This window comes from Electrophorus electricus, chromosome 9 (genome assembly GCF_013358815.1).
Source record: "Electrophorus electricus isolate fEleEle1 chromosome 9, fEleEle1.pri, whole genome shotgun sequence".
Taxonomy (NCBI): domain Eukaryota; kingdom Metazoa; phylum Chordata; class Actinopteri; order Gymnotiformes; family Gymnotidae; genus Electrophorus; species Electrophorus electricus.
This window is the reverse complement of record NC_049543.1, coordinates 22871467-22943397: the sequence shown is the minus strand read 5'-3', so window position 1 is coordinate 22943397 and position 71931 is coordinate 22871467. Positions and strand designations below refer to the sequence as shown.

The window sequence follows — 71931 nt, the reverse complement described above, 5'->3', positions numbered from 1 at the left end:
TGAAACCTGACAGGGCTCATCAAAAGAACCCTTCTGAGCTACCGGTGGATATATGCATGACAAAATGTCCATAATAAAGATACACGATAAAGACTTTTGTCATAAAGTAGTTTCTAATTGCAAAATCATGCTCGTCACTGCAATATCTGTATCTACAGGTGGCAGCAGCGTTTTATCCTGACAGCTCTCCTGTAAGAACGAAGTAAGCCACACTTCCATATCGCCTGCATCTTTAGCTTTGATGTACTTTATTGAGCGGTGGTATAAAGCCAGTGCTTCTCCTGTCGTAATACTCTGAACCTGTTTGTTTCAACCCATGTCCAGGAGACCAAACCCTTATTTTGGGCGAATAATATAATATAACTGAAGTAGCGTTTACTGTGTAGGCCTATCATACAAGCCAGCGTCCATTTTTGTTTTCTTCTCCCAGGTTTTGCATGCCTATTTTTAGAGTCCAGCTTGAGAGATGTCGCCAAAACTGACTTTGGACTGTTATGGCGATTTTTTGCTCCCCGTTTCACCTGAACTTTGTCCTGTCTCCTGTTCCCTACTTCACACGTCTTGTCCGTCTAGCCTGCATCTACTCTGTGTAAGAGCAAACCCGGCGGCTTCATCCCTGTCCTCTCTCATCCCCAGACTGATCAGCCTGCGGTCGCATCTGCGCGCCTTCGTCTCCACCATGGGGTTCGTAAGCAGCTGCATCAACCCCGTCCTCTACACGTTAGCCGCGAGGGTGTACATCCAGCGCGCCGGCGCGGCTTTCATGGCGCGTCTCTTCGACGCCACGGGACTCGACTCCTCGTCGCGCAAGGGCCGCCTGTGTACCCAGAACAGCTGCGACCCGGACCGCATCAGAATGGAGGAGGAGGAACTCCGCGACAAGGAGTCCGAGTCCATCAGCGGCAGCACGAACGGCAACCTCAAAGTCACGTCGGTAAAGCACGAGAAGTAGTTGGTCAAAGGAACTGGGCGTTTGCTTTTGGGCGCGCTCCTAAAGGCTTGCACTCGGTGCCGCTGACTTCAACCGAGTGACTGTCCACAAAAGTGGGTGTAAATATGTTTATAATTGCTGGTGCACATTGCTTTTGAAAGTAGCTCGTAAGAGGGTATGACGGGGAGACCTTTGACACAGTGGGTGTCTGACCTGAAGAGCCAAAGGCTAAAATGTGCTGCCAGTGCATTCCTTGGGACTTATGATCTCGTCCAGTACACACCCCTGACCTCCAGATGGCGCAATGTCAACACAATCTTACACAATCTAAATGGTGTTTTAAAGCTTCTCGAATGATCAGAACCTGACATGAACTGAAAACCTGAACATGAACTGACTAAAGAAATTTGATTCACACCAACTTGAAGTCAGGTTCAAATGCTGCATCAATCTCGCATTCCCAAGTTCAACTTCACATTCCTGATATGCATTTTTGTCCGCTGCATGGTTTGCTCTGTGGCTCAAACTAGTAAACGTATATCACTGCTTTTATTATTAAGAGGACTAAGTGCATTGTAAAACAAATCTGTAATTTTAGTAGTGTTTTTAACAGAAAAGTAGCTTTTTAAAAACAGTTAAATATTAAAATATGTTACATATTTAACAGTCAAATTTTGAAAACAGTTAAACCAAATATTCTAGTCTTCAGTATGTTTCATTCTTTACATTAAATCGGTTCTTACTGTAAACTTCACTGGAACCAGCACTGTGCGGCCAATAATTTACTGTAAAATTGCAGTGATTTTTTTTCCCCCAGAGTGATATATTAAGGACTAATAACAGAGTTGAAAGATGATTTAACATTGTAACATGAGAATACACCTTAATTGACCAGAAAAGGTTGGAACAAGATGGAACATAGATTTACAGAATTAAAAATGAGAAATCAAAAATTGACTGCTTTTATTTAATACATTTCTGTGTGTTTGCACAGAATATTGTAATGATTTAATGCTTGTGTAAAATTAGTTTTAAATTTACTGGTCTACATCAGTGGTGTTAAACATTTATATTTACAGGTTATTTGGAAGATGCCCTTGTCCAGCAAAGTGTCTGTAGCCTTTATCAAGACAATTAGTTTGTATTTCTTTACATTTGTGTGAGTGTGTGTGAAAGAAAGAGAGATCCTTCATTCAGAGATATAAAATGTTTATATGCACTGCACACTGTAAATTCTGAAATCAGAATTTTTTAATTTAAAGTCACAATATGAATAAAATGACTTAAAAAAAAGCAACATAACTCTAGTTTGTGTGTGTGTGTGTGTGTGTGTGAGAGAGAGAGAGAGAGATACTGTATCAACCTAAGTTCAACTGCATGTTTCTGATATTCATTACTGTCCACTGTGGTTTGCTACTTCACCCAAACTAGTCAATTAGTTAGTTATAGTGGATATCACTACTGTTATTATTAAGTAGACTAAGTGCATTGTAAAAAAATCTGTAATTTTATAATTTTAGTATTTTTAACAGAAAATTGCATTTTATTAAACAGTTAAATATGTTAAATATTTAACAGTTAAATATCAGTATATTTATCAGTTAAATCAAATGTACTACATTTCAGTATTTTTCATGATTACAAGAGGTTATTTATTTACATTATATGCTTTCTTACTGGAATAAAGATAAAGTAATAATCAGATATCAGAGAACCCAAACACTTTTTTAAATTCATATGTATTTCTTTACATTTGTGTAAACATGAAGAACATGAGATCCTTCATTCATAGCCACAAAAATGCACTGTAGAAATCCGAATATTGAAAACAGAAAAAAAAAATATTTTAATTCACAATGTAATTAAAATTTAAATTAAATTAGATTCAAAAACCAGAACAAGAACTCTAGTTTGTTGGTGCAGTATAGTGTCACTATGCTACATATATGACACTGTACTAGTCAATTAAGAAAAACGCAGCACTGCTCATGTGACAGAAGAGAAATGCAAATGCTGATCTGTTAAGAACCCTGCGTTTATCCCTGCTGCACTGCACTGCGTACTGCCTCTCTGCTATGGGTCAGGGATAGAGAGGGAGTCAACCAGGAAAAGACTGGAGATTAACCCATTACACCCCAAGGCTAAAACTGTGTCCCCCAGTACAGGTTCGGCTCTAAAGTGTAAACCACCACCAGGTCTGACAGGCTTAAAAACAGGGGTGTTGTACCTGGGTTAAAAACAGGGGTGTTGTACCTGGGTTAAAAACAGGGGTGTTGTACCTGGGTTAAAAACAGGGGTGTTGTACCTGGGTTAAAAACAGGGGTGTTGTACCTGGGTTAAAAACAGGGGTGTTGTACCTGGCTTAAAAACAGGGGTGTTGTACCTGGGTAGCTGACGATGATGCAACAGCTTCCAAAATTGATAGCGAATCCAAATAACTGAACCCTGCAAGCATCTCAAATTTTACTGTCCACCAGTGTGACCGCTTCACTTTCCTGTTTTTTGGTGCCTGTTGTGTACAGAAGAAGCGAGAGAGGGAGATAGAGAGAGGGAGAGAGAGAGAAGAGTAAATGGAAACTTAATGAGACACACCCTCAGTTGCTGACTTTTTAAAAGAGGACAAGCGCAATTACACTGGGAGCTCACAATTTGCCCAGGTAAGGTTCTAAATGCATTTAAGGATGTGTGTGTGTGCGTGTGTGTGCGTGCGTTATGTAGACGTCTCTTTCTCTTTTTGTTTTTCTTTATTTTCCACTTTTTTCTTTGCCTTACATTAGCATGGACAACTTTTATTGCCATGTATCAGTTTTCATAACAAGGTGCCATAGACACTGTAGCATTTCTTATCCGAGTGTCGTTATTCCTTTACAATCACACCTGGGCCATTCGAAGGCGTCACCATGACATCTCACCATCTGTTATGGTTACAAACCCACTCACCCAATGAATAGGACTTTGATTCGTCCCACCCTGGAACGGGTTTGAATGATCTAAGTACTGAAAGTCTGCAGGAAGGGATCCATGTCATTAGTTCATGTTAACCACTTGTCTGAGAACACATAAACATGATGTCAGAGACCGCTCTGCTCGAGAGTCTATAATTATGCTTACAGTATGAGATTACTGATTCCTCAATAGGTACTGCTGTCTTCACTCAGCAGAGCTTTCGCAATTTAATTATATATATATATATGTGTGTGTGTGTGTGTGTGTGTATGTATTCATATTGTGGTATTTTCCAGTTCCATTATTAGTATTTATATGGTTTAAGGTCTGTTGTTGTTGTTGTTTATTTGTTTAGTCTGGGTTTACCATGTGGTTTTAGAGGGTATTCTGCCAAATAAAAGATATTTTAGCAATTCACTAACAATACAAAGGGCAAGTTATTTTCCCACCTTTATTATAATGATACTTGTTTAATAATAATGTTAGCTAACTGATGACTTAACTGAACCAGTGAACAATATCTAATTTTAAATGCAGAAAACATTTGCTGGAAAATAGAATCAGCATGTGAGGATCAGATTTCAGATTTCCTGCCCATAAAGCTTCAGGCTGCATTGGTAAAGGGCGTTGCGTGACTCACACGCCAGTGCGACGTAATTCAGCTGCTGTCTAGTACTGCATCACCGTGTAGCTGTTATGTTCTAATTTCAGAGACATCATGTTCACTAGCTTTGCAACTGTCATGGACACTCATAGGTCCCTGTTTTGCTCTTTCAGCAGACTCTAAGTGAATCAACTCAGACACGCCCATCCTCCAAGCAAGAACCAATCCAAATGGTCGCACAAGGCTTCAACCCACCTCCCTCCACCCCTGCTTCTGCCCAACCCCACTCTCTGTCAAATCAGATCAGGGTGGCCTTTCTAGTCTTTGCCTTCGTGATTGATTTCCCTGTTACTCCAGTGGGTCTAGAGTGGGCAGTGTAGATGTGGAGTCTCAGTTAATCCAGTGGGTCTAGAGTGGGCAGTGTGGATGTGGAATCTCGGTTACTCCAGTGGGTCTAGGGTGGGCAGTGTAGATGTGGAGTCTCAGTTAATCCAGTGGGTCTAGAGTGGGCAGTGTGGATGTGGAGTCTCAGTTAATCTAGTGGGTCTAGAGTGGGCAGTGTGGATGTGGAATCTCGGTTACTCCAGTGGGTCTAGAGTGGGCAGTGTAGATGTGGAGTCTCAGTTAATCCAGTGGGTCTAGAGTGGGCAGTGTAGATGTGGAATCTCAGTTACTCCAGTGGGTCTAGAGTGGGCAGTGTAGATGTGGAATCTCAGTTACTCCAGTGGGTCTAGAGTGGGCAGTGTAGATGTGGAATCTCAGTTACTCCAGTGGGTCTAGAGTGGGCAGTGTGGATGTGGAATCTCGGTTACTCCAGTGGGTCTAGGGTGGGCAGTGTAGATGTGGAGTCTCAGTTAATCCAGTGGGTCTAGAGTGGGCAGTGTGGATGTGGAGTCTCAGTTAATCTAGTGGGTCTAGAGTGGGCAGTGTGGATGTGGAATCTCGGTTACTCCAGTGGGTCTAGAGTGGGCAGTGTAGATGTGGAATCTCAGTTACTCCAGTGGGTCTAGAGTGGGCAGTGTGGATGTGGAATCTCGGTTACTCCAGTGGGTCTAGGGTGGGCAGTGTAGATGTGGAGTCTCAGTTAATCCAGTGGGTCTAGAGTGGGCAGTGTGGATGTGGAGTCTCAGTTAATCCAGTGGGTCTAGAGTGGGCAGTGTGGATGTGGAATCTCGGTTACTCCAGTGGGTCTAGGGAGGGCAGTGTAGATGTGGAATCTCGGTTACTCCAGTGGGTCTAGGGAGGGCAGTGTAGATGTGGAATCTCAGTTACTCCAGTGGGTCTAGGGTGGGCAGTGTGGATGTGGAGTCTCGGTTAATCCAGTGGGTCTAGGGAGGGCAGTGTAGATGTGGAATCTCGGTTACTCCAGTGGGTCTAGGGTGGGCAGTGTAGATGTGGAATCACGGTTACTCCAGTGGGTCTAGGGAGGGCAGTGTAGATGTGGAATCTCGGTTACTCCAGTGGGTCTAGAGTGGGCAGTGTGGATGTGGAATCTCGGTTACTCCAGTAGGTCTAGGGTGGGCAGTGTAGATGTGGAATCTCGGTTACTCCAGTGGGTCTAGGGAGGGCAGTGTAGATGTGGAATCTCGGTTACTCCAGTGGGTCTAGAGTGGGGAGTGTGGATGTGGAGTCTCGGTTACTCCAGTGGGTCTAGGATGGGGAGTGTGGATGTGGAGTCTCGGTTACTCCAGTGGGTCTAGGATGGGCAGTGTGGATGTGGAATCTCAGTTACTCTAGTGGGTCAAGGGAGGGCTTGTCTGTTTCTGACATGGCAGCATCAGTTCATCTACAGGCAGCACTGGTTCATCTACAGGCAGGACTGGGACATTTTAGTAGCATGCAAATGAAATATGTAGGTTAGATGTGTAAAAATGAACACTACATGAACAGTCCATATACAGTAGACATGCTAGTGACCACAGTCCTGAGGGACCAGAGGGTGACCATTGTCTACAGGGGCCAGAGGGTGACCACAGTCCTGAGGGACCAGAGGGTGACCACAATCCTCAGGGACTAGAGGGTGACCATTGTCTAAAGGGGCCAGAGGGTGACCACAGTCCTGAGGGACCAGAGGGTGACCACAATCCTGAGGGACTAGAGGGTGACCACAATCCTGAGGGACCAGAGGGTGACCACAGTCCTGAGGAACCAGAGGGTGACCACAGTCCTGAGGGACCATGAGAGTTCCCTGGGAAATTGCATTCCATGAAGTTGCTGGATGACAGATTACCAGGAAACACTATGATCAGGGGCTGCAAGCTTTGCATCTGTATAAAAAAGAAAGGTTAACCTATATATTTAAAAATTGGGAGTGTGTCAGAGTCTGAATTAAAGCTGGAAGCCTGTTCCATAACTAAGGGACTTTATAGGATCAAACCCCAGCTGTAATCTTACTAATTCCATGGAATAAGGGAAACCTTGCATTCTGAGTGCACAATAGGCAAGGTGGGTTACAGTATGACATGTGTTCACTCAGATACTGTGGGGACAGACCATTTAGCGCTTTATACATCAACAAGAGCATTTTAAATCGATCTGAAATTTCACTGAGAGCCAGCCCAGAGCTGACAGAACTAATGTGGTCAAATTTTCTAGCCCTTGTTAGGACTCTGGTTGCTCTATTCTGCATGAGTTTATTTAATGACTTTTTAGAGTATCCAGTTAGTAAAGTAATCCAATCTTGATTGGTTAAAAGTATGGACCAATTTCTCTGCATCCGATGAGGAGAGTGTCTCAGTTTAGCAATATTATGTAAATGAAAAAGGCAGTTTTAGCAACATTTAAAAAATGAATGTATAATGAGATCTCAGAGTCAGTAGTAACGCCCAAGTATTTTACAACACGTTTGAGTGTTACTGAAAAGTCACGAAGATTTAGTAAAATATTATATACATTGCTTCTTGCAGCTCTGGGTCCAAGCAATAGCACCCAGCCTTAGCAAGGATGCTGCATCAAGCTCTTTGGTCTATTTGGTCTTATGCTTTTTTCTTCCACCCCAACAGCACCTTGAAGCCAATGTCTGTACACCTTTGTGTGCGGTATCAGTGGAGAAGCGTGGGTCATGAAGTCTTCCAGTACCTGATGGAGACTGTGATGGGATTCCTGGTCCCATTCACCCTCATCGTATCGTGCTACATGTCAGTCATGTGTTGCATGCGCAGTGCTATGTTCCGGGGAAGGGTGAAGGGTGCCTTCCTCATCTTCCTCATCATCATCACCTTTGTTGTCTTTTGGCTGCCATACCACATGATTAACATTATACAAGTACAATCCATAGCATGGTAAACCTTCTCTGTTAAAGGAAGCCCAAAATTAATTTGGCCAAAATTGCTATCATGGGTAAAAACAAAAGTTAGGAGATAATAAATGGAAAATGATACCCACTGGCTTTTGTATCATGCTGTTAGCCTGTAGCCAGGTCAGTGTATATGACTGCTGTGTAAACACTTAATAGTTTAGTCCTATTATGTTGATACTGCAGGGGTTGTTGGTCTACAACTCAGGCCAAAGTCAGGTCACAGTCTCTACCCACAAAGGACTAGGTAATTCATTGAATCAGGTGTATTAAATCCAGAAAAAAATTAAAAAGTCTAAGCCAGAGGTCCCCAGCCATGTTCTTGGAGATCTTCCTTGCATAGTTTCAACACTCGATGAGACATGTTGCAGATTAAAGGTGAAACCCTTTGCAAGAAGGTAGATGGTGCAGACTGGATGGTGGAGACTGACCTGCAGATGAGTTCCTACCCTAATCTGAAACTGCTCAAGACAGTGAAGGCCTTCAGCAACGTCGGGATACGAGAGTCAGGTATACTGACGCTAACCCCTGGGCAGTCGGTAGGGCTCCGGGACTGCAGAGGGCCCTGGCCGGCTTGGCCATGTCCTCATGTCCTCCCTTCAATTTCGTCCAGGTGACTGGGTTGTTGCAGAGCCAATCTTACCATGCTGGCTAAGGCCGCCCGGCCCAACACGACGGCATTTGCGTTCCTGAGCAGAAGCGTGAACCCCGTTCTCTGCGTCCTCGCTGGCAGCTCGCACATCCGCCACTCTGGCCTCCACTTCATGGCCAGGCTTTTCAAAGGTACCCGCCCCGTCCAGGCCGCCAGCAGTAGCAGGCCGCACACGTCAGCCATGACAGAAATGGTCAGATCCACCCAGGGGCTAGGAACAAGCGCTGCAGATTGGAGGAGGAGAAAAACATCAAGATGAGCAGAAGACAGGAGCTCAGGACTCTGACCACTGTGGAATGATATTACAGAGTGCAAGTGACAAAAAATGACCGTCATACTACATTGCTGAAAGGTTGTTGATGGAGCTCTAGAGAGCTTACAGAGACAAGCTGCCCCCTGGAAAGGCTTTTACCAGGATCTCGCACTGCTCTGATTTTTGAGCGTAGTGACTTTCAGTTGAGCTGTGTGTGTGTTGTCATTTCCTTATTTTCATATGTGCAGCATAACCTGTTATATGCACCATGTATCTGTGTTAGGGTTGTTTTTTAATTTTTTTTTATTTTAAATTAGAAGGCATTTTTATCAGCATACAATTATAGAGTTCCAAAAAGAACTCTATAATTGGACATATTTAAATGGGACATCTGCATGCTGTGCTGTTGTAGTCACGAAATGCGGCAGTTGGCAGCACATTTGAATGTTATTTTTAACATCTTGCTTGTCTAATTTGATTAAGTTATAAAAGGTCAGACAGCACCTGAAGACAAACCCCGTAACTTTATACTTTCATTGCTTGTCACGACTTCTTATAAATTATTTTGCAAGGAGACACTGGATCAGTTTAATTGTCACAATCAACACAGGAATAAATAGCAGTACTTGATTTAAATGTGCCTCACATATCCAGGAATCTCACATATTAAATAAGCATGTTCATGATGGGTGAACCGGCTTCCATCTGAGATGTGAGAGACGGATCACCATGACATGGTTCCACTGTAAGACAGATAACAGTCTTTTGAAGACAGAATATGCTGAAACACCAGATGTAGGCAGTTTTCCTTTTTATCTGTAAGATTCATAATCTGCTCATGTCAGCCCAGTGATATGATTCAATCAACTGCAGACACACCATAAAAATAATATAAATAGTTTTACTGATTATATGTATAGAAAGGAAGATGAGAAACTGACGAACTTCAGAGACGAACCATAACCTCATTGCTTAACAGTATGTTCAGATTAGTAACACTGCATTTTTTTTTTATTAAAAACCATGAGTTTATCTCCGTTTGAATGTTGTAAGGATGTACGTTTTACCAGATGGACTAAATGCGGACTAAACTTATTTATTCGAAAAACAGCATTTATATATATATATATATATATATATATATATATATATATATATATATATATATATATATATATATATATATATATATGATTCTAAGAAAACGGCATCAAATGTTTTATCATTATGGAGAATAGTGCAGATATACGGCCAAGAAACCAGGAGAAAAAGACAGCGCTCACAAAGACCTGAGACCATGCCAAATCCATATCTATATTCCTTTGCTAGGGTAGGGTTGGTGATTTCATTAGCCTGCCTTTATTAACCAACCTATGGATCCTGGCTAGTTTACAAAGGGGAAAAAACTCTTGTGTGTAACGTTGAGCGGTTAGGAGGCGGACGCGTGTGCGGAGAAGAGCGAGATTTATTAAGAGCAAATCCAGAGGCGTAGTCATTATAGCAGTCCAGGGTCACAGAGCCAACACGAAGAGTACGAGAATATATTATCAAACCATCAAAGCACACGAAGGCAAGCAGGCTATAAGAGGCTTTGAAACAGACACAAGCATTCAAATAAACACAGTGACGTTAACAACGAACAGACTAGAGACAGGGCATACAACAGGGTTTAAATACATGAACTAAACGAGGGACAGATGTGGAAAATCAAACGTGGGGCGCAAAAAATGAAACTACGGCTTGGAATAAAATACACAAGACGGAGGATACAGAGGCCGGGGAAGGATTAACCGTGACGTGGTGATCTTATGATATGCACTTAATACAGCATTACTGCAAATGTTTTAAGGTTCTCTACAGATGCATTCCATGAGTACAGTCACAAAGAAATCAATGACTGCCAGGATCGTGGTAGTGGGTAAGAATGTCCATGACCCTGCAGTGAAAAATGGCATTATGGGAACTGTGGTTTGTTAAGGAAGGTTGGGTGAGAGTTCAAAAAGGCCTGCATGATGTTCACTTTTTTCTAACTTATCTAACAGATTCGCTGGTTTTATCTTACTGTAACTTGAACACATAGTAGCTACAAATACCCTCTCGAAACCTAAAACTGGCTATTTCTACCAACACAGACATGTCCATTTGCTTCTGGGAATCATTCTATTGTAAATGTAATGTTTTAAAAATGATCAAGCAAATAAACACATTATGTCACAAACACGTTTAGATATCTTTGCTTTGCCATGCAGTTTTTATATAGTGAGGATGTGCAGAGAATGTTTACGCATGGCCACCTTCATCATATATAGGGTGCATGAGTAAGAGAGCGTGAGCAAGAGGTGGAGTATAGACGTTAAAAAGAAAAGCTCAGCTTTGCATGCATGCACTCATTTAGCAAGATTCCCCATTTGTAGTGGTTATGGTGGATCAGTTGGGCTGGCCAGCGGCACTGGCACTTAAATAGAGTCTCATGTACGGTGACTTATGCTTTTCATCGGTCTTATCCTGGCAGTCTCCTAGATGCATATACATATCATATACAGTATACACAATGCATGCACCGTCTGGGGCCATGCTACCCTGTTGAGAGCTGACACGCTTCTTTTTTTTTACCAGTAATTTCAAGACCTTTTCCTTTTTCCTATATTGTGGAGATGTCATCTGAACCATTGACATCTCCACAATATAATCTCCTTGATAAAAGCCTGAACTATTATTTTATTTATTCCAACCTGGACTATTACTTTATTTATTTTACAATTCATACTTTCGTCCTGGATTGAGATATATGGTCAGCAATGTCAATATAGCCTCTCTCTTCTAACATTTTTTTTGTCAGTGTCTTTTTGCTGAGGGATTCTTACTAAGATCGATTTATCCCGTTTGTAGAATTTGGTTCAACTGTGTGATTGGAACTCTGCAGCAAATTAACTGTTGTCTTCCTGGCACCAATTATTTTGAATATCAACTACATTTATGCAAAAATCAGACCTATGATGGTCCTGGCAGACAAGAATCCAACAAAGCACATTAAAATACAGAACTGAGGATATTTTGGTACGTAGAATTGTTGTGATATTAAATGTAATATTGTGGACACCTAGTGGTTAATTCTGGCAGTGCAATCAGGAGCTCGAATGCGAAATCTGTAATGGTCTGGCCATAACCTGCACCATAGGAAATATAACATCTTGGTATATCTGTTCAGTGTTTTGCATTTCAAAAGATGAATTTCATAAGTACAGAGTTTACCACTGTCATTTGTAAAACAGAACCTTTTGTTTTTATGTTTCAGACCCATCTTATAAATAACAGGCATACTTCCTTACTGGGAGTGGGGGTGTTCCTCTAATTGGTGCAGTAGATTAAATTTCCTGTACAGTGTAGCTGGCACTGCTAGAGTGATTCAAGATGAGGCAATATTTGTGTGGTTAGACAGTTGAGTGGTTTGAGAGTTTTATGCACATCTTTGATATGATCAGTTAGACGTTTCTAGATAAGGACTGGTTTTGCATGTTTATATGTCAGATAGCCAGAGGTGTTTCTTTTAGAATGATGAAACATATTAAATTGATTATCAACAATAAAACATTTGTTAAATGTCTGCTGAAACAATACTAATGCAAGAGTTGCTTTTAACAGAATTCTTTTGCTGTTCTGTTTCATGTAAAATGATTAGGGTTTCTGGATCCCAGAGCATGCTGAGACTGGTCTTGTTAAAGATTTAATCTTGAAGCAGAACACTAATTTTGACGTTAACAGAGAAGGTTGGTTATGCTCTTCCTCTGTGATACCTTCTGCTGTTCCTTACTATCTCAGCTCAGTTGCTTTTACATTAGTATTTGAGAGAGAGAAAGAAACATTTATTATTTGTAAATACATAAATGTACCATTCATTGCTAAGTCTAGTTGTAGTTGAAAGGCTACTACACATTCCTGTGAGTGAGGTTTCTCCACACATGGCACGTTTTCATTATTGCAAACTGGATGTGAATATCTCGTCATTTTGTTGCCATGGACACGGGACTAATAAAATGTGTTTTTCTATCCTGTTGGTGTCATGACAAAAAAATCACAGCACTGACCGAATATTGCCTTTTGCCATGGCGTATTCATAGTCCAGTAGTCCGAGGCTGTGCTTTAGCGGGGACCGTTTCTCATTGCGGCAAACGTGGTGTGCTCCATAGCGCCCTCTAATGCTATGGGTATTTCTCTACTAATTCATTATTAGTCGTCGTGCCATAGAGTTGTCGATGGGCAGCGTCCATTTAGCCACGCACAACCTCCAAAAACAGCGAGAGATGTCTGTAATGCCAACGAAAAGCTTTTTTGGCAAAACCAGGCATGACAATGTTTACTAGATTTAAATGCACTTCAGAAATCAAAAGGTGCAACTGTATAGGTCAAGAACGCGTAAAAAATACGACACACTGGCTTGACACGTCTTCATATTAACAGAAAATAGCTGTAGCGTTTAACTCTGCGCTGTTCAGTTTCAACGCCACTGCAAAACTATTATAAGTGATTTCGATTCTGATTTATCATTTAAACCACATATTAAAAACTGCTCTCCCTACCTTCAGACTACACCACTGAATGTGACAAATTTTGATATGACCAATGATTTGCTATGAGGGGGGTTTTGTGCATGCTATAGGTTGTGCATGTGCAGTCTATAGGTTTCGCCAAGGGCTCTGTGTGACGCAGTCGCTCGGGCAGTGTTGGGGAAATATCGCGAGATGTTAGTTTGAAAAGTGGCGGTTTGGCACCAGTTTAAACAGGAGAAACGGTTTTCGGAAGCAAGGAAACATCTTAAAGTAAAGTACACTTTGTTCTACTTGATAATAATTTAAGTAGACGTAACATTGTTTGATTACAGCAATGCGAAGTTATTTGGAGTCATTTTGATAGCCAAAAGAGTAATTGTGCACATCGACAACGTCGTTTTCAATGGCTTTGCTACACACAGGCCTCGCGTTAGCTGATAGGGTTATATTGTGACTTTAGTTACATTTCGAGACATTGTAAGGGGAATGATTAATTTATGAACTGCTAGCTGTCTAGTGAAGGCGAGTAACCCATGTTAACCTGGCTAACGTAACCTAGAGGTCGTGTTTAAGATTAGCACAGCTGGCTTAAGACAGCAGGGTAGCTGCGTATGAGGCTATGAATACACTTAAATGGAGTAAAACATTTACTTCTAAAACAACCATCGATACCAGCCCCTGATTACAATTCAACAGAATACACAATTCGGCCCGAGATATGTGATTTCTGCAGGATCACTAATTTGTTTCACGTTAATCGTTTTCACATAGAGCGTTAAATCTGCAATGGGGATTGGAAAAATAAGGTAATGGCATGGCAATATATTGACCTAAATTAAAGCTTTATGGAGAATGTTCCTGGATGTTTTCTAACACGTTCAAGAATATCGTCCTATAAGTGCACATTAACCAACGAATGTCTGGTGTTACTTACACAAAACCTTTAGGAAGATTCTTTTGGATTTGTTTGGTTATAAATTATTTAACTAACTGCATTTCACTGTGATTTTGGGAATCTGTGTGCATTTTCTGTTGCTTTTCGGTACACAGTGGTCTTGGTTAAGACGTCCTCATAAGTTATGCATCCAAATGTAACATGGTGAAGTCATCTGTAACGCTACATGACTCTTTCAGGACCGTCGACATGACAGCTGAAAACGAACTTGAGATAAAAGAAGCTTTTCAGCGTGCACAGAAAGCTCACAACAACAAAGCCAAGCTTGTAGCCAGTTTGAAGAACAGATATGTTAAGGTAAACCCCTTAAATGACCGATGCACTCCTAAGTGTCGCCTTTTGGGGGGCGGGCATTACTCCAAGTCACTGTTCATTCTCAAAGTGCATCAATATCACTATTCAAGTGAACTAGTTTTATGTTCTGCTATACTTTGTGCTTGTAGCTGGAGGACAAGTCTGAGTTCCATGAGGAGTTCCTCCGTTGCCTGAAGTATGCCATGATCATCTACACAAGAGAACCTGCGGTGGAAAATGTCATAGATTTTGCAGTGAAATTTGCTGTTAGTTTTGAAACACCTGTGAATGAAGAGGAGGAGGAGGAGGAGGAGGAGGAAGATATTTCATTTCTGAATTTCCTGTTTAACTTTCTTTTGGAGGTAATCCTGAGTCTCCTTGAACAGACTTTTTGTGTTTAGGGACATTTTATAAATGTACAGACTCCTAAAAGAGCCCCTTGTTTTACTAATGTAACTTCTTGCAATGTTCCCCTGGTTTGGGGTTATGAATAGCCTCATAACGGGGAGCCAAAACTGAAAGATATGCAGAGAAGGCTTTTCCCAACATACAGTGGGTTGACAGATTGTTGATATGTCAATATTTCTCTCTCTTCTCTTTTAGTCTCATGGAGCCAGCAGTCATGCAGTGAGGTTTCGTGTATGTCAGCTGGTGAATAAACTGTTGGGGAGTCTGAGTGAGAGTGCCCAGATAGATGATGATCTTTGTGAGAGGATCCATGAAGTCATGCTCATTAGAGTAACAGACAAATACCCAAATGTCAGAATCCAGGCGGCACTGGCAATGGCCAGGCTGCAGGACCCCAGCAATGAACACTGCCCCACTATCAAAGGTACCAGTTCTTCCAAGGCTTGTGTGCTTGTACATACTATAGCTGAGGGCAGTTAACTCTGGATTTGGCCCATGGAGGTAATGGATATGATGTATACATACCCCCTGACTTCTGTGGAGATTCTAAATAGCCAGGCATACACAGTGGGGGAAGTGCTGTAAGTTATTGTGATGATGACACAAGCCATTATGCTTACTGGGATGTCAAAAACCCACTGAGAATTATTTTATATTCTGTATCTAAATTAAAATCAAGCAATATAATCTTAATTATTAAAATGGGGGAAACAATGGCCTATGAGCTTGGCAATAAACTGTAGTAAGTCGTGAATAAGTGATAAACAGCTTTTTATTTCTCCCTCTCTCCTGCTGTTATGTGTAGCATACATCTTGCTTCTGGACAATGACTCCAACCCTGAGGTTCGCCGCGCTGTTCTGTCTTGCATTGCTCCTTCAGCCTTTACACTCCCTAAAATCTACAAACGCACTCGGGATGTCAAAGAGAAAGTCAGGAAACTGGCCTATCAGGTGTGGCTCTTCACTAAAACCTGCAGTCCGTCCAAGCAGATAGATGTAAAACCTAAGATTAATCATTTTGTTTCAAATAAGGGATGCTGTTAAGGTGGTGAGGATACCTTGGTACGGTGATGACGTTTTGAGGCTGCTGGTGTTTTGCTTAATTTATCCTTCACCCTCGTTTTTCTTAAGGAAAGCAATCCCACAGAAAACACAGGCACTTGCTTAGGCGTGTTATTCGTCTAGCAGACTGGAAATTCTGCTCCTTCATGTTGAAGGGTTTTTGATGATTGTGTTCTTTCAGGTGCTTGCTGAAAAAGTTCATATTCGAGCTTTGACTATTGCACAAAGAGTCAGTCTACTGCACCAAGGCCTCAATGACTCAGCAGGTGTGAAGGTTTTATTTTAGTATACTCATTATACGTTAATCAATCTAAATACAGTGGATTGGGTATGACATGGTGAACCGTAAAGTTCAGGGTGAAGAGTTGATTTTCGGATCATTAGGCAGTGTTTATTAATTCTTAGATGTTTCTCTCCTTTTCTCAGATTCGGTGAAGGATGTTGTAAAGACTGATTTACTGCCTGCATGGTTGCAGTTACTGCAGGGAGATGTTTTACAGTTGCTGCATAGACTAGATGTTGAAAATTGTGCGGAGACTGCAGTTTCTGCCCTGCATGCTCTTTTCTCCATGATGACGACCTTTGACGAACTCCTGCAGAATGGCCCCCAGCTGGATGAGCGGTGAGGACCCATGAAAGGGTGCATGCCTGAGTCAGTTGTGGCTCAAAACCTCTGTAGTTTTGTGATGGGTGCTGTCTCTGTTCTTTTTGTAAGTGTCATACAGTTTCAGACCACATTAACTGATTAATTTGACATTAACATTTGATACAGTCTGGAGCAAGAGTTTGTCAGGTTGCGGTTTGTAGTATGCTAATTGGTCACTGTAAGCATCGCCTATCAGCTTCATGTCTCCAGTAGAACCAACTAAAGAAGCAACATTTTGAGATCAGAGGTGTCTTTGTATCTGAGGTCCTGCTGAAATATGTTTTGGGTTTTTTTGCTTGCCTAAGAGGCACTGCATTACTTTATTTACTGCATTAACCAAAGTGTGTGTGTGTGTGTGGTTGGGGGGGGCGCTGAATAGGAAGCTGATTCCTGTGGACTCTCTGTCGTGTGAGAATGTGTTGTACTGGAGGGCCCTGTGTGAATTTATCAAGAGCAAAGGTGCTGAGGGGGAGGAGCTACTTGAGCGTCTTCTGCCTGAACCTGCTATATTTGCTGAATACCTGTACAGGTAAATACCTGCACCTAGACTGTGATGGTAGTTATGCCACATCTCTACTGCCAAATCTTGGAATGTCTGCTGGACTTACTATTTAAAACTGTTAAAAATGCCTGATAGTCAGTGATCAATACCAAATGTCTACAAAACTAATTATTCTGCCATAGGCAGATCGAGTATACAGACAGGTAAACTGCTGTAGTACCTGCTGTTTAATGGGTGGTGCTAAGTTTGGGGCATGTCATTGTAATTGTGTGTGTGTGTGTGTGTGTGTGTGTGTGTGTGTGTGTGTGCGTGCGCACGCGCGCATATACGTCTGTTTCTCAGTTATCTGAAGAGTGTTCCCTTGATGTCTGAGGAAGAGAAGGCTGACATGACTCAGCTGGAATTGGTGATGACAAAAGAGTTCATTGGCCAGCAGCTGATCCTGCTGGTGGGCTGTCTGGACACTTCAGAAGAAGGGGGCAGGTATGGTCAGCATGCCCAGAGGAATCCCCCAGCTCTCACTGCTCGCCTACAAATAAAAGAAAAGGCAGAATGTTAGAAAGAGTGACTCACTCTGTGTGCAGCGTGTCCTCTTATTCACAACAGCCTGGCACTGTCCCACAATGCCGTGTTCCAGGAAGCGGGTGCTTGCCGTGCTGCAGGAGATGCTGGTGCTGCCCAACACTCCACTCTCTCTGATTGGACAGCTGGTGCAGAAGCTTGTGGGGATGCTTCAAGATGACCAGCAACGTATTGCAGTGGTCTGTTGTTGTTTTTTTGCAGAACCCGCTTCTAATCTGACCTTACCTCGTCTTCCTCAGTTAGAATCTGGTTTTCGTTCTTCTGATGATGTCTTAATTTTCTTAAACTTTGTGACTGCTATTCACAGTAAGTGAATGATATTAAGAAGTAGTCAATTTAATAAAATTTGTGAAGCACTTGAAAGGAAAGCTCAGTTTTGGCTGTTAATTGCTCAAACGATGCCCAGCATATGCATGCATTTAGTTTTGTGTCCTGCTGAAGTGGTTTACTGAGTGGTAAAAGCAGTGAGCTGTGTGGCCGGCCTGGGCTCATTGTGGAAGGTGTGTTTGTGCTTCGTGTACTGTGGAGCAGATTGCCGAGATCATCTCTGATGTGAGGGAGCCCATCGTCTCCGTTGATGACACCGTGGATGAGAATGAGAAACGCAAGAAGCAAGTCAGAGTGAGTCAGGCCTCGTTAAACAAGGCCAGCAACGCAAGGCTGCTGTTTCCGCACCGAGCAGTTGTAAGTGTCCCTCTGTCTCTGGCTAGCTGGCCGAGGTGAAGGTGCGCATCGTGGAGTCCAAGCAGGCGCTGGAGGAGTGTATCAGCTGCCAGGATTTTGGCCGCGCGGCCGAGCTGAAAGATTCCATCTCCCAGCTGGAGGAACTGCGTGCCAAGATTTCTCTGGAGGCCTCCCAGGCAGACCACATCAAAGAGCAACGGGTAGAGAAGGTACACACAACTAACACACACCCTCACCCACATCAACACATACAACCGAGTCTCACGCACAGGTACGTATAGAACTCCGAACGTCGTTGTGTAGCGCCGTGTCTCGCTCACATGCTTTACTGCTTCTGCCGCTGATTGAACACGCTGGCTTCAGCTCGAAGAATTTCCACATCATATGGGTTTACGTGTTTGATTGAAAGCACAGTGTACTTGACTCTCTCTTTTTAATTAACAAACTGCTTTCACCTTAATGGTGAATAATTAACAGCGATCTTTCTGCTATTATGCCATCAGTGAGTTCGGTACGATATGGCACCGTGGTGAAAATTTAAAGGCAGCCAAATTGAATTCACTGTTTGTGATTTACAATCACATATTAAAGGGTTTTCTTTTTGTGTGTGTTTGTAGAATAGTCATGTAATTTTGTTATTTTTCAAACTATTTAAAAGTTTGTGTGTGCGACAGGCATTAGGTTATGGCAGTGAGATGGGATTAGCTATAGCGACATGGTCCTGGAGACTTGGGGCTCACCACAGCATTTAAAACACACGTGTGTGCGCACATAGACACTACTGGTATTGTACCCACTCTAGCAAACACAGACAACTGCAAATTAAAAACTGGCTAAATTAGCCTGGCAGTAATAGATAAACAATCAATAATTGCAAACTGAAGCTTTTAGGTTTGGTCAAACTGTAGGAGTGTTCTGGTGTGGGGTTGTCAGGATTTTTAATGTTTTAGTTGTCTTCCTAATCTTGTTTGGGAGTCATTTACAGATGATTGATACGGTGCATGGGCAGAATGTTTTAGTACAGGAATGAGCAATTGCGTAGGTGTCTGTCTTTACTATTTTCAATTTAAGTGATCCCATTCTAAAAGGACAATATTGAACACGTCAGATTGATGGGTTCACACGAGTCAGTTGTTTCTCAGCAGCACATGTTGGGGGGAGGCGCATGTCTTAATGTAACACAATATTTATAGAAAAACAATTTTGTGTGTGTGGTAGAGGAGAAGGGTGTACTGCTTTCACTGGAAAACTTGCTTATTTACAATTTTCACACACCTTACACCATATAAAAAAACAACAATATTTTAAAAGCAATCTGTTGCATTTCTATAGACTGCTTCATTTGTGCATCTTGCTATTAGATTGGTGTGCAGTTATTGACGCGGTGGTAAACACAACTTGATTATGGAAATTCACATGAATAGTATGTGTACATATTGTAGAAATCGACTGGCCTTTTTAAAAAAAAATTTTAGAAAAAGGTCAGCACAATTAAAAATGCTTTGTTGAAGACATCATCTGACAAATTCTCTCCATCAACATTAATAGTGCATAGGCCAGTACTGTGAGAATTAACATACAATATGCTATTCAGCTCTTAATGGATACTGTCCAGTTTAATGGACGTCCAAATAAGCTTCTCTCAGGCAAAATCTTGGAAATTGCCTTCTGACGCTTGGATCTTTGCTCGTGACACAATCTGGATGCTGCAATTTCAGGTTTCCAGCTGCATGAACACCAAACCAATATCTTTAGTAGATTTAACAGCGTGGCTGTGGTCTGACTTGCTTGCCTTGCAAATGTTCCTGCCTCAGCTGCTTCTGTGAGTGAAACGGTTGTGCTGTGGTTTCCTGCGTCGTTTCCTGTGTAGGCGCACATGAATGTATTAAGGGTGGAAATCTCGAGGTACCTCAATTTAATTTTGTTCACTTTAGGGCTATTATAAACAGTTTCCTTGTGACCACCACAAAACAAAAAAGTACTACTGTTTTATTAAATGTGAGTTACAAATGAGGTTCATGAGGTGCTTCACGTAAATGTAAAAAAAACAACAACTAGATTTAAGTAGTTTTGTGCAACAACTTGTGCATAGAAAAAGCTCTGATGTCCTTCTGATAATTTCCACACTGCAGCCTCTGGAAAGTTGTGCTGGAACCTGAAAGCAGTGCAGTGTTGATCCTCCTGGCTGGTAGTTGGCGCTCATGCTGCCAGGCTAAACCAGCTCTTCACTAGTGCACTGTCAGCATTTGTACATGTGTGTTTTGTGTTTTGAAAAGTCTTGGCTTTCAGGTGTGGAGCTTGGCCACAGCACTGTGTCATCTCTAGACTCTACCAAGGTAAACCCACTGGAGTTGAAATGCCCAATGTGCTGTAAAAGGTCTTTGACCTGAAAAAGCTGTGGGTCTTTAAAAACAAAGAACAAACAAACAAACAAAAAAACACACGCTCTAGAAATTGTCATAATTTTGCTGTGTGTGTTTGGCTCTAGAATGATCCAGAGACTTTGCTGAAGTGTCTGACGATGTGTGCAGAGGTGATCAAACGGATGAATATCAACAGAGGAATTTGCCCAACAATGAATGCTCTCATAGAGTCTCTGGTAACGCGTGTTCACACTTATACACACTGAATGAAAGCCAGTCGCTGTCCCTATAAAGACACACACACTGCCTGTACACTGTCACATACAAATATGTCCACACACATACAGAGCACAAGAATTAAAGGAATACTCCAGTGTCTGTTAAGTCTAAAAGCTTTTTGAGAGGCTCGGTGCTGGGCTTGTTCCTTAACCGAGTCTCTAACCGAGCTATTTGACCTGTTTGTAGATTCTGCCGAGTGTGTCCAACGCCAACCCGACGGTGAGGAACATGGCTGTGGTCTGTGTGGGCACTGCTGCTCTCCACAGCAGAGATCTGGCCAACACACACCTGGTACTGCTTCTGCAGGTATTTGTCAAGCACACACCTTGGACACTTCAAACTGCATCCCCACACTCTCCCCTCTTTCTGATTTCTCTGATTAATCATTATTTTTTACTATTCAGTATTTAGTGAAACACCAATATTATTTAAAATGTTGACGATAATGTTGACATCCTTGGAGAAAAAAGATCCCCATTGAAGAGAAGATGCAATGCTTGAGCACAGATTACCTGTAGGGTTCCTCCACAGTATGAACACGTTTGAAATTCCATTTTAGTCATTTCTAGGTCTGGATAAATATGGAAAATGTTTTTCCAGACTACTGCCCCTATTCTGTGTTCTAAAATATAAAATGCAGAGTAAAAAATAAATAAATAAATAAAAATTACACGCAGAATGTTTCTCATGACAAGCAGGCAGTCGGTGCAACTGAAATAGAAATGTTGCATGCAGAGCTGCGTCCAGGGCTGTGCCCCAGGCTGCACAACAGCGCTGCCCCACAAACCCAAAATCGGTTTGAAGGGAATTGCAGGGCAGCATCTTTTAGTTGCATATATACGTGGCATCATAAATAACCGACTACTAAGCTTGGTTGAACATCCCAGGGATGTTACGCAGGGAGTTATCAAAAAAGTATGAGTAAGGAAACCACCTGGCTGCTTTTCTTCTTGTTTCCATGGACACAGTGAGGCTGCTCAGATGCCATGAAAAAATTTAATTGTTTAACCCTTTCAGCTCACATTGGTTCTTATTTATAAAAGTGATTTTAAAATATGTGGGGAAACAATGTATTTATTCAATATGTTAAGGGAAGGTATACAGTTATTTAAATTTACATGACAAAAACTGAACATTTTTAGCATTGCAGCTTGAATAAAGTACTGAGCACTAATGCATATTTACAGTTGGCTTTGTAAATAATTTATGTACATAATAAACATCTTGCTATTTGTACTTGAATGTCCAAAATGATCTGAAAGATCTACCAAGTCTGGAAGTTTGAGTATGGAATGGAAATGGAAAATGTATTTCAAACACACTAGCTAGCTCTTTACCACAGAGTGGGTCTGTCTGAGTCAGCTCCTAAGAGGTTGAATGGTGTTGGAGTTGAATTTCCATAGAGTTCCGCTGCCCAGCCCACTGATCAAGGATTTGCGAAATAAAAATATGAACTGAACCACAAAGATCGTGGCCTTAAGAGACCCCTCTTGAAAGTGGCTGAAATTTGCTGATTGTCTGTTATTGGACTGTGGCAAGTCATATTAGATGTGTAACTTTTTTTTTTGCCTTGTAATGTGAGCTGTCTGTATGTATAGGGTTTGTGTGTTTGTGTATAGATCACACAACTAGATGAACCCAAGGTCAGGATCAGTGCTCTTAGAGCTCTCATTGACCAGCTGCTTCTTAATGGCATCAACATCCTACAAGACAAGTCCACCCCTCAGCCATCTCAGGCACCTGATTTGCTAGACAGCATTGATGGACAGGCTACCCAGCCAAGTGAAGAGGACGAGGAGAGCCCTGTGCAGAGTGTGTTGAAGATGCTTTCAGAGTTCTTGGATAGTGAGGTAAGTTCTTACACAGCAAGGTGCATGTTGTACTTATGTCAGATTGAGTTGGTGTCAGTCTCACAAATGTATTCTTCATACAAACAAGGTTTCCTTTTTTGTGATATTCTACACTGATGCCTGGACCCTCAGTTTACTGTGCACACACAACTAGCCACAACAGCAAACCTATTTTTATTTTTTTTTGCCTTACTGTGCACATTTTCAGCACTCTTGAGTACAGTGTCCAACTTGGTTGTGATCAAGTATGAATTTGACATATTGTTTGCACGATTACACATTAGTCGCCAGAACATCTCTGATTTGTCTTCTGGGTAAACAGGAAGCTTCACTTTTACTGCAAGTTCATATTGCTTTTATATTGTAACTTGTTGAGATTTTATGCCTGCTCCCAAACGGCCCACCATCTGTGTAAAAGTCGGGGCTTCATCTCCAGCTTCTTTGGAGTTTCTAACCAGTTAGGTGCTACAGTATAGATGTCCCAGCAGCAGTCTGTTGAATGTGTTTTTGGGATTTAGGCTGAACTAAACAAGCTCCTGTGAGAACCGTGCGCTCTCTTCTAGATTTCCGAGCTGCGCACGGAGACGGCTGAGGGTTTGGCCAAACTCATGTACTGTGGGAGAATCGTGAGTGCAAAACTGTTCTCGCGGCTGGTGCTGCTGTGGTACAACCCTGTAACGGAGGACGACCAGAGGCTGCGTCACTGCCTGGGAGTGTTCCTACAGCTTTACGCTCGAGAGAGCAGGTACACATAACACCGACTCCCACGCCAGAGCTTGCACACAGTAAATGAAAGCATGTCAGAGAAGAGCAGGATTGCAGAATTACTTGCAAAAAAAATTTGCACTTGGTCTTTAAAAAAGAGAATATGTTTTTGCAATCATTTGTTCCCTTTCCCTGTAGAGCCCATCAAGAATGTGTGGAGCAGAGTTTTCTGCTTTCCATGAGAACTCTGTTCAACGCTCCAGTGACTTCTCCTCTCTCTGAGATTGACACTTCCAACGTGGCTGAACTCTTTGTAGAGCTCACACGACCCAGTGCTCTCATACAGCCTGCTGCCATACAGGTGCATCCATCAGAACTGCCTTAGTACAGTGTGAGATGATCGGAAAGTCGGACCTGCCTCCACTCACTCTGTTCTGTTCCTCCTCTCTTGCCCCCGTCAGGGCGCGAGCGTGCACGAATCCTTGGCGGTGCGCTTGTGTAATGAGATCCTGCGGGATGCGTCTGCTCCTGAGGTTCGTCTCTACTGCAAAACCCTTGGCTGTCTGGAGATCAGCACTGAGCCAGGACCTGCCAATAATGAACTGCAACAACTGCTCACAGAGATACTACAGGTACACCCCTGACATGTCTTAGACATGCAATAAACATTTCAGTAAACATGTTCGCATTTGGTTTCAATATGAACCTTTAAAATTCCTTGGTTGGTGCTGTGACCTTAAAAAAAAAAAAAAAAAATTAAAAACAAAAAACTCTCCTCATATCAGAAATGTATATTGCAGTTGCTTACAAAGATGCATTTAATCAACCAGTACCGGCTGTTTCTCTTTGTGTGTGTCTGACTGTGTGTGTGTGTGTGTGTGTGTGTGTAGGCGGTCAAGGATAAGTACTGTATAAGAGCTGTTGAGAAGGTCCTCAGTCAGCTGCAAGGATGCCGCAGTGCACCCACAGAGGCTCAGGACACCGTTCTGGCAGCACTGGATCATAATGCCAGTGGTATAAAAATATGTACCAACAAATATACAGAGCTGCTGTAGTTATACTTTGTAGCAGATACACAACCTGTAGTCTGGCACTTTGTCTTGTCTTTTTATAAAATGTGATGGCTTAGCAGCTTCTGATGCAAATATCTGGGAGGTTTTCTCTCTCTGACCTTCCTGACTGCTGTAAAACAGTTTAATTTGTCCTTACAGAGGCTGTGAAAGATGAGGAGGCCAAATCCAAAAGGGCCAGAAAAGGTGCTGTACTGAGATTTCATGTTTTTCCATCTGTGCTCGTTTTACATGTTTCTCATTCGCTTTTCCTTATGTCATACAGGCCAGAAAAAAGTGACCGTAGCCAAGGCTGCAAAGAAAAGCTGCAAGATGAAGGAGTCTTCTGATGAAAGGTGGGATATTAATAATCCTCAAATTCCATATAATAAATGTTCATCACAGATTACCTGATGATGATGATGCTAGATTAGTTCCTGTCTCTGCAAGTACTAACAGTGCGAGTTGTTTTTAGTGATGAGGAGAATGTTCCAGATGCACCTCCAGTGATGCGGCCCAGTCGTTGTGCCAAGACTGCAGCACTGACTAAAACCAAGCAGGACTTGACTGCCCTCATGAACAAAGAGGCCAGTCCTTAACCTGGGTTCACCTGTAGACTAGAACCCTATACCAGCAAGGACTAAAGCCAATCAAGGCCTCCTTAGTAATACCTCCACCAAATTGGCAAGCCATCTAAAAGTAAACTGCATGCCAAAAAAATCGTCATTTATTGTGGCATTTGTGCTTTTAACAGAAAATTACTTGTTTTTATGAGCATTTAGGGAATTAAGAATTCACTCAGCTCAAAGGCAAGCCAAGAGGAATTTTTAGATCTTGCAGACCCAGTGCACTGGCACCAACTTTAAAAAAATTAACATTTGAAGGCTCAAGTTAGCACAATTTTAAGCCTCAAGCAAATTCATGAAAACTGTTTTTTCACTTGGTGTCTTTCCTTTATTCATTTTCTCACATTTGCTGTATTTCTGCAATGTTTTTACCACTGTACCTGTCCTTGAGATGATCCAGTCTTCCCAGCACTGTGGCAAAGGTCTGGCTTAAAGATAAAGGCTGTTTCAAACACCAAACTGGTCTGATGCTACCTTAGCCGCGTCATTAATGTAATGATGCTGTAAATCAAATGTCCTTGCTGTGCTGTTTGAATGACTTGCTTTCATCTTCACGGCTATTTTTAGCAGCGGGTGTATTGGCTTTGGCTCTTTAATGGCATATCCAGGAAGACTACTTTTATGCAGATTTGTAATGCTTAACCTGAAATTTGTAATAAAATGTTAACTGCATGGAGCAAAGGCTTGATAATTTGATCAGTGTTGGCCGAGGTTACGCTGGTCTACATAAGGCTAACAAATACACTGGTGTTGACATTTTTCGTTAAAGCAGTTTGAGACGTAGTTTTTCCCTCCACGGACGTGCTCAGTCTATAGTGGAACTTCAGGAAGTACATATGGATACATACGGAAGATACTCTGGATAACAGCGTCTGCAAAATGTCAATGCTAAATAAAATTTGCAGAGTATTATTTACCAAAACTGCCCCACTACGATCAGCCCATAGATCTGATCTATGTTTGCCAATAAACAATCATAACTTGAGATATTACTTCTTAATTACCATTAAACAGAAAGATTAATCACGCATGCCAGTAGCTTGCCATATTAGCAGTGGACAATTCATATAAGAAGTTTAGATTTCGTGATTTTTAAAAATCTGTCCCATGGAGGGGGAAAAAAGGACAATACATTTGGAAGATCCTTTATTGTTCTATGGACAAAAAACATACATAACCGAAATTAAAAAAAAGGAAAAAAAATTCTATGTACAGGACAGCACCAAACAACATTTGGACAGGGTTTTAGTTCCAGCCATGTCCAAACACCCCAGAATTATGGTATAACTTACTGTATTAAGAGATGATCCAGATTGTAAAAGACCTAATTTTTTCCAGCGCAAGCCTGCGTAAAGCAGGTATGAGAGTGGGGATGGGGCGCTGTACTAAATTTTGACGTTGCAAGAATAATGGGATGCTACAACCAGTAACGCAACAACAGCAGTTGAAACTGTAGCCATCAGGGCACAGGAATTGCATGATATCCTTTCAGAGTGGGACTAGATTTATGCACATGGGGTTAATAAATCTGATTAAAAAAAAAAAAATCAGCTGGGGCCCTGGATAAGATAGAACTCTGGTTCCTAGAGGATTCTGATACCAATCTGAAGTGAGGCCATCATGCATTTCTAGTGGAGTGCAGGAAACACGTACTGCATTGCAGATAGCACGGCCAAGGATTTGTATCTAAACATAAAGCTTCTTTATTTCATGAAGGGAAGAGGAAAAGTTGGTTTGGTAATGACCTAAAAGCTTTTAATAAAATGTTAAAAAATAAAATCTTACCACCTGCTTAATAAGGTAAAACATTGCACCAAAGAGATACTTATATATGTACATTACAACGGTGGCAGCCTACAACTTTAAAATAATTATAAAAGGTAACATTTAAGTTTTGTAGTGCAACAACAGAAACTTGGGTTAATGCTTTCGAGAGGAATTTCCATGTAACAGTCTGATCATAAACTGAATGAGAATTTCACAAACAATACAAGAGAACAAGAACAGGAAAACGAGAACAGGAGGTATGTTTCTGCTACACAGGATGACAAGGCCAGCCACTGTTTCACTATAATCCTTTGAGAACATATTGATGGGTAACCAGCATGTTTTGCATCTATAGCTCTTCAAAATCTATAGATCTGCAAGGAATATTGCATTAGGATAAAATTAGGATAAATGAAATCTCTGAATTAAGAGATTGTAGCATTGTAGGTTCATAAATTAGTAATCTGAGAATTGGATGGTTCTCCAGCAGTTACCTACAGGAAGAGCATTCAGAACCAAAGAACATTTCACAAACATTAGGGAGAAAAGGTGGGGATGGGGTGGAACATAATTTAAACATTGTTTCCATGGTAATTATTTGATATTTGATTTCGAATGTAGCTACAGTGTATCGGTTAACAAAAGACAATACTTATGTACTTCAGTATTAGGCTGGCAAATTCAGAATAAAGAGAGGAGCTTTAAAAATGTGAAAACAATGGGTATGCTTTCAGACAAAATGAAAATGAGTTTAAATAGTGCAAGTTCTCTTTCAAGTTTTTTGCTACATGATGCTTGCTGAGGTTGCGTGCAGATCCTAATGCTCTTGTTATTCAGCCAGACCATCATTAAAGGCACCAAATATCTCAGTACTACATAATGTCCTGCTGAGAATGAACAGATTCCGACTATTTGGATGGTCCTGTAAATAAGAATGTTGCAGGATAAAATTACACTTCATGTGAAAGACAACAAAATATTAGAAACAACTAAAGGGGGATGGTCACTTTTTAAGAAGAAAAGATGATTCTTACATTGTGTATTCTGACACAATGATTCCATGAATATTTCAGAGAAAAATGAGAACTCACAAAGCAACCCGTACCTAGATAAGAACATTACTTTTTATAGAAAATGTATTTTCTTTTTTTTTAATCAACCAAAAGCAAGACGTTTTCTGTGATGCCTTTCACATTATTTAGGTTGTAGTTCACTCTTTACCTGTACATGTGACAAGGTCCTTATATGCTGGAAGAGCCCTGTCCATGCTTTCCCAATACAGCACAGCTGCACCATGTACGAGTGCAGATTTCAAGCAAGGTATCCAGCTATCCAACGATTTTCCTCAATCTCATTCACTTTTGATTCATTTCATTCATTAATCTCAGTTTGAACCTAACTATCTACATGACCTTTGGGCAGTTTGAAAACTAAACTGTCCCCCAAAATTCCCTACCACTGCATTTCTACTTCCTTGCAAGTCTCTTGCCAAAAACTAGCTTTGATTAGCCCAGTGTAACTAAATGCTATCAAGGAAAAAGGTAACTTATCTTGCCATGCCTGTCTTGCAGTTCCCATGATTCTGTTTATCGTTTGATTTTCAAGTTCACATATAATGTGGTTACATAGGATGCATAATTAACAGTTAAATTGAATTAAGAGCAAATGTAGTTTTAGCTTTTGTTCCACACAAAATGTAGTCTTAAGTTATAAAAATGTACTGTCATAGCATAAAACAATACTGTAGCTTGCACAATTTCACTTGATTAGGTATTAAATCAGACTGGACTGGGAATTAAATCAGACTAATTAAACAGAAATGTTTGTAATGCGCAGCACTACTTTCTTGGAAGGTTTACCTACAAATCCAATCTGACTTCTGAATGTCAGAAACAAAGAGCACCTCAATAAAACAGCTGGATTTGTTAGCAGATGAGAGTGCTGATATAGTTTAAAACCTTTAAAAATGTTTAGCTCCATGTTTAGCAATATTGGGAGCTTCTTGTGTATTTTGTTTAGTAATAGCATTTCACACTTAAAAGTGTGACCATCCCACTTCAAAAATAACAATGAATATTTATGTATGTGCGATAAAGTTTTGTTTTTGTATGATGCAGAACATACTTACCAAGTACAAAGTCACACCACCTTGCTCCCAGAACGCCTCTGCTGCTCCTCGATTGTCTTGCCAGTTTTGCTGGGGGTGACTCCCCACGGCAGCTTCCACGCTTCCTGCCCAGCTTGTTCACCGTGGACTGGTTCATTGCGGAAGAAGGTGGCTTTCGTGAAGAACTACATGTCTTCTCAAACTTAACCACTTCGTCGCTCTTTTTCTCCTCTTGTTCCATAGCGATTTCACACCCAGCAGGCGATATATTGAATTTCACTGTGCAAATGTTACATTCTTCAGTCATTAATTTTGTGTTTGGAGAGTTTATCTTTTTCAGAAACACCCTGCACTCTTTCAGTGTTTCTGGACTCCAGGCTTTAGAGCTTATTCTCTGCTCCCTGGAAATGGCAGCAATATCCATAGTTTTCTCGGACGCTTTGACCTCAATAGATTTGCTTTCTGTGAACTTTGATGCATCTTGCTTTTCATTTAACGAGGTAAGAAGTTCCTTCAATACACTTGTTTTCTGAATGCTAGACCCTATCTGGTTCCTATGGACTTTGTCTTCTACCTTGTTTGTCAAAATTTTCTTTGCCCTGGTTTTGAACTTCATTCTTGCTCTGAGCAAAGCTGTTTGGTAGACATGCCATGTTCCACAAGACCTGGAGGTTTTCTGCTTCTCACCAGGTATTAAGACAGCCTTTGATGGGGTAAATGGGTAGGTTTTGGCCAAAGACCTCCTTGTGTTGTACATCTCTGCTCGCTGATACATCGCTGGACTCTTTGGGACAACTTTTGCAAATTTCTTCACGTGTTTCCTGAGCCGTTCAGCTTGTGGACTACGGCAAACGTTCACACTGCAAGTGGGTCTGATAGGGTTATAATGAAAGGCCTCATATCGATTTCTTGCACTGACTTTCTTCACAATAGCAAGGGACTGAGTCTCTGTGGTCTGCATAAACCAGGAGCACAACTTCTCCATACTGTAGTTTTTCTCAAAAAGCATTTTGACTGCAGATGACGAACTCTCTGCAGAACTAGTGATTTTTTCACAGGGTTTTGACATCTGGTTCATTTTAGTGTCTTCTGATGTGTTTGCCTCCAAGGCATCAGACACCCATGTATCAGACATCAACTTTATCCTCCTAGATAACTCCTCATTTAAGGTCTCAGGCGATGCAGAGATGGGCCACCACTTCAGGCTTTCATTTGATGCAAAAATAGAGTCCACCGAAATTCCCGAAAAACGGACAACATCTTGCATGCAGCTAAGGGTGCTTCTCTTATTGGAAAGTGCATTGTTACTGGCTACCTTAGGTCCACACTGCATCAGGTACCTGGTCTTAATGTTAGCACTGTTCATAAGCAGCTTGTGTGATCTTTGAACCAGTGCATTGCTACGACTAAAGGATCTGGCGGTAGCAACTGAGTGCAGTAGATGAATGGAAGGTTTTCGCTCCCTTACAGAATGTCTAACAGGGGCCAATGAAACCTGGGACTGTTCAGTGTCTTGTTTCATGGTATCCATCTCAGATCTCAGAATATCATCTGGTTGTTGGTTGATTGTCTTCTGCTCTTTGGATGATTCACATTCCATTGCAAGAAACCTTCGCTGCAGAGGTGACTCTTTCATGTCTCTTCTCATGTGGATTTTACGTTGCCTTGGCGATACTGTGGTAACAGTGACAGAAATTCCGGAAATCTTGACCTTAGGTGGTCGGCCTGGTTTCCTAGTCACTGCCATATCATTCTGCTTTTGACATTTGATGTTACTGCTTGAACGGATAATCCCTTTATCTTCAAGGCAAGGTGTCACAAAATTTAGATCCTCTAACTGATCTTTGGCTGCAAGTACAGAATTTCCACTGGTATTCATCCATCGAGAATATGTCTTATTTGTACTGTTGGTGTCCCCTTCATACAAATGCTGCTCTGTGGAAAGATGTCCAAAGTCCTCAGATACAACTCTCCTTGCTTTTCTTGATCTCCCATACATAATTGTGATTTTCAGATTTTTGTTACCATCTTCTTCACTAGATATGTCATTGGCTCTCTGATTCACAACATTTTTACCATTTAAGCTACTTATTTCTCCAGCTTTGGGTTTAGGGGGCCTGCCAATAGGACGCTTCACTGCTTTTTCAATTTGTGGCCCTAATTTTTTAGGGCGTCCAGGACGTCTCTTAACGGGGGTTGTTTCACGCGTTGCCGGAAAGGTCTCGCCACTGCCATTTGCATGGTTATCCAAATCTGCTTCATCACAGGATTCAGTTTCTTTTGGCAACTTGCTGCTGATACTCTCAAATTCAGCACTCTCCACCGAATCTGTTCGTAAATATTCATTCAGGTCTTTTACTGCATTACCTGCCCACGAAGCTTCTACACAAGGATCAAACATTTCTCCGTGAGAATACGAGGAAGAATCTGCAGCTTTGAGTGTGTATTTAATCCCATCCTCACCCTTCACAGGAGACACCAGCATCAACTTGATAGGACTACTGTACTTGATGCTTGATTTCCTAGTGTCTTTACAGTCATCAGTATCAACAGACTGGCAGAGGGTTAACTCAGCACTTTGAGATTCCAGTCCACATTTCAACCTTTTTGATGGGGATGTGGAATTCTCATTACTTTTTTTCATGGTTCTCGGACTCCGTTTAAGACAGGAGTTTCCACCAATTTGATCTTCGCCCATTTTCTCTAGTGAAACAGTAAATGTATTCTTTTCTTGTCTCTGTGGATGCAGTATATGATCTTGACCTTCAGTTTTGACTGGATGTTCAGTACCAGTTTCAGTGTATGTATGATACTCCCCTTCGGGGGAGCCATATTTGCTTGTAGCCTTAACCTTGGGAGTGCGTCTGTTGAATATGCTCTCAGAAAAGCAGGCAGCATAGTACATCTTCCTGGGTTCTGTAACATAGGATGAGAAACGTTGTGGGGGGACAATATTTCGCCTGGATCTTCCAACTTTGCCCTTTTTTTTTAATGCTTTAATTTTACCTTGGAAGGCCTCTGCTATTGTCTTTTCATGACAAACACAGTCTGTTTTACTGAGAGGTAAAAGTTCTCGTTGATTAGCAGTTTGTAGTGGTTTTTCTTCCTCCTCTTGACTTGGGCTTTCGCAATTTACGTTAGAAATAGGTCGTGAACTGTCAGAACTGGAGTTCTGAGAGACTGAGAGGTCTTGTGTTGGCACCATTTCCGCCATCTTGGATGTTTGTTCTGGGACACTGGACTGCTCTACAACAGACGACGTGGAAGGAAGATCAGATTTAATATTCTTTGGATAATTGCTTCTTTCATGCACTAGCTTGCTTCTGCAGACAGGATGGTCAAGCCATGTAAGCTCCCTACATGAGGCTGGGACATTAGACTTGCTCACAGTTACCAAGACCTCCTGTCTCCTGCGAGAACGTGTCTGAGGGGACCGTTGCTCCGTGGTCACGTGCTGTTCCAACAGCTCCGTCAAGTTGTACTCTTTGTTACTGCTGTTGTGTAGTACAGTGGTTATAATCTCTGTCAAGTGTGCATCATCGCATACTTTTGAGTTTTGAACTACTTGTGAGCTTGGGGTCGGTTGGATAACCTTTAGCTTTTCAGTAAATTTATCCATGAACTCCCCCATAAGAGATCCACACTGATCTCCATTTTCTTTTTCCGTCTTGGCATACGCCTCAGACGTCAGACCCTCTTTAACTACGGGAGGACAAGTTGCCCCGCCAGGAACAGTGCGGGAGTGCTGAACTTCAGTCTCTGTTCTGTGAGGTAGGAGCGGGGGAGGCGGTGTGCTTCGCTCTTGACCACAGCAGCCCATGTTCTTCTCACTCATTTTAAAGTCGGCATCAATTGGAACTGGTGAGAGTGGTGGTGGGGAGGGACTGCGGCAACCTGCACAAGCATCTTGAGAAAGATGACCAGGGGGTTGGATGACACTTCGTTTTTTGCCTGCATGTGTATTGTCCGCGTCATCTCCATTGTGCTGGTGTTGGCATGCAAGGATTTTATGATGAGCAAAGCAAACAGTGCAGCTCGGACAGATGACTTTACCAACACATCCTAGAGCTACATTCTGGCAGGCCAGGCCAGTGAGGGTCTTCATACAGACACAAACAGAGGTAACTGCACATGTTCTAAGTCTACATGTGGTCAAACAGGCAGCACAAGTACTGCCAGCTGGGCACATCGATGTTTCGTCGGGTGGTTTCCTTCCTGTATGACAACAGTGAGGTTCGGTTTTAGACAGCCGCCTGTGAGCATCCCTCAGTGCCAAAGACTCTCTGTGATCCTCCCGTATGTCCTGTAGCATGTGGTAGAACAGGATTCTGTGGTAGGAGCACAGTGAGGACAAGACCCTCTCCAACACTGTACCTCGACAGTCCTCTGATGCCTCATTGTCTCCTCCCTGTCTGCACTGGTCTTCATCCATGGGCCTCAAAGAGCTATATAGATAAACGGGGAAAAACTGTTATTCAGCTTACTCACAGAGAACACTGACAGTCAAAAGGACCAGCAGTTTTTTTTTTAACTGTAAATTGCAGTCATATGTTACGCGCAGATGAACAGAGCATGTCATTCTGTGGCCAAGCATTCCATCTCTTGAAAAATGAAAAATGACACTATGAAACAATACAACATAACACATAAGAATTATGAACAACCCTCATTTGACAATTCTTTTTATTGACAACTTGTAGAAGGCAGAGGATGACGATTGTAGCAACGCTCACACTCAAGGAAACTATTTATACAAAGCCTCCATTCAATTTGTTAACCAATCGAACCATCTGCCTCTCTAGGTGTCGATTTAAAATCACAAGCCAGGGTATTTTCGCAGGCAATACTTTGTCATAGTTAAACAAAACATGTAAAACATGGGAGGACAAATTTGTCTAGAGGATTTTAGATAAAATGTAAATGTTACATTTTTGCTCCTAAGAGCCTAATTTTAATTAATTGTTTGTAAGCTTAAATTACTTTTGTTAGCCTTTAAAATAAATAACAAATGAAAGGATTATATATAAATGAAACATTATACAAGTAACATCAATAATTCAATCCAAAGTAAGTATTAAGCAATCTTTTAAATCAGATTAAAAGATTAAAACGCTGGAGTGTTTTAGTGGCCTCTGGCCAAGAAAAGCCCTTTTTTAGGTGAGGGATAGGGGAAGAAAAAACTGGAAGAAAATAAATAAATAAATAAATAAAGCGATATGGGCTAATCATAAGGGTATAGAAATCCTTATCCAGAGGAACAATATAGCATGCAATTATAGTAAAACACATTTCACATTTAAAATGTATGAGAGCAAAGTGCTCCAATACAAACAAGCCTTTGTGTGGTTCTTATCACAAAGAAATATACCTGTGTACAACACAAAACCATTCAGATCAAATCTTCAGAAGAAAAACTGATTCATCATTCTTAGTGCAACTGATGTATGCATAAATAACTGAAAATAACTGATTGCAATTAATCTAATAGGACTTGCAACAGCTTCTGGACATGCTGAACAGAGCCTTGAAAAGGCTGCAAGACCTGCTGCTCCTGCTGAGCCCAGCAAATAGTTTTAATGGGATCATGATCACTTTTAAGAGTGTGGCCGGAAATAGCTTAAAAACTGTGCGGGATTTAAACATTCAGCCTATTTGTGGTTTTTACAGTTTTCACAGAATGTAACAATGTACAGAAGAGACTGTGTGAAACTTTTGGATGTGAGACAGGACCCTCTCGACCCATCACTACAGAGACTACAGTAAAAAAAGGGCAGTTACACCATTAACAGTTTCTCTCTTTTTATCAACATGATTTCAACCCCCCCCCACCCACCCACCCCCCAACAACACCTTTTTCTTTCCTTATTGAATTCTTACCCTGAGGATACTCTATGGCTACATTAAGACACCAAACTCAATCTGTCAAATTTGGCTTTCTTTACCTGATTTTTTTTGATCTGCTAAAATCATTTGCTGAAATGACTGCCTTGATACATGAATGCATTTCAAACCAGACTTGGAAAGAACTAATTCATGTGTTGAAAACAGCTGTCTGTCATAATTTGATCCCAGGCAGAAGGCAGTAATGCTGTAATCAGATTTGTTTGCCTTCTCCACCTGACCGGACTGTTCTTTCAGCATAGGATCACAATCACATTTAAGCTTTTCCAGTATGCAAGACTCCCATACGCTGGGAGACCCGAGAAATGGATTCACCTATAAAAAGTCCACTAAAGGTAAGAAAACGTCCATGAAACACTGGTGGGACTGCCCTTACATCAAATCAAAGGTTGTGCCTGCAGAATAATGTGTACATCCCCAAGAAAATTAACAGTAATAAAAAATGGTAACAATATCTTTTAGAAAAGTGTTAACTTCCTGAAGGAAAGAAAAACAAATCAAAAACAAACAGAACCACTTTGAGATGAGTAGTAGTTGTAAAAACAGGCACTGTGCAAGTTAACAAGTTGTAAGGAACATTCAGTGGCTTATAGGGCAAAATGCTTTTCACCAAGAATCTCTTCTTAAAAAATCTTTTTTTTTTTTTTTTTATAACATTAACAGTTATACCACATACAGAATTTTCACAACACAAAGACTACAACATTAACATTGCATGTAGAAATGCTTATATTTATGAAGCTTCAATCACAAAATTCACATTTACTTCTTGGGCTACACTTTATAAGCAGCTGCATGTACCTGTGGCTATCAACAATGAGCACACAACCACTGCAAAATGGCCATGTTTTCATTACGTTATGCAATATATGCACTGCAATAATCATTAGGTTTAGGACATTACAAACACACAGGTCAATGTGCATCTTATTGTAAAGTGCAACCAACTCCTATTCTTCATTTATAGTTTCACAACTTACTAAAACAGGTCCATGCTAATAAGGATTTAAGAAAGGAAAATAAGAAAAAAAGAAAACAACAACAAAAAAACAAACGCCCACGATTTTCCATTGCATTAGCAGTACATAGATCACAACAAAGTGTATTATGTTGTATTAGTATTTGTGCCTTCAGTAGTGGAAAGTTATGGGGAAAGAAAATTTTAAGAACAAGAACAAAGCCACACTGGGCACAAGAACCCAGACCTAAGGCCATTAGCACACATCTGAGAGGAAGAGCCCTCTCTACCTGGAGCAGCTCTGCCTCGCTAGGCCTTGAGTCCTGTACACAGAGGAGCGAGACGCCCCCGAGCTCGGGTCCACAGGACCCTGCTCATAGCTGTTGTGGAAATATCATATAGGACGAGGCCTCGGACATTACTAACCCAGCTTTATCTGGAGTGTAATTAGGTTGTAATATAACCCTGAACTGTTATTTTGGTTACAGCAGACAGATAAACACACCGGTGCCTTTGTGATATACTGGAAAATTAATAACATACAGATCATATCTCGAAGCAGCAGAGAAAAGTATTTTCAATGAGGTTTTACGACCGTTTTGAGTGCTGAAAGAAAACCTAATATTTTATTTAAAAAATGTCAAAATGAGACACATTCACTGGAACTATCAAGCTTTTGTCCTGTGCATTTTTGACATGCATCACACTGCATTCCATCTTATCCAAAATCATTTTAGTTAAAAAAAAAACCAAAAACAAAAAAAAACCTGGCAAAACATTTTAACTATTTGTTTTAGGCTAGAGGCTAAAAAAATTAATAAGCCACAGGTAACCCCAACCCCAGTTTGACAAACGGGGACCTTAACTGGGAAAAAGTCCAGTGTTCCCACCTTTAATTAGAAACCTTAAACACGAGTGATTCTTTTCACCAAGTTACTAATAATGTAAACGGTCATACAGATTAGTAAGAATTGTTCAACTAATTAAATTTATACATTAGCTCTTATAAGATGTGGGATTCCTTAGCTATGATGAAAGTTTGCAGTTATACCTTTCCACTGCAGTAAGAGTTGACAAAGTTAATTGTATTAAAAATGTTGCAGATACAATTTCTTTTTACTTTGTGGGGTGATGGCAAACCATCTGTGACCAACAGTGGTCATTTCCATAAGTGTGTAGAACAATCATTAAGAGCAGATTACCTTAGGTATAAATCAAACCTGAATAAGTTCTTAATTTTAAAAGTGTATTTAACTTAAAAATCAACAGTGCTTTACAGTATATTATCTTTAAATATATATATATATATATATATATATATTTATATATTAAATAGATATCCACAGTGAAACCCCTGAATAGACTTTTTTTTTTTTTTTTTTTTTTTTTTTTAAAGGCATGTTTTGTGAGTTCTCTGAAATGTATTGAAACGTGTGGATGAGGATTTGAGATTTCAAGTTTATGTTTCAAGTCAGAAGACATCCTGACTGGTGTTTAATCCTTTTGTATGCAGTAGCTGAGGCTTTTGTTTGTTAAAACCGTTTGTAGGCAGTAGCTGAGGTGTTGTGTTTTAGAACCGTTTGTAAGCAGTTGTTGAGGCATTTGTTGTTCTCCCTGAATTGATAGAGCCTGAGGTTCCTGCTTCAGTGAGGCGGAGCTTCTTTTTGGGCGGGGTCTTCAGTGTGCCCATGCGTTCTTTCACCTTATACTCCAGGGTGCTGTGCGGAACTCCATAGATACCCTGAGCTTTAGAGACGCTCATTTTCCCACCCATCACCATGGCGATAGCTTCCTCCAGGATGTCGTGGTCGTACTGCCGGTAGCGGCCACGTTTCTTGCGCGGTTGCTTGTCCCGCCGCTCTCCGTCCTCGCCACAGTCGTCCGTGGTTGCCGTGGCACTGCCGCCCACCACGCCGTTCTTCCCGCCCACGCACAGCGGAGGGACGTCCCCCTGTAGGAGCCGAACCTCCAGCCCCGACGGGCCCTCGGCCAGGCCCTGCTTGGGCAGGATGGTCTTCAGCTTGTGGAGGGCGGTGGTGGAATCCAGGCTCCGGCTGGCCTGGTATGCCGCGTCCAGCCCAGCCAGCTCCAACGGAGGCTTTGGCTGGGCGCCGCTGGCCCGCACCTGCGGGATCCGGATGTGCGCCGCTGCGCCCGCCGCGGGACTCTGCGGGGGGGTGGGCGTGCTCGGCTTGGAGAGCGGCCTGTCACTGCGCTCGCGCAGCTGCGACACCCTTTGCAGGGTCAGTCGATGGAGGTACGAGGAGGCCTCGGTGCTCTCCACCGGCGGAAAAGCGGGGAGGTCAGACTGGGAGCGAGCCCAGGCCGCCACCTTCTGCAGGACCAGCTGCGTCTCACCCGCCTGGCACACGGCCTCTGGGTTCACACCGTTCTCACCATTGGGTAGCCGTGGCAACCCAGCGGACCTCTGGCGCTGCAGTAAGGCCTCTGTCTGGAGCTGTAAGGTTTTCTGAGGTATCCCGTATAGTATGGCAGCTTTGTGAATATCCAGTGAACCAGACCGAATGTCTTTCAATGCTTTAGAGAGCAAACCTTCTGCAAACTCAGAGCTGCGATCCAAACAGTCCTCTCTGATTGGTCTCCTAAGGGGAGGTGGGTGGGAGGATGAGAAACGAACGGGTGAGCGGACGAATGACAGGGAAGCACTCAGGGTCCACTCCTTTACTGCCTTGTCTTTGGGTAACATCACTCGCTTCTCACTTGTCTGTTTAACACAAAGCCTCTGAGTTGGGGGGTTAAACATTTGTCTGCTTTTGGCCTTAGGTTGCAAGGATACTTCTTGGAAGGACAGTCTCTCGTCAAACGTGGAGAAACACATACGTCTACAGTAGCACTTCCAGTATCTTTGCAATGCAGTTGCATTTTAGCGTTTCTTGGATATGATGCCTACTTATCTTTGTGTGAAAATAATAATGCATAAATAAATCAGTATATAAAACAAACAAACAAACAAATAAGTAAGTAAATACAGGCTGTACAGAGGAACAGGTGAAGCCCCTGACTGCTGGCAAATGTGACGTTACCTTCCAACAAGTTAGAAAAAGAGTCAACCCCTTTGGCAGTGCAACAAAACAGCCACTAAAATCTACAGTAACACCATGCAAAAATGTGAGAACAATTTGTCCTCTAATATAAATTAACACAGACCCAATTACTAGACATTCAGGGTTTCATCAAAGTGCATAACAATGTCGCGTGCAAGCACTTAACATGGTTTTACAATGTGGTAACCAATGCAGACAATTTACACACTATGCCCCAACACAGGAAGGAAATACAGAAGAAAAGAGCACAGTTAATATAACGGTGGAAGTACCTACCCTGAACCCTTCTGATGATTGTGCACATTAAGCACCTTCAGTGATGGCACGTTTTTCTTTGATAGGTCCAGGACACCTTCTGCTTAAATAGGTCCATTTAGGAAGAAAGAAAGAAAGAAAGAAAGAAAGAAAGAAAGAAGAAAAAAAAAAAAAAAAAAAAAAAAAAAAGAACATTTCAGAAATGTAACACAATCTCATAAAATACACCATATTGTGGTCTTGGGTTAGATTATGTAGTTTAGCGCAGTGCAAGTCTTACACCTGCAAAGCAAGTGATTATTATGACACAAATGTACACCAATAAAAAATAAATATTAGAATAAAAATGTGTGTTTCCAAAATATTTTTGATAACTTATAAGATGGATATAACAGCACAAGCTAACACTCACCATCGTGATAGATAGCTTTAAACTAATTTCTTGGGAGTCCTACCTTTTGTCACGGTAGTGTATATACTAATGTGAGTAGTTATTTAAATTCCTAAAATATGTCCCCATGTATGAGGACTCAAGCCTCTGCAGCCGCCCCTGGCTGTTGGGGGTGAGTGGCGCTCACCTTGTGGAGAGCAGTCGGCAGTGCGGCTCACTCTGAGGTCCAGCGGCCCGTCAGGGTCCGCAAGTTTAGGGAGTTCTGCAGAACCGGCACGCAGGCTGTCACGGCCCAGAAATGCCTGACTTTTGCTGGCAAACTCGATGGCAAACTGGCGAATCATCTTGCGCATCAACTCCTGTGCTGCCAATGGTATACTGGGATCGCAACTCTCAGGGAACTCTGGGTCACAATAGGATGAGATGCATGTCACAGGTTTTGAGAGTCTCTATGATTTTAGACAAAGCACTTCAGCAAAGCACTCTGGGGAAGAATATCTGCCAACATCTTACTTGAAATAGCGGTTTCAAACAAAAATGCCTCACGGGGATGCTTAGTAAAACTGGGAAAAGATCTGATCATTCATTTCTGTGGTGTGGTAGATACATTTTTAAAATGGAATTCTTTGTTACAGCTGCACACCAGAACAGCTCAAGTGCACCTGTGCTGACATTAGAGAAGGTATGGCAAAACCCTTCCACTAGAGGTAGCTCTAATCAACAGTTCTCATCTTTGCCTGGTCTTCACTGCAAGGCCCACAGAAAGCTCACACGTTCCATGTTGAGTTTTGTGCCATTTTAGTGTGCTTGATCAGATGCAACTGCAACTCTTGGTGAAGCCTTAGGAAAAGGCTGTGCAATACCTTTTTTGCAAAAAACCGCATGAAGAAATCGGTCTGCTTGGCACTGGAGTTTGTCTGAGGTGGACAGGCCCTGAGGTGGGGGGGTTTCTGCAGGAGGGGACGACCCTGGCGAGGCCACGATGGGCAAGTGGTCCTGTGTGAGGAACAGGAACATCAGTTCAGAGTTTATTTTAAATGGCAAAGGCAGTTTAACAGTGAGAACTGGACTACATATCCCAAGAGTGATGTAGATTAACGGTCATCTCAAGTGATATATTGTGCACTCAAAAATGACAAAACACACTGCTTCTAACAAATGCAGTCCTGGGTGGACCGAACAAATAATAGCAGAGAAGCCATGTTCAGAGTTGAAAACAAAGATGTAAAAATGTTTGTTATGATGAATGAAAAGTGTCGCACTCTCTGTAAGTTTCCAACCTCTGCATTACACAAGCCTTTTCAGAGCAGCGTTGTGCTGATGTAGCTCAGGCGCCTGAACTACAGTGTAAACTGACTCATGTTAAAACCAGCTTTAATGTCTACACTGCAGAACCCTGTCCAAGAATAGCTACCAATTCATTGTTAGTGTATTTTATAGATTAGTGAATTGTACAAATCTTAAGCTTTTAACGAAGGACAAAGAGAAACAAGGGTCTGTTCAGTTTGCAGTGCAAGCCAGTGAAAAGTCTGGTTTAATTTCCAGCCAAAACATAGCTGCTCCATTTCAGAAAACAGTAAAATGGCAGGTATGGATCTCTTTGACCTTTGTTCAAGGTGTACATTCAGAGAAACATTACATATTCACTGGTGGACCAGTAATGTGGTTGTTCTTTTGTGAACATGAACTAAGTACATTAACTTGATGCTAAATGTTTCTCTGCAATGGTGGAAACAGCTAGGGAGTTATGTTGTAGTAAACTTGCTATAGTGTTTAGGGAGGGATAGTATGAAGATTTGCAAATGGAATATCAGTAACCAAAACATGACTTTTGGTTTTGTGGTACTGTTAAAATATATTGAAAGAGTATAAAATGCACCAATGCATACTGGGGTCTTAAAAACAAATATATTAATGGATTGATGAGCCCTGGAAACATCTTTACTAGGTAATAAATAATTACTCAAATTACATGTATAGAAACATAAAATTATTGCCTACACTATATCTACTCAAATTATGACTACATAAACATGAAATACAGCAATAGTATAATGTACACATGTATAAAACATATGCATCACATGTACATATATTAATAGGGAACATATATTTCTAAAAGAAAACTTATTTCAAAACAACGTAATTATTACAATTTGAATCAGTATCACCACTGGGTTTTAAAGCACAGTAATCATTAACACCAGTAACCACTCCATCCCTAAAGCAGACAACTTTATTTGCCTACCAATTTTAGATACTGAAAACAACAACAAAAACCCAAAAACAAACAAACAAACAAAAAAACACACGGACACATAATTCTTTATTGCACATGGATAGAGCATTGAAAGAGCTGCACCTTAAGGAATTAAAATGCAACATCAGCAGCTCAAGTCTGACTGCGCACTGAGAAAATGAAAGTGTGAAAAAGTTCCAGGAGTCAATGGTACCAATGGGAGCCGCCTGTGTTTGTCTAACACAAGAAAACTCTCTTCCGCAAATGTTCCCATTCTGTGTCTGTTTTTCCAGGCAAAATAATCATTCTAAAATGGTAGATCCAGTTGTCAAAGCGACACTGGCCTCGCCAGCACACAATGCTTTATTGTGCTGGGATGGTTTTGGGAACAGGGCTCTGCTCTGTCCAGTTTGCCCAGTGCAACGTCTAAAGAACTATGCATTTTATGCGTCAGTTTGAGACACTGAATGGACACAGTACTTGTATGCCACTGTTTGCCCTAAGAACAATTCTAACACAAGCAATCAAATAATGTAGCGATTTATACCAAGCAACTGCCGTTTCTTCCCTTAACCAGAAATAGCTCTGCCCAGTCAATATCATCACCCGATATTCTGATAAACTGTCATAGCAATGGCTGCAGCTTTTAAAAAGGGCACAGTTCTAACCGCAATGGCCAGAGCTGACACCCACTGTTCCTCCCAGAAGAATAAAGTATAAGGTACTGCATCAAGCAGACAACAGCAGCCTGGTGTGCAGCGCTGGGGACTCGATCCATTAGGCAGACCTGGAACGCATTTCCCCTCACCCCCTGTTGATGTAATAGCATAATGCATGTCTTCCTAGGGTCTTCCGATCTATGCTGTCTAGCAGCATGCGTTAGGCAGAAAAAGAATAACCGTTTCGAACTTGCATTTGCTGGTAGAGGGAAAATCACCTTGAAAGTCTCTTAATCTCAATGCAACACTATGAAGAGCAAAATGTTATTAATATAGCAACACATACCACCATGTAGCAGGAAATCAAAAGGTCAGTTTAATAAATTCATTATGTGACATGAACTTCAGTGGAGTAAAAGATCTATTACAGTCATCGCAAATATTAGAAAATCACACTGTCTCATAGTCTTGACTCTGCTTAAGTGTGTCTAAGCATCCAGTGTGCTCGCCAGTGTGCTTAAGTGCTGAAGTATATGTTTCACATTCAGACTTACACTTATCTTTTCTAGATGCAGGTTACAAAAGGAGCAGCGTGCATCGGTGGACCAATCGGCAATGTCTTCTGGTTCACAGTCTGGGAGGAGAGGCATGGTATTGGCTGTTAAGAGTGTCCATAAAAAGGGAAACTCCTCATAAGCAGAATGCTAAACAGGGAAGCTACTCTATGCAGAGATGTTGGTGACACTGTAATTATTAAATCTTCAAGATATTTGTTGAGACAGTAATTATTCAATCTTATTTTGAGGTCTTGAAGACTGGTATCTTATTGAGATGTTAAATATAGAATATGGATCCTCCTGTCTAATACATACATTAGGTACAACTTACCATCAAATATATTGAGATCTTGTAGCAGTCTTGGTCCATAGATGCCTTCCAGTATACTCTCAAACCCTATGACAAAATAAAAATCTCTCTCATAAAGAAACCACTTCACAGTGGTAATCACATTTAAAGGGCTGGCTTTACTGGACTCATATGCTGTTCTGTGAAGACAAACAAAAGGGATTCAATTACCTCTAAACCTAACCTACCATGTGGGTGGTATAAATATTTTGTGACTGTGTAGGTGGCATGTATGTTGGTGGCAGATTAATTTCATTTGGCTGAGCTCCAAGCCAAATGTATTAATTTTCTTTTAGGGTTCCTCCTTGTTATATCTTGCTCTGCCTTTGTTCCTTGGCTCTAAACATATTTTACAAATTAAGAGAATACTAGCTACAAGTGGAGTGTTATGTGGTCAAAGCACTAATCAATTTCATTTAAGAATAAGCCTGTAGGTTTAACTTACATTATAAATAGACATTTTCTTAAATATTTATCGGAATCGGATTGTTTTTACTGACAATCAGATCAGTCAGCATACTGAAAGCGTTAAAGCCGGGAGAGGAGGGGTACGCTCAGGGACCGCATTCAACCAGTGGGCACAACAGCCCGTAGAGGCTTCTGACAATAACAATCGGTAAGTGTAGGTAAAACACACTCTCTGCAAGCGAAAATCAGTACCAACCGTACAAAAATATCAGTGAAAGCCATTGAGCAGTTCCCGACCCGACCCATCACCATGACAAAAACCAAGGACACCGTCCTTTCAACATTAAGGGCGTGATTATTTATCCTAACTTATCTAGGTTAGCTATCTTACACAACTAGCTACAACGTACATACAGCGAAAAGCGCCAAACTGTATTTTTCCAGGCGAATTGGTCTAAATATAACGTACGTTAGCCGTAGTTTGTAAGATATGTCTTAAAATGTTCAGAGCCCAAGTTACACCAAAAATTGGTCACGTAAATAAACGGACATCCGACAGGATTAGCGTTAGGCTTATTTAAAACCTCGTCTCCCTAATCCGGTCAAGTGCCACTGGAGTGCTGTTACCCAGCCACTTGAACGTAACGTTACATGTAGGTTAACGTTACCGTACTTCATCCATTACATATTTTCTCCATTTACAAATCCGGACAACGATCATACAACATAACACAGACACAAAAAATGTCGCTATTAGTCATTTAGCTAGCAAGTTACTATGGGAATGCCTCGACGACCAAGGGGATGTAACGGTTAGACTAACTAGACGCCTGGATATCGCGGAGTACGACACGACACGTCGCTGTCTAACTACTGTACCTTAAATGCAAAATCGACAGTGATTAACGTCTCCGAGCTTTATCGCCGAGGCACCCAGCTAGCTAACTAGCTATAGCAAGCTAACTTATCGAGGATCTCCAACTCAGGACAAAGGAAATGGGAGCCAGCAACGGACTGGCTCGGTGGTTAGCTAGCTTAGCTTATCTTAGCTTAGCCGGTTCCTTTCTCAACGGACACAGACGCTGCCGTTATTTTTGAACTTGTCGAGCGTTCGTTAGCCTGCTAGCTAGCGTCAGCGCTAACTAAGACCGGGTAAATAAGCGACCCCCCTCCGCCGCCGCCGCCGCCGCCGCCGCCGATTAAGATTCAACCGTAACTGCGACCTCTTCGCACCGGGAGCCACTCACCGAAAGCCCGAACGCTCTTAGATATGTCTGCTCTTACCGACGCAGTGAATGAGCTTGTAGCGCCAGGAGTCGAGTTCGCGGCGGAAGCCTCTTCTTTCCGCCGTGCATTTTGAACTACGGCACTGAGTCGCCATTCCGTCCCTCCACCTTTCCCCCGCGCCCCTGCTCTGGAGCCGACGTCACGCGCGACGTCACCCACGCCGTGCGCCAGAGTGATTGACACGTGTCGCGCTCTGCGGGGAGGGGCCTCGTGCAGAACAAGCCGACCGCTATTAGCGCGGTCGAGTGCAGTTTGGCCGCAATGCAATTAAATAAGGTAACTGCGAAGGAAAATGGGATCAGCTAAATGAGGGACACAGACTACAAATAAAATGCTATTTAAACCGTTTATTTGCTATCAGGAGCGGTCTTTTATAGAATAGGTAATAATCCACAGTGCATACGTGGTGACCGAATAATTTTTGGAACATGAAACTAATGATAAGCCTCTGTACTTTCACCATCTGATCCCACCCCTACTTAAGACAACATGACAGATGTGTAGCTAATGCATGTGTTTGGACTTGAACCTTTGGGGTGGTTACTGGTCTGTTTGCATTGCGCCATAACGACCTGTAGATAGAGCGTTTATCACCTCGTCTTTAAGTCTTATCTACATTTACTATTCTTGCCTTAAAACAGGAAACAGCTTAAAAAACCTAGCCCCAGACAAACTTGACACACAGCCAGAAAACTTAACTTCCAAAACTTAACAGAGTAACAGCATACATTATAATGCAATTCCCATTTCTGACTCTCCATAAGTCACACATACAGTTGTGCAGTTTAGTTTGTTTTAGTTTTTATGGTATGTGTGTGTGGTGGGTGCCTTTGTGTTATTGCAATGTAAGTGTCAAAAGTACTTCCTCCAGCACACTTTCAGATACACATTCATTGCAAGTCTACAGCGCGTGTAACTTTAACAAATCAAAAGAAACAAAAGGCTTGGGGCTACAACAGCAGAACACAAGAGTTAGAGAGTTATTGGTAATAACAACACATCTGCAATTTGGTCGTTGTTATGAGATGAAGGCAAGTGCTAAAGATCATCACCGCGATGTAATTCATGATAACACGTCACCTTGAATGTTTCATACTGTAGTTAAAGTAAATAAAAAAGTAAAGCAAAACGGAAGAATGCTGTATTGAATATGTTTTGAATTTTGCAAGATTCAATTACCAAAAATGTAGTTAGCAGCAGGTTAGAGCACAGCAACCATTGTTGTTACTTAGCAACTGATGGTCCATGAACTTATACAGGTATGATGAAATTGCCACGCTATTATCAGATATAGCAACACTGGGTAAAACCCTGTTCAACCAAACATATTATGCAGTCAGAACTAAAGGCTGTATAAGTATATAGTCATGGAATATACACATTTCTGATTGGCTGTATTAATAGTAGCAGATGAATATGTGGAGTGAGGGAACTAGAAAGTTTGCTAAATAAAAAAATGTTAAATAATTTTAATATTGTTCAGTTACCAAAGCATATACAAAACGTCCAGCACTGTTAAGTGGGCATGGCATAACCAAGATAAAGCCAGCCCAAGCAGCCTAGAATCAGAAAATCTGATGCACCTGTTGGGCTTAGCCAGTGTCTTCCCATGTAACTTGCAAGCTAGCACTAAAATGCCCGAAATAAAACTGAAATTAAGAAGCGACTGAAATGAAAGCAACTCCGTTACCAGGGCTTGTGTCAGTACCCTATTCTTTAGGAATCAATACTGAGGGCAGTGGGTCAGCACAGGGCACCGGGAGCACTCTGAGCACAGCAGTCTGCTTCGGCTTGTTGACATGGCCACCTAATAGGGCCGTGGGCTGCTGCCTGCGTTTGGCACTGGGGGGGGGGGGGGGGGGGGGGGGGGGGGGGGGGGTTAAGATGCACGCACTAAGGGAGAATGAAGGGAGTTAGCTGGCCAGGATCAAAGTGGAAAGCATGCTTGTTTTTGTTTTGCTGAATATAGTTGGTTGAGAAGGCTCCAGGAGTCTTATCTACAAGGCTCGTCAGTGTTCTGCTGAATATTCATTAAGGCGATCAAAGACTTGAGTTGCTGTTTATATACATATATATAAATATATATATAAAATGCATAATGAAATATGTGTCTTCTTTAGGATGTTTTTCCTTTCGCAAAGAACAAGTCAAACATGTGCTATCTCTCTCTGCATTTGACTCACTCCAGTTATTTCTATGGGTGATTACATTCCATTCAGTGTTCTAGAAAATGGCCCTTTCTCCAAACTATAAAACAGTTTTGTGTGTGCATGGCTGCCTGTGTGTGTGTACGTGTGTGTGTTCATTGTTTTATTGCTTTATTTGAGAGCACAGTGTGTTCATTGTGTAGACTATGTACTGTACTATTTACCCTGTACTGCAATCCCACACAGGAAAAGCCATAACTGAGAATCACAGATCTCCCTCTCTATGGGTTACTGCTCATGGACCTTTATCCCAGCAATCAATTAGTTCAGCCGTTAGTTCAGGCTGTGAATAAGAACGTGAGGGGGTGGGGTGGGGGGGGCAGAGAGAGAGAGAGAGAGAGAGAGAGAGAGAGAGAGAGATAGATAGACAGATAGACAGGGTGAGGAACAGAGACAGAGAGAGAAAGACAAAGAGCAAGCAAACGCATGGGAGACCTTTGTGTGTCTGTATTTTTATATTATGTATTTTTATCACCTTTTTATGGTTTAGGAGACACACACACACACACACACACACACACACACACACACACACACACACACATTTCAATAAATTAACAAGACAGGAAAGAAGGAAGGGATAAAACATCCACAAATCTGCTGGTAGTGTTAACCTCCTTGTAGGTATGTTGGAATCTTTCTCTCTTACACTGTAACCTTGGAGTAATAATCACTACTTTCCTCTCTCTCTCTTGAAGCACACTCGCTCACACAAACACACACACACACACACACACACACACACACACACACACCCACGTGCACACAGATTAGTTCCCTCAGGAAGTATTCTTTTGATCTCTGGTGCCTTATCTCTATGGTAACCATATCTGCAGCAATTAAAGTGGTCTCACTGGAGCTGTCCTGTATTTTTTTCTTGTGTGTGTGTGTGTGTGTGTGTGTGTGTGAGAGAGAGAGAGAAAGAGAGAGGGAGAATGTGCCTGGGTGTGAGTATATATATATATATATATATATATATATGTGTGTGTGTGTGTGTGTGTGTGTGTGTGTGTGTGTGTGTGTGTGTTTGTGCACATATTTAGTACAAGAAGGCAGTTGTGATTATTATCCCAAGGTTACAGGGTTAAAAATCAAAGTGACAAAGCAAGACAAACAAGGCTTAAAAGATGGGTTTGCTATTTTCAGCCCAGACCTTATTCAAACCGATATTTCCCATTATTAATAGCTTTGCACAATACAGGCTCACAGACAGCTTTAGTGCTGAAAACCTTACAACTACCCTGGAGCCTCTTACTGCGCTTAAGCTCTCTCCAAAATCGTGGCTGTTTTAGCCTTGACATTCCGTCCAAATCTTTTCAGAACCACAAATAAATCTCTCAAAAATGCAAATTTTCCAGCATAGTATGTATATTATGCGTAGCTCAGCATACACCTATGTTGGTGTACTATATACCTGCAAATACGTTAAACTGTTATAACGCTGTAAAGTGATGATGTATGTATTTAAGTACATGTTTCAGTACTAAAGCTGTGTGAGATTATTTACATTTACATTTTTGTTCATAGCAAAATACAACCGAGACAAACAATGCATCATAAGCATATCACTGCCAGGCATACCACTGACACAGGTGCTCTTTTATTTATAGGCACTAAGTTTTAATTGATTGATTAGACAGAGCTGCACGGCGACCGAATGAAGTAGGAAAACTACAATTTGAGTGTTCCAGCAAAATATATATAAAGAAGATAAAACACCCATAAGAACTTTTGTTTGAAAACATAGATGAACCATTATGAATTGTTTATGATAATGTTCCAAGAATATTGGGCATGAGTAGATTTTGTTCCAGATAGTATTGTTTGTACTATTTGTAGAAATCACTTAAAATTACTTCTAAATCATCGCATAAAATGTCTATTGTATTCACTGAAAACGTGTACATATGTTCAGGAGTAAATGCAATAATTTTGAATTGCGTATTCAATATGGTTACTTTATGCATTACTTCCACCTTGTGGTTGTATTACACTATGACATCCAAACAATTTTGATTAAAGCCCTATTCCGTTTTTAAGGATACAAATTGCATTATTAAATATCAGCATAAAAACACACACAAAGCTTTAGCCTACACGGGCATTCAAATGTTTACTTAAAAAGTGTATTGCTGAACAAAGTTTTATTTTAAAACAAGTTCGTGTCTAAGTTTTATTCAAATCATTTGCTATAATCTAAGTAAATACATAATTTCCCCAAGCTTTACGCACATCTCAATACTCCTAAAGTAACGAGAATTAATCAGGCCATTTGTTTTTAATTTGAATGAGTAAGTATATAAACTTATTATATGTACTTACATGTAGTTTAGTTTGTATCTCCAGACAACCTATGTAGGCTTAATATTTGTACAGCTGTACAGACAAGCGAGCTATATATGTATTATTATTACATAAGTTGGCGTCATGCCTCGAGAAGAAAGGTTGTACAAACTGACAACTGATCAGTGTTTTTTTTATTTATTCAAAAGACAACGTGTCACTCACCATCAAATGCATCGACAAAAATATAAATATAACAGCGTACACACATAACTTTGCTAGGAGGAAATCTAACTAGTGTTTGTGATGGCCTTGATGTTGTATATTTAGCTACTAAATATGCAACAAAAAAGAAGCTGCTTTTAATTCGCTGTTGTTAGTAATCGTATGTCATGGTGACAGTGTGGTATTTGTAAATATGTATTCACTTTGTGAATAGTGATGTTGGATTGTGCATCTGTCATATTTATACCTCCTGACGTTTTAGAGAAATACTAACTAACACCTCAGTAAACCATAGCGCTTATTAATTCTTTTTTTTTTTTTTCTAAGTGAACGTTTTTCTTCGGATCTTCCTTACAAGCCATCCATAATACTCTCCACTGAGCAAAAAGACGGAAGGCAGCAAACATCTCTCTGCCAGCGTAATGCTGTCTAGAGTTTCTACTAATTGCATTAGTTAACTAGTTAGCTAACTAAGAATACCCGTAACTGTATCAGTGTACTTTTACGTCTGCTAAACGAATGGGTCAAACAATAATGATTGTTAATAATGGTAGTTACACACAATGTTTTAAGTTAGAATGGCTAACAGGGAAGAACGGACTAGTTGGCTAATATTTGTGAATCGTCACGGAACGCTCGCCTCGTCACGTGGTGCGGCCCGTCACGTGCAGTGGGAGGATCCGGTTTGCAGCACACGCCTACACACACCTGTATTGCGTTAGCCCTCGAAAGTTAGACCACCATAAGGTTGTTTCTGCTGTCAATGTATTTCATTTTCTTCTCATTGTTTAATACCATGGAGGTTTGTAGCAGACGCCACAACACTGACGAGGGATAAAAGGACAGAAACACTTATATGTCATGTTTGGGTAGGCCACAGTCCTGTTATTTGCTGCGAGACTGAAGGTATGATGTAAAGTCGGCAGGGATTTTATGTTTTTCATGTTCATAGACAGCCTTTTGGATGTAGCCTAATTTTCAGTAACATGCAATGTTTTGCTTACAGGCAGTTGTATATATTCTTATTTGATGTAAGACCTCAGAGAGTTTGAGGCATATTCATACATTTTTCATTGAGGATACACACAAGACACGATTTTATTGTAAAAATAATGCATTTAAAATCCTGTTATATTTGGGTTTAAGTTAAGCTGAGTCAGATGCAAACCATACAATATCTGCAGTCAAGAATGCAGTGGAGAATGCACAATCTCCAAAAAGGTTTGAGTAGAAGTCATGGCTCTCAATCATTTCAAGTTCATTTAAATTCCTCACATACATAAAAGTACAGCTGAGCTGTTGTCATGTGAACCTGTCGCTCTGCTGACACAGCTGAAGAGTGCCTTTTCTGTTTAATGGGCTGCTTTCCAAATGTCAGCCAGGAGGGGTTTCACAGGATCATAACTTCATCTTACAATGACTCAGCAACAAAAGAAATCAAATCACAGGATCATGTTATAAGGTAAACTTGACTTGCTGTAGTGGGGTTATTTTGAGGTATAATCCACTGCTGTCACCACTACTGTAGTCAGTCAGCTGACTGACTGTTCCCGAGTCCTGTATCCTGCGTGTGTGGGCAGATGTTAGCTGGAGACTTTTAGTGTGCATTTATACTGTACATGCACTTGAAACTAGTTTTTGCAAACATGCTTATGAATATGACAAACCAAATTACAGTATGTGCATTTATATTGTTATACACAAAATATCCACACATCGCCACATCAACTGCACATAAAAAGAAAAAAAACTAAAACAGGATATCCATGCTACGTGCCAACAGTAAGCTATGCAGAGACAAACTGGCATTCGTCCTCTGAGTGCATAGATCTAAGTGGATGTGGACTATAGCTACACCTCTAGAGTATGGGTACATAGAAACTGGCAACTCGGTGTATGAACCTGATTTCAGCAGTTACCTAAGTTTAATAATGTGCAGGTAAATTATTCCTAATCGCAGGAATTAATTTATTATGTTGCTATGGTGAAAACCCTGTGAGTGTCATTGCTTAGATCCAGGGTTTTCCACTTTCTCTAGAACTCGGTCTGAGTGAATGTGAGCTTGAGCACTGGCTCATGCGTGAAGCTGGACTGCACTGTTGTGGCCTACTGAATCCACAGTGTTAACAGCACTGGCTCATGCGTGAAGCTGGACTGCACTGTTGTGGCCTACTGAATCCACAGTGTTAACAGCACTGGCTCATGCGTGAAGCTGGACTGCACTGTTGTGGCCTACTGAATCCACAGTGTTAACAGCACTGGCTCAGCCAATGCTTAGAGGCTGTATTTGTGGTCAGGGAGCAAACTTCAACCTCAGAGAATTACGCCTACAGTTTTATATTATTTCATAACATAATTAATAGAATATCAGGGGGTTAACAGCTGTCATTGACCTCTCAAGAATGATGACCAGTTAATAAGGAAGCATTAATTTAGTATTTTTTTTCTCAAATGTGAAAATAGCCTCATTAGCACAGCAGTAGAAGAAAATGCCTGACTCTTCTGTACTGTAGTATGTTTTATAGAGACCATTTGCTGGTTTAAACTTGAATAATACAGCTATTGTTGGATTTGGAAGTTGGCTAACAGCTTTTAACAACAAAATATTGTCCTGAATAGTGAATCACTTTGTTTTACCGAAGCTTCAGAAACATCTGGCAAATCCATCAGAGCTATTACAACCTCTGGTAGCTCTGAACAGGTAAATTCTTGTGATAAAGGGTCTTACAATTGTCCCCATTTTCATACTTGTAGTTATCGTTCCAGGAAAGATACTGTTTTTCCCTCCAAATTGATGATAATCCCACTGTATCTGGTCTCTTTTGGTAGATGTTAATGTTAATAACTCAGCAAAGGGTGTTGGGTTTGGCTGAGTGTTTGGGTGGCACGGTGCATTGTTGTAAATCAGAGTTTTGGCTCGTGTAAACACAGACGCTGCCGATCTTGGCAAGTGGGGAGGGACGTGTGGTGATCCGAGGAATTTGCAAACCCTACTGGTGGAATAAACCATTTAATCTGTGGGGTTTGTGGGAAATGTGCTTAGGAGAACATGGTAGTGTGTCACATGGCCAAAGAGACTTGACTCAGGAGACTGACAGCTGCAGTGAGAGGCTGAATTTATTCTCCTTTTTTCAGCTGTACAACATCAAATAAACTGCAATAATATCTAAAAAACATTTTAAATCACTGCCATATCAATATGGTACACACAGCTGTATATATCTTATGTTAGTTCACATAAAAAGTGAATATAGTCAACAGTAACACTAAGAAATAAATTGCTATTATATCTCTATTTTAGATTCATCAAAGATTCTGCAATCTAAAATTACTCTTTTTGGTACAAATAACTCTACAGACTCTGTTTGCTAAACAGACTCTGTTTGCTGTTTGGTGAATTCTCATCTTTTAAAAACACCTCATTAAACTCAAAAGTTAATTGCCGAGTTTAGTAGGCATGTTCAATCAGGGAAATGGCCAGACTGGACTTTCACCCTCCAGGACCAGGCGTGCGCTTCCAGTATAGACAAAACTGGAAACATGGAAAAGTGGAGTGGGAGCCAAAGCAAAAGCTTTTTAACCAGCCAAACTGTCCTTGGCTTGTAAATGTAGGTTATTTTGGTTAAAGTAGATATGTGTACTAATGATCTTACCACACCCAGAGAACCATGTTGTTAAAAAAGTAGGAGAAGAATACATAGTTATTACGATCACAATATCTTGTAACTGAGATCAATAAATTATTCTTACTGCCAATGCAATGGTGGAGTAGAAACATTGTGACCTGGCTGAAGGCCATTGTAATTCAAAATAATATGAAAAACTGCAGCTCAAAAACCAACACATAGCTGAAGGCATAACATGCATACACACCTGGTTGGTTGTGTGTGTGGAGACACACACACACACACACACACACACACAACTAACTACAAACACTGTCATGTCCCAGAAGGCCACAGGGCTGTTGATCACACCTCCCTATTTATAAACGTCTGGAACACATGGCCTTTCTGTTGATCTGCTGGGGTGGTGCAGTTCTGGCATTATTCCTTCATGTCCACTAGGTGGCAGCAGTGCTATAGGCGAAGGTGGAACTCTATAGGCAATATCCCAAAATCAACATTTTCTTTACATATTATGTGCATATGTTCAAGAAAGAGATTCTATTTCTTAGTGAAACAAACAGGGAGTATGCACACTCTGGAATGACACTTGATAGTTATGGTCATATTGACTGATCTGAGTCAGCACAATTTAAATAATTTACATTATAAATCAATTTATTGAATCATTTAATGGTTGCATGTTTAAAAGATGATGGTGTGTGCATGTCATTTGCATTTACAGATTTGGTGCTATAAATCATTTGCTTGTCCCATTAGTCAAAATTAGACATTTATTGATTTAAACTGCAAAGTGCATACAGATATGTAATTCCAAACACACACACACACACACACAGAGACCATGTAATTGTTGAGATTTAGCAGGCATACTATGCATGCAGGGAAATCCTTCACTTCTGATTTTGTAAAGCACTTGTTTAAAACCACTGCAGGGTTTTGGCAAAGCTTGGAAAAATATAGAGACAGGACAAACCGAGGGAGAAAGAGAGTGAGAGGAAGGTTAGAATTCCTGAGGTATAAATGTGGAAATGATTATGCTAGAGTTAGGTGTTTTCTCTAGTGGAGTGGAGTGTGCGTGTGTGAGAGAGAAACAGAGAGACTTGGAGGTAGCTGGATGGAGACCGTTTTTGATTTAGAATGTACGTGTAGCATCTTGGTGGAAAATACTAGCAATATATACTAGTATACAGGTGTGTCAGAACTGAAGCAGAAGCTGACCTGTAAAGCAATCGAGCATCTACAAGAAGTCTGTTTAATCACAGAGCTACTACAGGGCAAAGCTGTGTGATCCACAATGGCTGGGCAGTTGGGCAGTAAGGTTTAACGACAACAGTGACATAAATACAACAGCATTTAGGACAGTTACAAACCTTTGGAAGGTCTATTAAATGAGATGGCAATGCTTGGTCTTCAGCAATGAAATTTTGTTGAAATCCAAAATCTCTGTCAATAGTCTTTCAAATAACAGAACCAATAAACTGTTTAGTCAGCCAGTGAGTATAGTTGACCTGTGACTAACTCTGAGCCAGTTAACAGCTAAAAACAGTGCATCTTGCTCCTGACAATGTGATTTTACCTTTAAGTCTAACTGGCTTTCGTAACCACGCTACTTGCCTTCTAATGCATCTTGGTAAATTGTCATTAACCACTTTCTGCCAAAACCAATTAATTTCCTATTTTCATTTAGGTTTTACCTCATTCTTATGATCTTGTTTGGGTAGGCCAGCTACACAGGCAGTCTGGAACACACGCATATGTCAGTGGTGGAAGGGTGAAAAGGACCCATTACCCCACAGGTTTGGTTTAGTGTGTAATGTGTGCATTAGAGACTGTATGAGCTATTAATGTTTTCCGAGGACTGTTCCGGCTGACAAGGTGTTATAGTGTTTGGCTTAATTCAAAAGAATTTGTAGTTTACACAGACCTGGCTCCAGCATTAATCCCGAACATGGATTCTGGATAAGTGAATGATGTTTTTGGTGATTGGCCTGCATAGTTTAAGAGTCTCTGTGCTGTAAATCTACTTTAGTCTCACAGAATGTCTCTGTGCTGTAACTCTACTTTAGTCTCAGATGGCGTGTTTGTGCTGTAACTCTAATTTAGTCTCAGATGGTGTCTCTGTTCTGTAACTCTAGTATAGCTTCAGATAGTGTCTCTGTGTTGTTACTGTAGTTTGGCCTAGATGGTTTATATATTTATTTTCTGCTGCTTGCCAATTTATAATCCAAAACTCTTTGAACACATCTATGTAAACCAAGTCTATATAAATGTGACGTGTGCAAAATGCGTTGTAAATTAATAGCAAAGATTGCATATAACAGTACTGTGTGTTTACTTGCTAACAGCATTATTAAAGGACAACACGATATCACATTTTTTGTAAATTTTGTCATGTATGAATGCGATGGATTAGGACATTGGGGAAATAGGCTACAAGTAGGGAAGTACATGTTGCAAGCTTTGTGGTAAAAAATTAATCCCACAGTGTTTTGTACCTATATGACGGTAAAAAAAAAACAACCATTGAGTGTCTCAGAATGGTGTTGTCAAACATAATGCTAAACACCAAGTCTGTGCAGAGCCCACACAGCTTTGCTTTACGTGTGTGTGTTTGTGTGTGTGTGTGTCTGAACTACACCCTGATAGGACCACAGGAGAATGTGAAACATTTTACTGTGTTCTTACTGCATGTGTGTATTTTAACATGTGTGTGCATGTGTGAATGCTACAAATATTATTTGTTATTCTGATCAAGGACTAAAACCTAGACAGCTGGCTAACAGAGGAGGGTGAAGATGTGAGTCCTCAAACTTGTGTGTATGCACACTGAATGCAGTAATAGATTTGTTTGTTTGTTTTTGCTGTTTAGAGAGCTAAACACACACACACACACACGAATGACCCTTAGAACATTACATCATGAAAGTACTGTAAATTGGACATTAATTAATGAATGAATGCATGTCTGTGTTTTACTGTTTTAAACCTTGCCATAGGTACACAGTAAAAAGCCCTGAACTCTGTTAGAATAGACATGTTAGAATAGTGCCACAGATGGAAGCTGTGGCTTAAAAAAAGAACATTAAAAATATAAGAATGAGGAAGGTGAAACAGTTTTGGCCGGCTATTGAATATGCGAGCTTGATTAAGGGGCACATCCTTGTCTTAAAAAATAAAAATAAAAAATTTTCATAATGACTAATGAGAAGTAGAGATAGCGATCTGGTTTCTAGTTTCAGAGTCAAACACACAGGGAAGACTCTGGAGAAACAGGCAGCTGAGTGACAACCACTGAGGCTGTTCACTGAACACAATAATAGTGTGCGTGTCAGCATGAGGATTCTAACACACGCACACTTAGACAGTCTAATTACCTCATTAAATCAGAATGGTAACTGCAGACCAAGTGAGCATCAGACTATGGCTGAAAGAATAGTGTGTGTGTGTGTACACATGTTTATATATCTCTGTGGGGACCAAATGAGAGAACCAGCAGATCATGTGTACCAATGTTTGTTTGTTTTTTGTAAACACAGGAGCTTTCATTTGAAAAATTAAGAGACAAACAATGTACTGTTTAGTAAGTGATTTGAAGGTTAGTGTTATGGCGGGGGCGGAGCTTTTATTTGGGTGCAGGTGAGTGTTGCATTTGTATGGCTGTATTAGGGTACAGCCTACAAAAATTGCATAAAGCCTGCATTTAACCAAATCTGCAAAAGTGTAACACCAGTAAAAAAAAAAAAAAGTAAATAGATAACAATAAATTGGCAGTACTTTGTAAAAAGTAACAACAATGAGGATATATGATTATTAACATATTTTGTTTTTATGGTTCAAACAAAACTGTGATAATAAGCAGTAGTTGGGCGTATTTAATGTATAAGATGTATTTTGAATGTCTCTTGAAAATGTGCTGCATGACTATATGGAAACGGCCTATTTAGTTTGGGCAGAGTAGTGGAATCTTTGGAAGGAGTATGTTCACAGATGTCTGTACTTTTAACAAGCAAGTGTAGAAATGAAAATTACCAGAAATTGTGTATAACTTGTTTCTTCAACGTGATAAAATGGTATAGTTTTACAGCTACAGTTTTCTGGAGGCTTCCCTGCATAGTTGGTCAAAGCTTGGCTATAGGTGTGAGTGTGTGTGTAGCATTAAGTTGCTATGGTAATCATTATTTAATGTGTTTTGTGTGAGTTTGGTACACACTATGTTGAAGCTTTTGCGTAGCTTTGTGCATAGAAAGGACAAATGGTTGAACTAAAGTGTACAGTGAAAGATGACGGTGTGCGTTAGGGTTGAGCGATATCGCCTTTTTCGTACCGTCTTCGAATAATCTCGTGGTATACGGTATTACCGCGAGTTGTGGGGGATTAACACGTTCAGAAAACAAGCGACGTATGTTTTTAATTAAAAGATAAATCAGAACATTACAAATGTTACTTATTTTGCACTGCACAATATGGCAATATATATTTAAACACACCCAGCCTTTACTATTTAGCCCTTATTTTTAATAGATTTAATCTCTCGCTGGACAGTAAAAACAGACAAAAAAAAAAAAAAAAAACCACAAAACTTCAGGCTTTAAAATAATTTAACTTGAGAATTTAAGACGTGAACACAAAGCAGTTCAATGCTGTTTTACTAGCATATTGAAACTGTCTTATTTATGGCGTGTTAAAGCAACGGCAAGAAAATCCAGCTACCATTTTCTCAACAAAAATGTTAATGAATAGCTGTCTGCAGTCGGCAGCAGTACGTGTGGTACAATTTGTCTAACCTTGTACAAGAATTTTTAGAAAAGTATTTCCTTCCACGTAGCTTGTACTGGCAATCAAGTGTTTGGATCAGGGCTTTAAATGAAGGTTTAGTGAGATCTTGTAACTGTACCTTATATATTTTGCCGTTAACGTTTTGGCTTTGTCAGAAGTGACCATGCGGCTTTTTGAGGTCGACGGCACTTGTGAAGTGATTAAAAGGTGTTTCCCTCCTTACCTGCGACTGTTTTTAGACAGGTTTCTTCAAGGCTTGCGGGTTCTCCCTTTTATTTGGAACAATTCCAAAATGCTGTCGAATTGGAGCCGTAGCATTAGCTTGCTTGCCCTCATCGCTGGCCATGTTGGTTCCCCCTCTCTCTGTATGAGCTCAACAACCAGTGAGCCCCTCAGTCACCAACACTGACCTCCGTCCCGTCCCTGAACATCCTATTGTCTGTTTATAAGACGTAAAACAGACATTTTGATGTCGCCAATTTTGAAGTCCCGTCACTAAATGTTTGTTTAACCGTCACCGTTTTCAAATATCGGGGTATACCGCATTACCTTCTTATCGCCCAACACTAATGTGTGCTCCAATGCCATTAATTGTACAATACAACACCACGTTAGTAGGGTGAGTGGCATGTGTTATATCTCTCTCTCTCTCTCTCTTTCCAGGCATGCCATTGGGATGTCTTGGCAGATATTAGTCATTCACTTACACATCCTGTCAATCATTACAGACCCCTGTGTGTGTGTGAGAGAGAGAGAATGGAAAGGGTGTGCGAGATTATTCCGAAGTTGAGATCAAGAATAAAGCTGAGCACTTCCTGGCATGCCCCCTGGACCCCTGCCAATCAATCATCATAGGATTTATGCCCTCTCAACACCCCATAAGGTGTGTGTGTGTGTGTGTGTGTGTGTGTGTGTGTGTGTGTGTGTGTGTGTGTGTGTGTGTGTGTGTGTGTGTGTGTGTGGGAGAGCGAGCATAAGCATAGGGGGGTGTGCACTCTTTGTAAATTTGAATGAGTGTGTATTTATGCTTGAGTGTGAATATATATGTGTGACTAAGTTTGTTTGCTTCTTCTTGTGCACTTGTGTATATATACAGGGGTGTTGGTGTGTGAGCGCGGGAGCAAAGCAGACCCTTGATCAGTGTTTTATGGTGATGGAAAGGTTAGTGTGTCTTTAATGCACATAACCGAATGAGTGCTGCTTTGATGTGTCTGCAATTAGAGTTCCCCCCCTCTGCGTCTTTCTCTCTCTCGCTCTCTCCCTCACAGACACATGCGCGCACGCGCACACACACACACACACACACACACACACACACACACTTACATACATTCCATGTGGTTCACCATATGCATTCTTTTAATGGTGGCAATGTAGTTCCAGAGTGCCTTATGCAGTTATAATATATATTGACTCTTATTTGAACTTAGTGTTGGCACACTGTATCACTTTATACATAAATGTGTTTTGTTCATTGAAGAGCAAAGGTGCTAAAAACACTATACAACTATATTCAGCCACAAAGCAACATGTTCTTGAGCCTGGGGCAAGAAAAACAAAACAAAAGAGAACACCTTAAACAAACCAAAAAGCATAGAAAAACCCAAACTCCTTAAAGATCTGAAGAGAAAGACTCAAAAAATAGAGATGCCAGAATGTGCGCGCGTGTGCGTACACGTGCGCGCGTGTATGTGTGGGGGGGTTCGTATTTCACTGCAGACTGCTGTTGCTGACACTCGGGCTGGTAGGACATTAGCCTCCACACCAAACCCAAGCGTTGCCTGGGTCCTCCACACCAAACCCAAGCGTTGCCTGGGTCCTCCACACCAAACCCGAGCGTGGTCTGGGTCCTCCCTGGCACTACAACTGCTCGGCACATGCCTGGAAACTCACTCCATTATTCTCCTCTTTTGATGTCAGGAACAGTGTGTTGTAAGTGGCATTCCACAGCTGTATTTTTGCAGTGAAATTTGGAAAATGTGTTTAAATATGAAATGGGGCTTCATTTTAAATTAGGACCGTGTCAAATGTTTCATTTAATAATTGAAGGCAGTAATTGAAAGGGAGGGATGGGTGGTAGGAGAGGTATCTTATTGTAAACTTTCATACTCAGGTTGGTTATAAGTATGTTTGTCTTGGCTTCACACAAACAAATGACTTTCTTGACTGGTTTATGACATAAAAGGAGGAGTAACTAAGCCAGTTTCTTTCAGAGACTAAATTAATGACAATGGAGTTGTCAATGTTTAGTGTCAGCAAATGTAACATGTGGATCATACTCAGGAAAAAAAAAAATTGTTTTCTTGTGTTGCATTGTTGCTTCATGTGTTAATATTGTTTTTATTGTGTTGAAAACCAAAGTTTTCCACCCGTTATTGTACCAAGTGACATCACTTGGCCATCCATTAAGAGTGGAGGGACATCTGGTTTATCACATCCTGATGCATGAGAGAGAATTATTTCTCTTAGTCACGTCACCTAAACATGCTGAAATAAACTGTGGCGGTGTTCAGGTTAAAGACAGGACATGTTGAACACGTGTAGCGCTTTGGTTAAACTGGCCTGCTGTGCATGTGCTGTGATTGTACCGACCAGTGGGACTGGTCAGAATAATCGGAGCACCATATGACCTTATTCACATAACTTGCAAAATATTTATAAGGCAATCATTAGATTAAACAATTTCACCCTCAACTGAGTTAAGACGGAGCATATGAAGACGGAGAGGAACATCTGGAAGTCCTTTACGTCTGATGTGTGGCGGCGGAGGGCCCAGCTCCTAGGAGCGGGAAGGAGACGACGAGGAGAGGGCTCAGAAAGGACCAGGTGAAGAACACCAGGGCAAGAAACGAAAACCGGAGGGCGATCCAGAGGTGAGGGAGACGGAGAGAACGTGCCAGCACCTCTTTGTGTGGTTTATGTCCTTGTGTTGGCATGTAGAGATCGTTAACAGTGTGGAAATCTCCTCCGTTCATCTGTCATCTCCAGACGCCACACACACACACTTTACCATCTCTGTGATTAAAGAAGACGTTTGCCGAAGTAGATGAAGGTGTGCAGAGGTGCAGATGGCTGTCTCTCATCCTCTGTCTCATCCTCTGTCTCATCCTCTGTCTCATCCTCTGTCTCATCCTCTGTCTCTTTTGTAATGTCCTTTTCTATTGTTCCACTTTTCCCATCATGTACTGTGTCTTGTCTTGCTCTCACATAAGTGATGACCTGCTGCTGCTGAGTGTCTCTGTGCAAGTTGTGTTGTATGAATTGTATGACTTGTGTATTGTATGAGTGTCTCTGAGTTGTGTGTTGTGGGAGCTGTATGTTTCTGTATGAGTATCTGTGCAAGTTTGTTTCTGTACATGTATGAGTTCCTCTGTATGAGTTATGAGTGTACAAGTTGTGTGTTGTAATGGTGTGTGAAGAAGTAGTGTGTTGCATGAGTTGTATGCATGTCTCTTTAGGAGTTGTGTTTTGTATGAGTGACTGTGTCAATTGTGTCTGTATGAACTGTGTGTTGTATGAATTGTACGTGTGCCTTTATAAGAGTTGTGTGAGTGTAAGTGTGTGTTGTATGAGTGTCTCTCTAACAGTTGTGTGTTGTTAAGTGGAGCATATTGTTCTGGACCTTTCTTAACATTATCAGCTTTCGCTGCAGATAATCACGTTTAGATCAATCACGGAGTGCTGAGCAGACACTTAAAGCTAACATTTACACATGTTCATCAGCACAGCCTCTCACAGGGGGATGATCAGGCCAGAATGGGGTTCTGTTTCAGTATGTATGCAGACCTGTTGGTGACGCATGCTGGAATTCATCGCAGCCCTAAAATGCAAAAGAGAAAAAGCAGTTTGAACATTTTCCAAATGGTTTCCAATATCAAAACAGTTTCCAGAATCCTTTTATCCACATAAAATCATGCTAAACTTAAATATTAAAGCAAACTTAAAATGTTTAAATCTAATAAAAGTAAATCCTTTATTAGACATGTGATTACTTCACTGGAGTATGGTTGTCTTTATTGAGTAAACTAACGTGAGAGAATAAATCTCACTGAAATTACATAGTAACTGTCAGATTCTAATCATGTGGGTTCAGACACCCTAAAACACCCAGGCCCTAAACTATCATTTCTTTCTATATATCCATGATCAGTGGTCAGTATAGACCACTGACTGCTTGCCTTTGGCCACTGTCCAGTGCAAATCTTCCCAGCACTGCAGCAGACGACCTTTCACGCGCTGAGGTCAGCAGTCTCTCTGCCACCCGCTGTTCCCTGAGAACCCAGTGCAGCTGCTGGGCTGTCTTAGTGGTGCCTGCCTACAGGGTCAGAGTCAGGGCACTGCGCTTTTTTTATGCTGATCTGTGACCAGCCTAACCTTCCTCCGTCCTGACAGGAAGCACGGTCCGGCTCCATGATTGTGAATTCTTCACATCATTTCAAGGTGGTTTAAACTAGAATAAATGTGATTTAATTTACTCCCACAGTGTCTACACTGCAGGTGTTTTGCAGGGGTGTGAGACTGGCAACTGAGTAGGTGATCAGTTTCTTTACTTTTCGTACTAGGAGATGGGATAGTCTACATTACAGAAAACAATGGCTCTCAAAACACACACACAAACACAATTAGCATATGATCAACAGATGTGACTTTTTGCTTCAATGTAATTCTTGCTAGTGACATAAAAGACTAACATTCAGTGTTGCTAATTAGGTCTTTTTATTGGTATTGTAATATTGCATCGTTATTGATTAATCGCAGTCCAGATATATTTGGAATTTTTTTTTTTTCTCCATGTTTGTACAAAATAGGTGAGGAAATGTGAGGGGCCAGTGCTTGCAGGTGGCCAGACAGACTCATCACCACGGCAACATCTCAGACGACAACCATTACCACAGCAACAGTGGCTTTGATCTTCTGGAGCCCTGTGAAAGCAACCTTTAACCTGGCAGTAATAAAAACCCACTCACACACACAATGTGTGTGTGTGTGTGTGTGTGTGTGTGTGTGTGTGTGTGTGTGTGTGTGTGTGTGTGTGTGTGTGTGTGTGTGTGTGTGTGTGTGTGTCACAGAGCCAATATAAGAACAGAGGATGACTCATTGTCAGTATCTTAAATTCTTTTAGCTCATGATGGGTGTCTGTGGGTGACATAATTTCATGTGTTATGCCAGTCTGTCTTCATTTATCTTAAGACCTATAAACCATGAAGCTGGAAGAAGCCAGTGCAAGAATATGCAGTGGCCATTGCAGGGACTGCATGATGCAGGATTGCAGGGACTTGATTGTTCTGAACCTCACCCTGCATCTAAGACACAGCACTGAGCATTCTTTTCAGTAGACATTTATCCACTCTGTTAATCTCTATCTCTCTCTAACACACACACATTCGCTCTATCTCGCTTGCTCTCTCGCTCTCTCTCTCACACACACACACACACACACACTGTATGCCGCTTGTGAACTGATAACCTATTTGACATTTAATTCACTGAGGGGTGTATCCTGAGTTAATAACTCTTCGAATGCTTTCTCTTCTTTTCATTTACTTTAATCTCTCCCTTTCATTTCTATTTTAAATGTTCATTACGCTCTTATCTTGCCTTGACTGTCTTCTCCTTGAACAGTTGAAGGAAGAGTGGGAGGGCTTGGGTGTTTTGTGTCTAAACCATACTGATCCGTAGAAATGAGCAAATTTAATGAACCTCGACTAAAACCTGTGAAGGAAATGGCCTTGTGTGTGGCAGGCCAGACCAAGCCCTGACTGTGTGAAGAAGTGTGTGTGTGTGTGTGTGGCATCACTCACCCTATTTTAGTCTGAGCAGACCCATGTTGGTAATGGGACAGCAGTAGGTGCACCATTGTGGAAGTGAATGGTGCACATGCCTGTCACATGCACACGCATTTCACACACATGCCTGTTGCATGCTCATGCATTTTACACACACTTCTCACATGCACACACATTTTACACACATGCCTGTTGCATGCTCATGCATCTTACACACACTTCTCACATGCACACACATTTTACACACATGCCTGTTGCATGCTCATGCATTTTACACACACTTCTCACATGCACACACATTTTACACACATGCCTGTTGCATGCTCATGCATTTTACACACACCCCTCCTGTGTGCACACGCATAATGCACACAAACACCTGTTGCACCCAAGCATTTTACACACACACACGCCTGTCACTTGCACACACATTTCGTACAAACACGCCTCACATCCAGAAACATTTTATACACATGCATGGTACATGTGGGATGTGCCACTCCCGATCTCTAACCCCCATGTTCCAACCAAATTCATGCACATCAGGGGGTGTTTGGAACCCTGACCTCAACATGCGCGCGCACACACACACGCACACACATTCTCTGGTCTTAGCCTGGTCGTGCTAAGTAGTAGTTGTAATAGTAGTTTATTTTGGTCTTTACATTTATATTGCAAATTTATTAATACACATAGAAATATATAATCAACAATAATGCTTGGATTATTTTTTAAAAATCAGACATTTTAATATTTGTTTTTATGATATCACATTAAATGTATTTTTCAATGCAGACTGTGATTCTTCCCTCTTCCTCCTATTTTGCGTGCACAGTAGTCCGGTCTCTCCCAGCAGGAGTTTTTTAGCTGAGAGATCTGGCTGACCAGCTGAGGCTGGTGTGACTTCAATTTGCCCTAACAGAAAACACAGGGGAAGACATGGGAATGTCATTGGACAATTAGTCCATGAAGAACAACAAACGCTGTCAGGACTTTCTCTCCCAATGCAAAGGACACATGGGGAGAATAGCTCCAAACAGGACAAGGAATCCCGATTACTGTAGCAGGGAAGCTGTTCCACTACTCCAGATGGAAAATGGTGTGTAATGGACTTCTCCAGAGGAAATGTAATTTTATTTATTTTATTTTTTTTTCTGGACATACATTACCAACAGTGAATTTTAAACAGAGTCTGTGAATCTCATCACACTTCTGAAATCACTCTCTGGTTGTCGCTGGTTCTGGCAGTTTGCAAAGAGAATGTGAGAGGTTGAGAGATACGTGGTGTAGACTAGGGCAGGAAGACTGTGTGGCTTTGGTCTTGGTTCTTGATTTAATTTGGTGGATCTAACACAAAGCTCTGTGCCGTCCCTCTGACAAGAATGCTGACTAGGAAATCTCAAAATTCCACCTGTTTACACCCATGGATCTGTAACCCTAGCAGATACAAAAGCACTGCGTTCTGGTAAGACAGTAAGCGCTCAATGTATTCTGCCTCTAAGTGAACCCGTGTTGGGAGTGCGATATAACTCAGCTCCACCCACAGCTTTTTCTATCAATGCAAAGCATGTTGGCCTGTCTGTCTTCACTGGTGTGACAAAAAGCATCTTGGCCTGTCTGTGTTCACTGGTGTGTGGTAAAGCATCTTGGCCTGTCTGTCTTCACTGGTGTATTGTGCCATACTCTCACTCTCATAGCTCTGTGGCTGTCAGCACGGTCAGCAGCCAAAGCCTCACTAGTGAGTCAGACACAGCCAGGTATAGTGTGAGCTGAGGCCTGATTGTGAACTCAATGGAGCACATATTCTAAGCTAAAGTTCTTTCAGTGACTCCTAAGCTCTATCCATTCCCCTAAAGCCATATCAATAGCTGGGTTTACACCAATGGTCTGATATTGTTCTGAATTAGAATGTGAATTGTAAAGATCTAATCATGATGAGACTTTTCGTTTAGTCATGGTCTGATTAGGGTCTTAGTCAACCTAAGGTTAACTCTTTTAAAACATTACATTTCTGTCCGATATTAGCTGAATTATTTGGAGATGTAAATGTTTGCAGTTTGCAACATTTGCCCCACTTTCTGCAATGTAAATCCTGTTCTAAAAGCTGTGATATTCTTTTGTGAAATATCAACAAAAGAAGGGCTGAGTGCAGTAATTGTAATGGGCCCCTACTGTGGCAAGAGGTGCCCACTGGGAACAGTGCATTATTGTTAAAGGAAAGCTCTGTCATATCAAAGCTCATACGAACGAGTAACATCGGAATATTTTTAAAGAATTCTTGGGAATTGCAACAAGTATGAGCAATTTCCATTGCATTTTATACAAATGAACTTGTCCCATGTACCATCCTTCAAGTTTTAGGCCATTTTGATGGGTATATTTTACGCACGCACGCGCGCACACACACGCACGCACGCGCGCGCGCACACACACACACACACACACGCACACTGAATGGTCACTTTACCAATTCAGCAATTCATAGTGCCACACATTCCACGAGGTGTTGACATAATTCCGCAGGAACCTTAGCCCAGTTGGGCAGTTTCCGCAAATTAGATGGAGGTACCAAAAGGTACTGGAGGGGCTGCTCTGAACGTCCCAGAGTTGTTTTGTAGGATTAAGATCTGGGGATGTGAAGGCCAAAGAAAACTTTGTCATGTTCCTGGAACCAATCCCTGACTATACAACCCAACGTCCTGCTGAACGCATCCTCCTGCAACAGGGTAATCTGTTACTAGTTAGGAATAAACTTGGTCAGCCACAATGCTTGCAAAAACTACTGTTCAAACATCAGTCCACAGGTATCAGAGCACTCTGAGTGTTACACCAAATCAGGATTCATCTGACTAGACGCTGTTTTTCCACTGCTTAGTGATCCAATTTTGCGATTTTCTTCCCTACTGGAGACTTTCTGTTTACCTTAGACAGCAAGTTCGCTCAAACTGGTTGTCTGCTGTTATAGCCCATCCATGCTAAGGAACAATGATTGTGTGTTCCGACACAAGCACCAGTGTTCAGAGCATCAGTGCTGAACATGTCCGTTTCTTGCCAAGTTGAAGGAACGTCTCCTTTTACTGGATGTTCCTGGATGTTCTCATGTTTAAAGTGTTTATAATATAAACTTTATTTTTATATATATATATATATATATATATATATATATATAATTCCTACAGCTCTATAACATATACCTTCATAACTATTAGTTTTTGTCTTGATGAATTGATACAGTTGAGCTGTTGTCAATTTCTACCTCCTCGGTTATAGTTGCTAACCCAGGCAAACTGTGACACAGCCACTGATTTAAAATGGTGAAATTATTTAATAAAATACAGACAATAATTGTTCTCTATGGTCTGTATTGTATAATATAGTCAGTATAATTAGTGGAAATCTGTAATCCAAAATATATGAGAAGAACCTGTAGTAGTATTAATGCTTCTATTTTTAAACATTTGTGTGTGGTGTGCCACAGTAATGGCTAATTTTGGAGATACTGTTCAGGTCCAGTAGTACCACGCCAGTGAAGCATGCGATGTGAAAGGTAATCACCTGTGAAAAGATGTGGGCAGTTTCTGTGTATTTTGCTGAGTAGATAAATATATAAACATGAAATAATGTAACAAAATTTAGGATATAAACCTAGGATATAAACTGGATTACAAATTCAGTCCTATTAGTAATTACTAAAACAGCACCATATGTACTGTCAGAGTACATGGAATGCTTTGGGGGAGGTAGGTCAAATTTTCTCAGTTTTCCATTTACTCTAAATATAGTCTGTCAGCCCAGACAGGTTTTATTAGTTTTGCACCAGAGCTACAAGGCTAATGTAGCTATCAAGTATTAGAAGTTGTTTCACCCAAAGTCTTTCTTAAATACATGCCCAAGTCTTCATTTGCTTGTTTCAATTAACATTAAGTTACATGATATCATTAGTTAAACAAACAAATTTTGATTAAAGTCCAAATTTACAAATTTAAGTTCAAAGCATTGCTGTGATACCATCTACATAAGAGTCAGTACAGTTTTACCTTTGAAAGGAGAAAGTGATTCTGGTTATCCAAGATGGCTGGTCCTGTATTGTTAACAGAGGTCACGTTGTGTAGATTTATTTATTAAAGATTACAGTAAGACATACTGTGTCATAAACCACATCACTGAGTCTGTGGTGTATTATTTAAGAACTGACTGCAGTGAATCCAGTATGAGAAAATCACTGTTCACAGAAAAGGTATTGGGTAAAATAGCTTACGGTACTTGCTAACAACATTCGCCTTGATACTCCAGTGCCGAATGATTAGGGAACACTGGACACTCAACTTGTCTTGACTGTAAGTGTGACCTTGTTTTTTTGCCAAACCACTGGTTTATTTCTAACCCAATTAAATGTAGTCAAGTATCTGTAACCATAGATTCAATTAAAGAAAAAAAAAAAAACACACACACATACTTTCCCTCTCTGAAATATAATGACTTTGTGGTACACCACATTGTCTGGAGTCTTTTGTGCTTGTGGTTAAGTGACTTATGAGTGACTTTGTGTGTTTGTGTGTGTGTTAAAGCCTGTATTATGTAAGGGGAAAAGGGCTTGGACCTAATGATCTCCAGAGATAATTTTGTTTGTACAAAAAACTCACACAGCAGTCACCATGAGGTTCTAGTCATTTGTCTGTGTGTGAGAGAGAGAGACAGCGAGTGTGTGTGTGTGTGTGTGTGTGTGTGTGTGTGTGTGAGAGAGAGAGAGAGAGAGAGGCAGAGTGTGTGTGTGTGTGTGAGAGAGAGAGAGGCAGAGTGTGTGTGTGTGTGTGAGAGAGAGGCAGAGTGTGTGTGTGTGTGAGAGAGAGAGGGAGAACATATGTAAGCTTCTATTTGAAGTTGAGGGTGATTAATTATGTCTCTGCCCTTTTCACAGCAAACTCTTCAAAGTGGGATCACAATATATTACTGGTGTGTGTGTGTGTTCATGTTTCGTGTGTGTGTGTGTTCATGTTTCATGTGTGTGTTTTATTTGTTTCTGCACTACAAATGTTTCTTTAAAGCACATCACACTTGTCTTCTGATCATAATGGGTGTTCTCTATAGTCTGGATTTTCATCTGCATACCGAATGTATTTTCTGTAGACATAAGTGTGTTTGTGTTTACTGAAAACAAATGCCTTATCAGATTTCTGGAAAAGCAGCTGATTCTGATTCCCCACACATTCCCTCCTCTCCCCACAAATCCACTCTCTTGCCCCTCTGCTCTTTCCATCTCTTTTTCTCTCTCTTGCTCTCCGAGGAGTGGCAGTGAGGGATTCAGCTTGGAGGTGACGTGGAGAGAGCGAGAGAGAGTCAGAGAGCACCTCTTCGCCTGCTTTTGATTTTTAATTCCTCTTTTTCTCTCTCTCTGATTGGTGTTTTTATTCCCGGTACGTTGCCATCGGTGACGGGCACAGTTCTGATTCAGGGCTGATTAAAGGTCAATGTGTGCGTGTGCGTGCGTGTGTGTAATCACAAACGCATGTGTTTGGGTGAGAATGCGTGTGATTGGTATCGATGCTCTCTAACATGCGGGACAGACAGATGTGAGTAGTAGTGCGTTCCTTTCTTCTTTTCAAGGGAGAGTGGTTCAGTAAGTGAAACCTACACACCATAAACCAGTGCGTGGCAATACCTGGCCCACCTGCAGTTTGGAGACTCCCTTGGTGCTCTTGGGTTCTGGGTCTGTAGCACACTGCAAGTGACTGGGGGTGACCTGACTACCTCTGCCAGCCTACGGAGAGAGACCCTCGCATGAGTGCAGGCCTCATGCAGAATCTCTGCAGCAGGGACCGGGTACAGCACAGCAACAGCAACCTCCACTGCACTCCGGCCTACTTGCGCACATGGGTAAATATAGTAATGTTTTGTTGCATGAAATAAATACAAAAATGATTATATCTGTCTAATGAAAAACAGGGAGTTGCACTGATTGTTTCAAAGTTTTAGAATAATTTTCTCATTGTCAACCAAGCAAATGCATCCAGAGTACTTTTAGGGAATGCTGAAGATTATGGAGCCATGTAGTCAGATTTCTTCACAAAAATGGAATTTGTAATGTTATTGCCTGTCCTAATTCAGGGAAGTGCAGTAGCCAAAAGTTCATTTGATTTGTAAAATAGGCTAATCAAGTTGAACCGAATAGCTGTGTTTCTGTACTGTTTTAGTGCCATCTCTAACACAAAATCCATAAATGCTTTATATAACTTATCAAAATCTGAGCTAAGAGAATTTTTAAAAAATGATCAAATAGCCCCCACCCCCAAGCAGGAGCCCAATGGGTTAAAAACAGACTTAAAGTTCTCTGTATCTGAAGCTCAAAACATCACACAACTCTCACCCTCACATTCTCTCTCTCTCTGATCTCTCTGTCTCTCTTTCTCTGATCTCTCTCTTTCTCTCTCTCTGTCTCTCTGGGAAAAACAATGTGTGTGGTTCTTTTTCCAACAGTGGGTGTGCCAGCACGTGTTTTCCTTGGGTGGAACCTTGCCCCATGTGAGTCAGTCTCTCTCTCTCTCTCTCTATTACTCTCTCTCTCTCTCTCTCTCTCTCTCTCTATTACTCTCTATCTCTCTCTCTCTCTCTCTATTACTCTCTATCTCTCTTCTCTCTATCTCTCCTTCTTATTTTATTTTCATTCATAATGCTTTTTGGCATAACCATCATTTATTTTGCCAAGGCCATGAAGAATAAACAGAGTAAAACATTTCTCACCTGTAACCTGTAATTACATTTCCTCACACTGTTCTTTTGTGTAATCCCATGATGCATCTGAGGGGTACTCTTAGTTGTTTTGTGTCATGATTCACTCTGGTTCGATCACAGGGGTAACACAGGTTCATGGTAACACACCAATAAGTTCATTGCTTGCATTTCTATTTTTGATCATGATTTTTTAGGCATTCTGATGGTTACCCAATAAAATCATGGCTGCAGACCAGCTCACCTTCACATACAGTACAGAGGAAACTGTAGTTGTTGAGTGGTTTCAATAAGAGAAATATTTTACTAACATGCACAGAGCTTTTGAGTGAAATATTTTTACAAATCATGCTCGAACAGCATATAAAGCTATTCTGCTGTTTTCACTAAGGCCTTTTACAGCCTGACTGACATTCCCTTGTGACCTCATTTTGGTACCCAGATCAGTATAGCTGCCGCTGTGTTACAGGTTTTGTCCTTTATAAGTAAGATGGTGCCTGCTTCCTAGAGATCTGGATCTCTTTTGGAAAATAGTCAATCCGCTGTTTAAAGTGACCACGGGCGCTGCTGTAGTACTGATTAGGCTTTGCTGTAACCCTTGTTCTGTGTGTGGCAGTAAAGTCAGGTCATTAACACAGACCAAACAGTTGAGTTTAGAATTGCTTTAAATTTGGCATTTTGACCGCTCCAGTGCTGTTTCCAGGTCTTGTATAAAGATATGATGCGAATAGTTTTATATCAAAAGTATTTCCACCTGTTACAACATCTATCATGGCAAATTCATGTCAAATTGAATCAAATTTTTTGGAAATCCACAAACTGTGATATTTCTTCCATATTAGACATTATAAATATCATATGCATCTAATATGCAAAGCTTTGATTAAAAATCTGAGATTTGTTTAAGACATCATTAAGAATGCATTATTCATGCATTAATAATAATACTAAATATGACTATGGCTAAAACTGGTCTGTAGAATCTGGTCCATTTCCCGAATAAAGTTTTGTTGTTGTTTAAATAATTTAATACTGTGCTGTTTTGCTTTTGACAAATGTGTATCAAATGTGCCCTTAATTGTCTTTAAGTAAGATAATTATTCCATATGAATCACAGGCATAA

General features: G+C 41.1%; 3 protein-coding genes and 1 long non-coding RNA gene across 9 annotated transcripts in view; 3 read left to right on the top strand and 1 right to left on the bottom strand.

Moving 5' to 3' along the window:
* Positions 1-2390, top strand: part of LOC113588826 (leukotriene B4 receptor 1-like) — a 10422-nt gene extending 8032 nt beyond the window's left edge. Inside the window, exons 4-5 of one of the 2 annotated variants that reach the window (XM_035529547.1) lie at positions 159-202; positions 637-2390. In XM_035529547.1, the coding sequence (XP_035385440.1) occupies positions 159-202; positions 637-952 (360 nt within the window). In that variant the 3' untranslated portion in view covers positions 953-2390. The remainder of the gene's footprint in view (positions 1-158; positions 203-636) is intronic. The other variant, XM_027028193.2, reaches the window with a different exon arrangement.
* Positions 2391-13415: 11025 nt separating this feature from the next.
* ncapg (non-SMC condensin I complex, subunit G) lies at positions 13416-25909 on the top strand. 2 transcript variants are annotated; one of them, XM_035529544.1, is made up of 23 exons: positions 13416-13498; positions 14363-14480; positions 14627-14839; positions 15081-15309; positions 15691-15836; positions 16129-16213; positions 16374-16569; positions 16973-17122; positions 17438-17578; positions 17733-17856; positions 18209-18298; positions 18388-18570; positions 20638-20697; positions 20850-20960; positions 21190-21309; positions 22623-22853; positions 23417-23598; positions 23757-23919; positions 24020-24190; positions 24449-24572; positions 24770-24814; positions 24894-24963; positions 25083-25909. In XM_035529544.1, exons 2-23 carry the CDS (start codon positions 14373-14375, stop codon positions 25204-25206), a joined length of 3066 nt encoding a protein of 1021 aa, XP_035385437.1. In that variant the 5' UTR covers positions 13416-13498; positions 14363-14372; the 3' UTR covers positions 25207-25909. The 2 variants fall into 2 exon arrangements, with proteins under 2 accessions (XP_035385437.1, XP_035385438.1); XM_035529545.1 differs by lacking the exon at positions 20638-20697.
* Positions 25910-26375: 466 nt separating this feature from the next.
* lcorl (ligand dependent nuclear receptor corepressor-like) lies at positions 26376-45285 on the bottom strand. 3 transcript variants are annotated; one of them, XM_027025305.2, is made up of 8 exons: positions 45174-45285; positions 43464-43529; positions 43130-43209; positions 40541-40673; positions 39865-40080; positions 39308-39389; positions 29129-33552; positions 26376-27922 (listed from the first exon to the last, which is right to left on the bottom strand). In XM_027025305.2, exons 1-8 carry the CDS (start codon positions 45268-45270, stop codon positions 27909-27911), a joined length of 5112 nt encoding a protein of 1703 aa, XP_026881106.2. In that variant the 5' UTR covers positions 45271-45285; the 3' UTR covers positions 26376-27908. The 3 variants fall into 3 exon arrangements, with proteins under 3 accessions (XP_026881106.2, XP_026881107.2, XP_035385639.1); XM_027025306.2 differs by having other exon boundaries at positions 39308-39386; XM_035529746.1 differs by lacking the exons at positions 26376-27922; positions 29129-33552 and adding an exon at positions 35622-38569.
* Positions 45286-50624: 5339 nt separating this feature from the next.
* Positions 50625-63321, top strand: LOC113586905. Of its 2 annotated transcripts, XR_003411670.2 has the most exons (4): positions 50625-50797; positions 59393-59457; positions 61001-61169; positions 63105-63321. It is a non-coding gene; the product is annotated as an uncharacterized LOC113586905 (long non-coding RNA). The 2 variants fall into 2 exon arrangements; XR_003411672.2 differs by lacking the exon at positions 59393-59457.
* Positions 63322-71931: the final 8610 nt, after the last annotated feature.

Coding starts and splice junctions, on each gene's coding strand:
- ncapg (XM_035529544.1), top strand. CDS start 14,373: ATGACAGCTGAAAACGAACTTGAGATAAAAGAAGCTTTTCAGCGTGCA. Junction 16,214..16,373: donor AGGCCTCAATGACTCAGCAG/GTGTGAAGGTTT, acceptor TCCTTTTCTCAG/ATTCGGTGAAGGATGTTGTA. Junction 16,570..16,972: donor GGCCCCCAGCTGGATGAGCG/GTGAGGACCCAT, acceptor GGCGCTGAATAG/GAAGCTGATTCCTGTGGACT.
- lcorl (XM_027025305.2), bottom strand. CDS start 45,270: ATGGCGACTCAGTGCCGTAGTTCAAAATGCACGGCGGAAAGAAGAGGC. Junction 43,530..45,173: donor CAAGCTCATTCACTGCGTCG/GTAAGAGCAGAC, acceptor ATTTTGTCATAG/GGTTTGAGAGTATACTGGAA. Junction 40,081..40,540: donor TGCGGTTTTTTGCAAAAAAG/GTATTGCACAGC, acceptor ATTGTGACCCAG/AGTTCCCTGAGAGTTGCGAT.